A 69943-nucleotide genomic window follows, 5' to 3' on the forward strand; every position below is an offset into this window, starting at 1 on the left:
TCTTGATCTCAGCTTGTGCCCGAGGCGCAGGAGGCCGACCATGGAGCCCCCAGTGCTCAGGGGGCAGAGAAAGGTTTATTCGAATTGGCCAGAACAAGCAGGCAGGAGAGCAGCATCTCTCAGGTCCACCTTGACAAAAGAAGAAAGTGGGAGCCTCACAGGACCCAGGCGCTTGCGGGGTGGAGTTCTGGAGAGCAAAGGGGAAGTCGGGGTTCCTTCCACTTCAGATGAGACCTTGAACAGCTAGATTCTTGGCGCCCGTGGCAGTTGGGGCTCGTCATCTGGTCATAACCTCTTCAAAGGCATTCTTCCGGCAGACGAGCCCATGAACCCGTGTGACCCCTGAGACACCCCTCCGGTTAGACTAGGAAGCAGCAAATTAGCAAGCTATCGTGATGGGCAGGCTGTGGAGCAAGCATTTGGGCTCAACAAATACATGTAATGGGGACTGAGGTTATTCATCTGGGATTTTTGTGGGCACTGCCCTCTCTGCACCTGTGGTCGTGTTGGGAACAAGGTGGACAGGTAGCCGTGTTCTTATGGATTATTTACAGTGACCCTCAGGTACCCGGCTTCCGTCAGAGTGAGGGGCAGAGGGGACGCGCCGGTGGGGGAGGGAGGCCTCTTTCAATTCCCAGGAGAAAATGAATCCTGGGATTCCTGAGGGAAGGGCAGGGCGCGGCTGAGGCACCATTCCTAAGAGACCCACGGGCCACCAGGCCTGCCTCCCGAGGGCCCCGTGTCCCTCCCCCGCCCCGCTCTCCCTCTGGACTGAACAAGGGGCAGCGGGCACTGCAAGGTCTCTCTGTGGGCTGGGGACCTGAGCAGGGGGCAAAGGATCTGCCAGGGACGTGCACAGAACAGAGACGGGAGGTCACTCCCCACGACGCGCAGGCATGCCGGCCGAGATCAGAAGCACCCGGATGAGAGGACGTGGCCACACCTGCCCATCACTGACTTCCGTGGGTGTCAGAGGGCTGATTCCTCTGGGCGCTGTTCCTCTTATCTGTCGATGTTCAGTGCCTCTCCACTGGCTTCCGCCCAGCACGGGGGTTTGGGGGGCCCGGACTTGTTACGCTGCACCTGCCTTCCAAGACGCCAGCCCCCTTCAGGCCTGGCCAGGGAGGTACCAGCAGGGCCTTTCTCCGAATTCCCTTGGCCTGTGGAAACACGGGAAGCCGTGAGAACTGTGAGGTTTTCTGCACTCTCACCAGGTCCCTGTTACAAGCTTCGAATCGCTTGTGCAAAGGGGATGCTGGCTGCCGACACACAGACCAGCACCTGCAGCATCGAGGGGCCTGCGTCCCCCAGACCTGACACCTGGCCAGTCCCGGCCAGGGCAAGGAGCTGGCTTCCGGCCGTCCTCTGGTGTCAGAGCCCCAGCAAGGCCCTGGCGGCCACCTGCACGCACACGGGCAGCGGCTCCGGCTGCAGACTGCAGAGCATGGTCCAGCGGCTGCTGAAATTTCTCTGAGGTGGAGCTGCATCTCTATTGCCCAGATTGTTTTTCCTTGATTAAAAACTGATTTTCTGCTGTGCTCTCAGAATTGCTTTTCATCGCCTTTGGAGGAACAGGAAGTAGAGGAATAAAAGACCTACTGTAAATAATCTTCCTCGGGGAAGAGGCTGGAAGAAAAGAAAACCTAATTCGTCTGATTTCCTTTTTCGTAAAATAAGTGCATACTTAATGAAAACGGCTTATGCCGTGCGTATTTCATCTTTATGTTCCGGGGAAAATGTGGAGAAATCGCACAGGTTTAAGACGTTCTTGGAATCAACAGAGCAGGGGAAATGAGCCCGGCACCTCTCCCGCCTGGAAGCCCTACTACGCGCCAGCACTGCACTGATTGATCCGTCCCCACGACAACCCACGACGCGGGGAACACATCCTGCGTCCTCACTGTAGGAGTCAGAATTTGCTATTCCCCATAATTGAAATACTCGTGATTAAAACAAATCCACTTCTGCAATCATAGATCTCCCGTTTACCGTGAATCCCTTTTTCTGAAGGAAACTAACAACTTAATGACATGTCTCCAGGCTCCAATCAAATGGGTCTCCTGAAATACGAGGTTGTAAAAATAAAAACCAGAGCAGAGAAGAGGGAAGAGCTCCCCCGAAGAGGTGAGAGACCCCGAGCCCATTGCTGTGGGTGAGAATGGGGGTGCCGGGCACTGGCTCTGGGTCAGGGAGCCGTGGTGGTCCATCACCCCAACCGGGAAAGGGTGACCAGCAGAGGAGGCTGTGGCCCCAGTCCCCGCCCATCCCCAGGGCTTCAGGTTCTGCCTCAGGGTTTCTCCTAAGAGGGCCCTCAGGGGAGCCCCCAGGGGCAGGGTCCCCACAGCGCCCACCCCAGTGCCCACGGGGTCACTGCCCCCCGGGGCTAAGAGCTCAGCCCAGAGGTGAGGATCCCCCGTGTGCCGCGTCCAGCTCTCAGGCCGTCGCCCTGCAGCCCAGCCTGAGGAGACAGTGGGGCTGGTGCCCCCATCAGGGACCAGGCAGCGCTGGGGGGCCAGGCAGCCAAAGTAAATTCAGGGGTGGGGAACCTCCCACTGTCTGTAGTTCGTGCTGAGCCCCCCAGAGCTGCATGCCAGAGCCTGGCCTTGCGGGGGGACATGCTGCCTGTGCCCCGATGTGGCCAGAGGCCGCAAAAGGCTTCCAGCTTCCCCGTCATCCTTCCCTCACCTGTCACCAGGAGGACGGACATTCGTGGGGTCCTGTGCCTATGACCATGATTAATGGCTCTATGCTTGTTGATTCCCGTAAATTCAGCACTTAGTGCTTCAGTTCAAGCTTGGGGAGATGTTTGCCAGTCCGGAGAACGGTTCTCAGGGATGAGGGCAGGGACGGGGGTACATATGGCTGCAGGCCCCGCTGCGGGCACCTCACCCTGTCCCTGAGGTCACACTGCCAGGAGGGGGCTGCTGCCCCACACTTGGCTCACCCCAAGGAGCCAAGCTCCTGGCTCACCCCAGGAGTCAGAGGAGACCACAGAAGAGAACAGGGTGGGTCCCGCCTTCTCCCCGGGAGGGACCAGAGACTGTGCACAGGAAGCTGATCGCGGACCGAGTCCCCCAGCCCCAAAGGGCAGCCAGCGGGCAAGGCAGGGTCTAGGTCTTCCCACAAAAGCACGTGACCCCGAACCATCGCTCTTCCTAGGGAGGGTGAGCCCGCCTCCAGCAGGAGGACCCCCCACGACCAGAGAGCCACTCACTTCGTTCACATGGCCAAGACACCAAGAATGGGGACAGCGGCCTCAGGGAGTGGACCTGACCTTGCTGCAGATGTCGTGAGGAGCCGAGGGGAGGACGGTTCCCCACACTGGACAACGTGCGCACCTGCCTGCCTGCAACCTTCCGCCAAAGCGGGTCCCCAGAGCAGCTCCTCAGCCACAGTGCCACGGGTCTGGGCAGGCTCCTCGGCCACGGTGGCCCCACAGCCAAGCTGCGTGGGTGGCAGGTCGCTGCAAGTTATTCTCGGTAAGTGGCACTCGATGCCACAGGCCAGTGCCCGCTCAGCTGGAGTCCACAGGCATGCCCCGACTGACCACATGCTCTCAAAGTGATGTGCAGAGGCCTGGCACAGGCTCTTGGGGGTGAGCATTTTTCCAGAATTGCTCCACAGTTTCCCTAGGTTCCGGAAAGGGTCCCTGATCACCCCCAAAAAGTTAAAACCCTCATTGTCGGAGAATGATAAAACGTCAGAGTGGAGTGCCTCCAAAAGCCTGACCACAGGGACGTGCGGAAGGCAAAGCCTGGACGAGAAGGCGGAGTCTCAGGTTCCTGGAAAGGACAGAAGCTGGAGCGCTGGCCAGAGAAGCCGAGAGAAACGGGCAGACCAGAGGGGATGGGGCCATCAGCAAGGGGGCACAGGGACACAGGGACATTGGAGCAGGAGTCTCTCCTGCCAACAGAGGCACAGTCTGTGCTCACGTGATAGGAGACCTGTGGTGTTTGATGATTGCCCCTTCTCCCCACACTGTCACCTCGCTCACCAGCACACGCTGCCTTGGCTTTCCGTGTGCTGGGCCCCAGCCTGTGCACTTCACATGGGTTAGATTGTGCAACTGCAGAACGGCCCCTTGGGTGGGCCTGATTGTTATCTGCATTTGACAGAAGGGGAAACTGAGGTTCTCCATGCAAACATCTCATGTAGAGTCTGGCCTAGAGGAGGTGCTTGTAGGTACATATGGAGTGGATTAAATGGGCTTCAAAATGGGCGTCTTGACCCCAAACAAAGCCATGCTCTGAACCATCCACTGCTGAGATGCTTCCAGATGTCCATAGCACATTGGTGCCCCGTCAGTGGACAAGCCACAGGCACCACCAGCTCTAAGACAGGAGAATAAACGTCAAACCCAGGGCGGCAGCAGCAGTGGCCGTGCCTGGTCCTGGCGGGGCGCCTGTAAGGCATGTGCTGATTTCCAGGTGAAGCTAAGACGGAGAAGGCCCTTCCTAGGAATACATGCTCACTGAGAGGGCTAGTCTCCTGGGGGGCATGGTCAGTCCTAATTGTGCTGCACACAGTCTTCAGGATTAAGTGGAGGCAGCACTTAGGGTGTGAGCTGCGATGTGGGATCCCCCAGGACACAGGAAGCAGTTGGGTTAGCACAAGGAAGGCTGGCTCCCCCAGATGCTGACTTACTTTCCCTCATTCTAAAGGAAAACGTTTAATTAGAGGATTAATGGAAGATAACATTTCCTTCACCGATTTCCTTCCTTTCTCGATATTCACCAGGACAATTGATTCCAACAGGACAGATGGAAGCTCCTCTAGGAAGGAAAGGCATGGTGCTTTTGCACTCAGTTTCTAAGCCTTATTTTCTTTAGGTCTATTTTCCTATCTTTTTTCTAACTTCTTAAGAAGGAAACATCACTGACTTTAAACTTTTTTTCCTCAATTATTCATCTAATGCTATAAATTTCCCTCCAAGCACTGCTTTAGCTGCATCCAACAGATTCTGATATGTTCCGTTTTCATACATATTGAGATGCGGTGTTTCTCTCTACCTACTGTTTTAGTTGTGTCTCGTAAATTTGGATGTTTTGTCAAATACATATTTGTCTCACAATTATACTTCTCTGTTTTATCTTATTAGTGGCTGCTCTAATAATTACGCTGTGCACTCCTACCATGTCACAGTCTACCTTGAATTGATGTTGTACCACTTCACATACACTCTTTCCTCCCTTCCAGACCTGTGTGTTATTGCCATCATATATTTAATTTCTGTATATGTTATAAAACTCATACTATATTTTAAAATTACTTTTCTTTATTCAATATATTTTTAAGGGAATTGGGGAGATAATATTTATATTTATCCAATATTTACAATTTCCACTGCTCTTCATTATTTTTCAGATCACTTAGCCTTTCAAGTATGAGGGCCTGATGGCAATAATTTATTTAGCTTTTCTTTATCTAAAAATCCCTTTATTTAACCTTTCTATTGTGTGATATGTTCAGTGGTTATAGAATTCCAGTAGAAAACTTTTTTGTTTTCATCCTTACTTGCATTCTTCTGATGGAAAGTCAGCCATCCTTCTTACGCTGTCCCCTGAATCTAGCGCTTTCTTTTTCTCTGGCTGCTCTCAGATTTTCTCTTCATTCTGAGGTTTTAGTAGTTGGTGTTCCCATTTGTCGTCCTCTTTGTTTTGTATTTTTCCTGCTCGAGGTCATTGAGCCTTTTGAAACTGTGGTGTGGGATCTTTTATCAAATTTAGGAAACGTTCTGACCAGTGTGTCTTCACATGTCTCTTCTGCTCCTTGGCTGCCCATTTCCCTCTGGGACTCCGATCTACATCTGTAGTGAGTCATTTGAATTGCCTCACAGATTTGGGTTGTCCTGCTTCCCTCCTGACCCTTACCCTCTGTATGCTTCAGTTTGGATCATCTCGTTGACCTAGCTTTGAGGTTACATACCCTTTGTCTGCTGTGTCCAGTTTCCTTTTAAACCTATCCAATATTTCTTTCACGTAAGAGATTGTACTTCCCATCTCTGGATTTCTCCTTCCATCTTTTTATTTTCCATTTTCTGCTAATATTCTCCATCTGTCCTATTTTCCTGTAAGTTTTTAACATATTGATAAAAGCTGTTTCAATGCTTTGTCTGCTAATTCAACATCTGAGTCATTTGCGGGTGTGATTCTATTCATTATATTTTTTTTTTTACCTTTGGAGAATGTCTAGTAATTTCTGTTTGCAAACTGGGCACTGTGAATGACATATTATAGAGACTGGATTTTGTTATCTTCCTCTAAAGGATGCTGAGTTTTGTCCTGGCAGATGTTAAGTTGCTGGTGATTTTTATAAGATGGTCTCAAACACACAGGTCTTATTAACAAGCTCACTCAGAAGTTTAATTTTTGAATTAGTACACTAACCATCAACAATTTGGATTCCAAGTATTTTAATTTCAGAATAAGTAGATTTAGAAATAAGTCAGAGAGAGAAAGTCAAATATAGCTCACAAATAGAAGATTAAAAACAACTACAAACAAACACATGGCAACAGAGATTGGATTGGTGGTTATCAGAGGGGAGGTGGGGAGGGAAGAGGGTGAAAGGGGTGGTTAGGCACATGTGTGTGGTGATGGATGGTAATTAATCTTTGGGTGGTAAACATGATGTAATCTACACAGAAATTGAAATATATAACAATGTACACCTGAAATTTATAAAATGTTATAAACCAATATTATTGCAATAAAAAAAGAATAAATAGATTTAAATAAATTTGAGGGAGGAGTTGATAAAGTAGAAATAAAGGTGACACAATAGAGTAATCTGTAGATAGATAGAAACTGAGATCGGACTTGAGCCTGTGGTTTCCCCTGGGCACACATGTGTACACACTGTCCCCATGTCATCCTGTATCTGTGTTCGGTGCTGTGGTACCCAGGCAAGGATTCATCCATGGTGTAATTGTCAGGATGAGCTGGAGTAGCTGCTGCAATAATCATCTTCCAATCAAATTTGGTATTTAACAACCAATTTGGGATTTGCCATTCAAGTCAAGTCTAGCGTGGGTCAGGGTCAGCAGTGACAGCTCAGGAGGGCAGCTGTCCTCCATGCTGTGACTCAGATTCAGCTGCTTCAAACTCTAGGCCCCCTGACCTCCAAGGCTGAGGGGAGGAGACTGGAGAGCCATCGAGGGCTGTGTATCGCCTCTGCCCAGAAGTGACACAAAGCCATGGGGAGCCAGCCTCCTGGCCGTGCCCAACTCAAGGCGGGCGGACATGTAGATCTAGCAGAAGGGGCCTGGATATCAGCAAGCACTGGTCGACTCAGTCACGTACAGGGAACTCGTTTCCGCCTAACCACACAAAGGGCTTCAGGGCAACTCGGTTCCTGGTTCCTGGCTTTAGGTTGCCCTAACCCTAAATTGAAATTACCGGCTGAGTGTCTCTGGTGCTCCTGCTCTGGATGGTGCGTGGCCCCAGGGTGGGAGCTGTCTCGCTCATCTTTGGATCCCCAGCAGCACCACCGTGCCCGGCCGGGCATCCTCTGGGTCATAGTTAAATGGGGTCACCCACAGGATCAGCACTTCTTCCCCTCCGGAGTTAAGATGCTCGGACTTTGTGACTTGTCTTCCTAAATCTGCGTCTCCAAGAAAATCATAGAAATCTTGGCTGCTTGATGCTAGAAGCATCAAACTGATCATTTTGATTCTCCTCCACCAACCCCCAGGTACAAGCCAGCATGAGCCTGGATGAAGCAACTGCCGCTTAAACCTTCTCCCTTCTTCTACTCCAGCTCATCTCCCATCTTAGTACAGCGAAGTAGTGAGAATTATACTTTTTACAAAATGCTAATGTCTCCACTATTTTTAAATCCTTTGGTGCCTCATCAAAGCACGTAGAGTAAAATCAACTCCTCACCATGTCGCGAGTCTCCGCTCCTCCTCTCTCCACCCTCCCCGATGCCCCCACCCCCACCCCTGCTCTCTCCACTCCCGCCTCCCAGGCATCCTTCCGTGAACTTGTCGGCCAGCCTGGGAAGCTCGTTCCTGTCCAGCCCCTTTCTAGCGCAATCTTGTCCTCCAGGCTTTGGCTCAAATATAACGTCCTCCAAGAGGTTCTCTGACCACCTATCTCAGGCAGCCTCCCCCTTGCTCTCGGCTCCGTCCCCTGCGTGTCTCCCTAGTAACCTGAGGATCCCAACCTGGACTGGCGCTTCGCCTCCTTTCAGAATGTGAGCCCCGCATGGGCAGGGCCTGTCCTGGCTTGGCAGCATACTGGTTTATACATAAAACAGTCACAGGAAAGAAAAATGGTGCTAACCTCATGCACCTAATTTTTCATAATATTCTTATACATACATAGGCATATGCATGTACATCTGTATAAACATATATGCATATATTTGCATATACATGTATGTACACACAGGGCTCATATATGGGCACCAAAACAATAGAGATCCTAGTAAAAACCTGATTTTGCAGTCACTGTGGCTTTTTAATCTTCTTTAAACAGCCGTAATAGAGATAAAATTTCTTAATTTATCCTCTGTGATGCTGGTCTTGACCTCAGACCACACCCTGGTCTACTCAGACCATGAAACACGTGACTTGGTGTGTGTAAGAGCCCTGTGTTTCAGAAACACCATCCCCCAGGGTCCCTGAGTGACAGGTGAGACCAGCTCCTCTCTTGCCACAGCTCCCTGATGATCAATGGGGAGAACTCTGTGCTCCTCTAAACTAAGACAGATTTCCCCGCATACTTAGGTGCAATTTTATGCAAATCAGGGTCTCTGCACCCACACTGGATGTGTATAAATCCCCTGGAGGGAAACGATGTGTCCCCGCAAAGCACAGCACGGTGCCATGGTGCCCCCTCTCTCTGGTGTTTCTCAATGCAGGACCAGCGATGCTTGGGGAGGGGCCTCAGCACCTGTTCATGCATTGCAAGTCGTGTATCACCCCCAGCTCTCACCTACTAACTGCCAGTAGGGCTGCCCCAGAAGGTGCAAATCCAAAACTGCCCCTTATCCCCAAACGTCCCCAGAGGCCAGTCCCACCACCATTGAAAATCACTGGCTTTTTTGAACATTCTGTCCCATTGAAAACAGAGCAGGTTAGCTACACGGACAAAGAGAAGGAGGTACAGATGCGAATGTTGGCCGTGTCATCCAAGTCCCATCCAGAGGAGAAGACGGCTTTCTGGAAATGGCCACAGATGCCCTTCCTGTGGGTGGGAGTCTTGGCCTGGGCATGCCAACGCTTGACACGCACCGTTGACGCTGGTCTGTCTCCTTCCAGGAGGAGTCTCGTTCCCCATGCAGCTGCAGCCTGCCGGGCAGTGCCGGCACGTGTCTAGTTTGGGGCGCAACAAATTTTTTCAGGTAGAAAATATTTTAGGCTTTGTGGGCCCCACGTTCTCTGTTGCAACTTCTCCCCTCTTCTCTCTTAGTGTGGAAGTACCCAGAGATGGCATGTGATGAATGAGCGTGGCTCTGCTCCAATAAAACTTTATTTACAAAATCACTTGGCAAGCCGAGTCTTGCCCCGGCCCGCAGCGTGCTGCTTTCGCATGGCAGCCTCTGCAACCTCACTGCAGGTGCATCCGCCCCTCAGAAATGGGCCCACCTCAGGGTGCTGGTGCATTGGATCTGGGCCCCGCCTTGTGGTGAGTTCTGCGTGGCAATGCCAGCCCTTCCCTGAGGACAGTCTCTCTGCTGACCATGGAGCAGGGCTCCCCACTGGCTGCTTCCATAGCAGCAAACGAAAGGGAGCCAAGGTGTGCCGGGTCACAGACACACGTGGAGCACAAAACACTGCTCCTTCTTGGCAGCAGAAACTCAAGGAACAGCAGTTTATTTACTGAATTCATTAATTCATTCGTTCATAAAGGAATTATTAAGGCCCTACTGGTTCCAGGCACTGTTTGAGGCACAGAGCCACGGCATTGAACACAGCAGATGGAATCTCCACCCCACGGGGGCTGCGTGGTGCAAGCGCGAGCCAGGAGTCTCTAGACGATGATGTGCATGGAGGGACCCCCTCCCCAGAGAGCCCATCTCTCCTGCATGGTGTTCTGAGCGTGTCTAGTCCACATCACAGGAACAGAGCAGAAGTGGGAGCAGCAGGAAGTGGCTGAGGCACAGGCTGGAATATCAGACCAAGCTGGGTTCGAGTCGTGGCCTCCTTTCTCACTATTTGAGTGACTCTCATAAGTTATTTAACTTTCCTACATCTATTGTCTCTTCTGCAAGATGGGTAAACAGCCTTCCAGAGCTGTTTCTGGGACTGGGTGAGGTAAGATGTTAACGGAACTTGAGGCTCCCTCCCCGAAAGAAGCAGAGCCTGAGACAAGCGTTTGAATGCAAGTGACTTTTTGGGAACATGATCCCAGAGAAGAGGAGTGGGCCTGGGAGAGTCAGGGCCAAGGACAGAAGCCCATCTGAGACCGTCGCTGAGCGGGTGTGCAGTACGGGGTCTCTGAGGGGCACGTGCAGAGAGCTCAGCATTCTCTCAGGGCTGGAGGGACAGAGCGTTCACCCAGCGACTCCCGCCCCATCGGTCAGCAGGTCTGAGTTTGCAACGTGCAGATGACAAACTGACTCCTGCAAGTGTCCCTCGATTTGGCACCTGGCTCCAGAGAGGGCCCCGGGCCGTGCAGGCGGGACGGCCCAGGGCGGGGCTGCTGGGTTACACCATGTGCCACTTGTCCCAGTGCCGTCTGGCCTCAAAGGTGGGCCAAGAACACCACAGGCCAGGTACAGAGGTGTCCAGATCAGAGGCAGGAAGCACCGGCACAAACATGGTCAGCACCAAATCAGGGATCACCATCCTCAGCGTCATAGTTGGGGACACCGCTTTGGAATAGTGTTCCCAGTAAGCTTGGGGCCCAAATTCATGGACGGATTTCCACCCTCAGGCTCATTTATCATTTTGGAGAAAAGGCACTTGGATCGGAAGGACCCCTTGGATTTGGCCCAATCTACCTCCCCTGCTTAAAACTTGTCAGAAGATCGCACTTGAGACAAACGTCCTCCCCACAAACGCTGGTCCCCGACTCCGGACGTCCACTCCAGACCCGCGGCTTCCCGCCAGGTCACTCGGATGGAGCCAGCTGGCACTTGCATCTTCTCCGCTAGCGGAGGAACGCGTGTGTCTCTTCTGCGTCTGGCTCGCTCCCAAATGCTGCCAGCTGTCCTTGATTTGTTGCTCGTCCCTGTTCTAAGGTCTGATGCCGCTGCCGGTTCCAGAGCTAACACTGGGAGTCGGCCTCTCTCTCTGTCTCTCTCCCTCTCGCCTCTTCTACAAAACCCTTCCCTCCCCGCTGGATCTACCCTGCTCTCTCTACCAGCCTAGGTAGCTAGCCATCAGAAGGCGAGCAACTAAACCCAGAAACAAAACTGAGTCTAAGCACTCAGTTTAACTATTTGACTGTAATTGCAATTATTTTACCCCATTCGTGATGACCTTGGTTTAGCAGTGATGGTCAAACGCCACCCTGTGGAACCTCAGAAGCTCTTCTCCGTGTGGGGTGGAAAGGCTATTTGGTTAAGGGGATACAGAGACCCACCATAGCGGAACACTGAGGAAGAAAGTTTGAGAACACGGTCACAGGAGAGAGTAGTCACCCCCCACTTGTCCGCGTGGGACAGGTTCCAAGAGCCACAGCGGATGCCTGAACCCACGGACAGCATCAAACCTGTATAGACTGTGTTTTCTCCTACATACACGTATTTGAGGTATGACAGCAAAACTAGCATGAATTCCTGTTTTCTGTCTCACAGCTTCATGGATTGAAGATTTGTTCTTACTGTAGATCTCAGCAACCTCAGCAGACGATTCTTTTTCTTTCATCATTGAGTCAAGAACTTTCACCTTTTCACTTAAAGGAAGCACTTTATGGCTTCTCTTTGGCACATCTGAATCGCCAGCATCACTCCTCTTGCACTGTGGGGCCACGACAGTCGATCTGGTAACTGCGAGGGCTGCCAGTGACTACCGGACAGCGGCATGCACAGTGCGGATCGGCTGGACAAAGGGGTGACCCAAGGCCCGGGAGGGGTGGAACGGGACGGTGTGAGACTTCATCAGGCTACTCAGAACAGCATGCAACTTAAAATTCATGACTTGTTTGTTTCTGGAATTTTCCATTTAATATTTTTGGACCGCAGTTGACCCCGGGTAACTGAAACCGTGGAAAGTGGAGCCGCAGATGAGGGGGGACGACTCTTAGGATTCTTTGGGCTGCAGGCAACAGAAAGCCTTAACTCCAGCTGGCTTCACTCAAAGACGTGCGCCTCCCACAGTGGGACATCCAGAGGCGGCACCTGCTCCACTTATGTGCCCACCCTTGGCTCCACCCTTCTCCGTGGTGGTTTCCTCTTCAAGTTCCCGGGTACCTGCTTGTCCCAGAGGTCGCTTCCAGATATGACCGTGGCCAGTGGAAAAAGAGGCCCTCTCTTTCTGTCTCTTTCTATCACAAAGAAATCTTATCCGGAACCCTGAGCTGACTCCCCTTACTTCTCACCAGCATTGCATCACACGCTTCTGCGTTTGGCCAGCAGCTTCTGAAGTCACTCCCAGTGGTCCTGCCTCCTGGTTCCATGTGCTCCCCTTGAGTGTGGGCTGGCTTAGTGACTCACTTATAACAGAAAACAGAAAAGTGATGGTTTCCACTTCTGAGATTAGGCTGTGCAAAGCTATGACCTCCCTCTTGCTCACAGTCTCACTTTTCACGTGTTCGCCTGGTTGAGAGGGCCATTCGGCGAGCCACCTGGCAAGGAAATGAGGATGGCCTTTGCAACGGGAACTGAGGCCCTCAGGCCAAAATTCCTCAAGGAGCTGAACCCTGGCCACAACCGTGTAAATGACCTTGGAAGTGACCTCTCTCCAGTCGAGCACCCAGATGAGATCACAGCCCTGGCTGACAGCTGGTGGCTTGTGAGGGACCCTGAGTCAGAGGCCCCATTTAAACTGTGCCTGGATCCACAACTCACCGAAGCTCTGAGATAATAAGGGGTGATGTTTTGAGCTGCTAAGTCTCAGGGTAATTCCTGAGAGCAATAGAGAACCGGTAAGATGCTTGATCAGTCACTGGGATGGGCACTCAAGGGCTGTGACTGGCTTGGGCTAGTCAGGCTTGATCAAGGACCTGCCACCCTTTGCAGGGGCGTGTGCAGGAAAGGTGGGCATCTGAACAGACTGGGGCTTGCCAATGTGGGAAAGGTTGAGGTGGCTGAGAGTTGCTCTTAGAGGCATACTGGCTGAGGGCAGGAGTGACGTTGAATTCATTCATTCATTCCCTCATTCAGATGCATTATTGACAACCTACTTCTCTTCTGGGCCTGGCCCAGGTCTTCAGTGAGTATTAACGGTGCCTGGTGGAAATCTGCGAGTCTGAGCCCTGGGACTTGGGTGGTGGTGGTGTTTGCTTCTCGGCAAGCAGGACTGTTTTCATCTCATGCCTGGCGTTGGGCTGAACCGTGATTTGACGCATTGTTGGTGGTGATGTGCTGTGATCACGGTCTTTCTGACAACACGCTGTGATTCTTGTTACTGGCTGGATCGTCCTGAAGTCTCAGAAATGGGGCAATGGATTAAACCATGGAAAAGCGGTCGAGTGAGTTCGCTTCTTTTTCTATGTCAACTTGCTGGCAGACATACTGAAGAATATTTTTCCAGTGAGGTGCTTATGAAAAACATTTCTGAGTACCATAAAATCAATTGCGTTTATAAGAGAAAGCTATTGTTCCAGGAAACTTTGCTACAAATTCAGAATAAAGAGATTCAAGGAATAAGCAAAGGAAGGACAAGGCAGGCCAACAAAGGGCTCTTTCAGCCCCATATTTCCAGTGGGTTCACCCAGCCAGGGCCACGGAGAGACCTGCGGCTTGGTTAAACATGTGTACATAGGGAAGTTCAAACAACCCCAACCCACCAGTTTTCCTCTTTAATCAAATGGTTATTTCAGTGAAATGCTAAATTAGAGGTAAACAGTAACAACAATTAGGGTATCATGGAATATGAGTGGGGCCTTCAATTTTTGGAAATGTCGAGATTCAAGGGAAGCCTCGCTCTTCATCTTCCTCTCTCTCCAGCTCCTGTGCCGACAGCCACTGCCTACTGTGATGGTCCAGACATGTACGGGTTCAGTTGTTGAAAACGTGCTCATTGTCACAGCCTCCTCAGGACGCTTATCTGGGAAGCACGGCCCCACTGAGGACAGAGGTAGGATGACCGTGGAGTCTCAAGAGGAAGGGCTTAGCTGAGGGGTCCAGCTCCGACTAGCCCTAACCCCCCGGAGCAAAGTCCCCAGGGCTCAGCAGCCCCTCCTGACAGGTGTCCAGTTAGGGGATTGTGTGTTCCAACAGGAAAAGGGGTTCACATCCGTGTTTCTAAAAACGCCCCCTCATGCCACTCCATGTGGGACGAGAACCACAGGCCATCTACCCCTACTACTTCCATTCCCACCACAGCCGACACCTGACAACAACACTGACGTGAACCTCAGGGCTTCTTCTGTGCACTTTGAGGTGTTGCCAGGCGTTGTGTTGTGTCGTTTTAACAAAACCGTCACCCTCCTGAAGAGGTCATGAGAGCTACGGTCAGAGAGCAGTGACAAAATTCATTTTGAGAAAGACAAACAGGTTTTCTACCAGAAAATGTTCTCTCATAGTATAAATTAGTATTTCTTTTTACGGATCAAAAAATTATTTCAAGAATAAATGTAATGTGGAAAATACGAAATATGGATTAAAAAAATGTGTACCCGTTATCATGGTGACCGTCAGATCATCGAACGCGGCTGCAGCCCCCTGTGAGGGCCTCACAGCCTGCGAGTGGACCCCACGCCCCCAGTGAGAACTGACGGGGCAGCACAGGGGGCTGGCTGTGCCCCCTGAGCGAGTGTTCACCCTCCTATCTTCCGATTGTTAAATGCGGGGTGACATAGTGCCCAGGCCGCAGCCTATAAATACCACTTGCCTCTAAAATTAGCTGAGACGTGTAGGAGAAATGGCTCACCCCGGAGCTGGGACAGGAAGTGTGCAAGATGAGCCCAGAACATCTCGTTGTACCTCAAGTAGGGGGCCACCCAAGACTGCCCGGGCCACATCAAAGGGGCTCAGAGAGGGCTGGGGGAGGCTCCGAGAGGCCAAAAACGGGAGAGCTTAAGCCCCAATAAGTGCAGTGTATTGAAACACGTGAACGATATTCCCACCCAGGAGGCGATATGGACTCTCAAAAAAAATCCCTTATTTCTCACCTTTGGAGGATTCTGAGACATCAGTGCATCGTTTCCCCATCTCTCCTGCAGTGTAACCAAGTGGTTGACCAGGCAAAGCTGATCCTTATAAAAGTGTTCCAGCTAACAGATGAAGACAGATTGACCGACCTCAAACAGCACCATTTTCCAGATCCTTGCGATAGTCATCAATGGTCACCAACATCAGAGCGAGAAAGACCACCGCTTTGTATGTGCCTTCTTATGGGAGTTCACGCCCTCTGTGAAGGAGAACTGCCCACACTGAACCCAGATACGGCCAGATTTCTAGATCTAACTGCTAATTTACATGAAGTGCAGGGGACAAAGGAGCATATTCACTGATTCCCTGAGGATGGGATCGGCCAAAACACGAATGCAAGAGACTCTACAAGACAAAACACCAGTTTCTTCTTCAGCAATGACAAGAAGATGGCAGACAAGAAGATAAAAGGTGGATGGGAGACCTAAAGATGCGGAGAGAGATACGAGAGCTGTCAACTGAGCACAATGCACACCCTTCATCAGATCCTGAGGTTTAAAACAAAATGGGCAAAAACAAGGAAAAGGGAACGTTGACTGCATATTTGAGGATATCAAAGAATTATTGATATTTTAGGTCTGACATTTGTCCTAGGAAGTTTTTATGTGTCCCCATCTTTTAGAGATCTATACTGAGGTGTTTACAGGTATGATGCCCTGAATTCACTTCAAAGCCAATAGGCTGGGAAAATGGGTGGGACTGGCCATGAGTTAAGTAAGTGTGGGAACTTCTTGATGGGCACCCACTTGTTCTCTCTCTTCTATCTTTGTAAATGGTTGGAATTTTCCAGGAGAAATCACTTTACAATGTGGAGTTTGGACCACAGGATCCACCGCCTTTGTGCTCTACACTTCTGTCTTCCAGGCTGAGGATCAAAGTGCTGGGCCAAGACAAGATCCCTGTACCATTGGCTCACATGGTGCCCCCGCCTGGGCTGTGGTGACGTCCGGCCACGTCTACTCTGAGAACCTCGGTCCTCTCTCCTGGGCGGCTGGTGGAGAGCCCGCAGCATCTCAGTGCCCAGGTCCTTGGAGCCCTGTGGAAGCAGGAGCAGGTCTGGCTTGGCTGCATCTTCACACCTCTGGGAACCAGGCTCAGCACACTCAGAGCCGGGATGTGGACCCAGACAGTCATCACAGCTTCCCAAGCCTGCCCACCATGCTTCCTGGCCTCTGACCCCACTAAGGCTCCAGGGGCCACTGACGAGAAGCCTCCCATGGCGTCAGCCTGTTGTCGACAAGAAACTACCTCACCATGAGGAAAGGTGCCCAACGAAACTGGACTCGCAGGTGAGCATCAAGATTCTTGGAGTCCACCACCACCTGGGAGAGTGGAATTCGCTCTGCAGGCAGCCTCCCAGGAACTGCCAAGTACACCCCAATCCTGGCATGTCGTCAGCACCAAGGTGACCCAAGCAGACTGTGATTTGGGAGATCTGACCCAAGCTGTGGTCGAGGGCTGGAAGCAGGCTGCGAAATGGTGGCATCAGACCTGCAAAGCAAATCACCGTCGAGCAGCCACAACTGGAAAATGAGGTCCCACAGGCAGCGAGGCCAGGAGGAGCGTATTGATTTCCTGTTGAGCACACACTTCAAGGATCCGCAGCCAATAAAGAGATCCGGCTCCACTATCTGACAATAACCCCCGACTCGGCCCCACCACCCCGGACTCAGGGTATTGAACCAAGTTACCAGCATTCACAGGAAGGCACTTACAACCATTATCAAATGGAGCACAAACCCTCTGTTTCTGGGCTTCTTGTGAAAACATCCCCTCCTGTACAATTCCCCCACCGTTTTCACGGAGGTTTGCCTGTGGATAAAGGTGGACACGTTCCTCTCGTCTGTGTGCTTCTCTGTCTCATACTCACTGCAAAGAGAGATTTAGGCAAAATGCAAGATTTCAAACTACCAGTTCAATGCTTTTTAAAGTTTTTATCCCGTAGACAGTTTCTCAGAGCACCAGATCAACACTTCAGACCACTCGGTCTCACTCCTGGGCCTCAGAAAATTGTCAAGCATTAAAGAGAAAACCAGTGACCTGTCCCCAATGTTGCGGGGACTCTCACCCAGATTGTGAGGATCTGAGGACCCAAAATGAGATCACTCCTCTGCCAACTGGTGGTCAACGCTGATGGTCAGAGCCTCCTAGCGTTTGAAGGGCTTCTGTTCTGACCAAAATGATGACCACTCTAGCCACTCCTCCCCTTCAAAGAAAACCACAGGGCACCGAGGGCCAGTGTCATCGTTGGGGGGGTGGGGCTGGAGTAGGGAGGGGTCTAGGACTCCAAGATCACGCAGAAAGTCCACCGCAGCTGGGCAGGGACAGCAGACACCAGCACAGAGGTTTTCTCCCAGACGATGTGGCCCAAGGGTGTGAGCAGTCCAGCCAGGCTTTGGGCCAGGGCCTTGACCAGGGCTGAAAAAACTCAGAGAACCTGCAACTTGTTGCAGGATGTTAGGTAGACCGGAAAGCAAAATCTCTAAGGACTTCGTTTCTGATATTCTCCTAGAAATAGAGCGTCCCACAGACGGGACAGCACACAGCTTATTTACCATGTAGCAAGAAAGCAGTGTCTGGAAGGGGACAGTCTGGCTGTGCCTGCTGGCTAAGTCGGGGAGTCCCAGGCCACCAGACACTGCGCCAGCCCTGGACTTGTGTGGAAAGAAAGGCTGACCTGAAGCTGAGGTTTGCTCTGATTGTGGAGTGGAGCAATTCGCCCCAGGCCTCAGGCTCACACAGGCCCCAGGAATAACGTCCAGGGATGATACGTGTGCATCCGTGGAAGCCCATTGCACACACGATGGAAGCAGAACAAATCCTCAGACACAGGACTTTTAAACGTGGCGGCTACACCTTTTTGGAAGTTGGAATTGAAAGGGTACCCAAGCTCTGAGACGATGTTTGGTGTCCAGGTAATCAGGCCTTCTGACATCTCACGAGGGAGCCGCGGCCTCCACAGGCCTGAGGAGACATCTCTCCGAGGGAAGACAGCCAGTTCCCAAGACGCTGGGCTGCTGGGCTGAGATTCTGAAGAAGCAGGTGTGTGTCCTCCCAGGAGTCCCCACCCACCAGCAGGCAATGCCCCCAACCCAAAGCCCAGCCACCACGCGTGGCTCTGGGGGTGCCCTGTGCCCAGGAAATTTCCACACCCATCCTCGCACCCTCTCTGCCAGTGTTTACAGGGTGGGTTACGGAACAGCCACCAGGAAAGTCCGTGGGGCGCAAAGCCCATCAGGGTTAAGGGAAATATGGAAAGTGGATGGAGACCAGGAAATCCCATTTCCAGAAGGTCTGACACTATAACCATTTCATCCCATTTTACCAGATGTTAAAGAAAACACAAAAGAAACCTGCTTTAAAAATCTAATAATTTACCATATTAGGTCACCTTGCCACATTTTTATTCTTTCCCCAGAGTCCCCACCACTACTTTGCTATATGTATTCACCGTATAGAAAATCAACATGCAGAGTAGGTACCAGTGCAAACTGCCCGCGTGAACCGTAGCTCCCAGCGACCTGGGGCCTTAGCCACACGCTGCTGCAAACTAGCCCCTCCCCCTTGAGCCCCACTCTACACTTGGCACCACCAGGTACCCATCATGCAGGCGGAACCCAGGAATCCTCTTGGTGCACCCATTTCCAGGTCCACACACCTAACCAGCTGTGAAGGCCACTCAAGGCTCCCTCCTTATCGCCTCCCTGACCAGTCCCGACCGCGCTGCCCCAGGGCCAGCTCCTGTCACTTGTTGGGTAGAGGCTAAGCGGCTGTCACACAGAGAACAAACATGCAGCAGCTTAAATAAGGCACAAGTTCTTCCTCTCTCCTGTCAGAGACGAAAGACCGGTGTGGTCCAAAGCAGGGCACTTCTGCCGAGCTCAAGATGGGGCTTCTGTTTCCAGGTCTACGGTGACTAATTTTTACCACTTCCCAACCAATGAGAGTTGGAAGTTAGGCAGTGGAGGGTACGCGGTTTCCTTTCAACTTAGTCATATGGAAGCCGCATGCACCCCTCCCACATGCCAGTGGCAGAACTTTGTTCAGGGCCCCCACTCAGCTGCAAGGGAGGCTGGAGGCGTGGCTGCTCCCAGGCGGCCGCTGCTTGGCTACAACCCCAAGGTCACTGGCAATGGGCAGATCTGCCCCCTGGATGGCTGGAAGTTCTTCTGAGGGCACCTTGTGCCTCCAACTTCCTCACGCCCTGCAGCCAGCCACCTGTACCACCACACCGGTCAGACCTTCTCCGCACCTGTCGTTCAATCAGTACAGAATGGGATCCTCTCATAACGTCACTGACTAGTGACAGGATTAACATGCTCATGAGGGTTAGGCTGCCTTTTTTTTTTTTTTGTGAGGAAGATTAGTCCTGAGCTAACATCTGCTGCCAATCCTCCTCTTTTTGCTGAGGAAGACTGGCCCTGAGCTAACATCCATGCCCATCTTCCTCTACTTTATACGTGGGATGCCTTCCACAGCATGGCGTGCCAAGTGGTGCCATGTCCGCACCCGGGATCCAAACCTGCAAACCCTGAGCCCCTGAAGCGGAACATGCAAAGTTAACCGCTGCGCCACCGGGCTGGCCCCTAGGCTGTCATTTTATTACAATAAGCTTTCATCACTAAAGAGTTATAGTCAAAAAACACAAAAATGAGTTTCAAGTCTATGTAGTAACAATGGCTTTAGTGAGTGATAATAGGGAAAGTGGCCGCCACCATAGAGAAAAAAATACTGACCCCTGTCTCACACAGCAACAAGCTTCAGAGGGCTCACAGGCCTCAATGTGAAGACGGAAATTATAAAAAGAGAAGAAGAATGGGGAGCACAACTATAAGACAGAAATAAGTGATTAAATAAAGGAAAAATGACAGACCTGCCTGTGTCAAAAAATGTATTTCTGTGAGACAAAAGACACAAGATGATATTAAATATTATTTAATATTAAAATTAATATTGAATTATCAAATATTAGATAAAATATACAAGCATTATTTAATATTATTACCTAATTTAAATTATAATATTGAATATTCTTATCTACCCTAAGCTACAAGAAATAAGGTTTCGGTTTTTTAGGGCCACACTAGAATTTCTCTGGTTCTTTGTGCATTTGGACGGCTAGTTTAAAATGCTAAATTTCATGATTATTTTTCTCTAAGCTCTTCAGAGCTGTCAAAACAGCCCTCTGTCCCCTAAAGGCTTTGTGATCCTTGTCACCAGTGGTCAGTGCAGCAGCCAGTCAGTGTCCCAGAGTTCTGCCTCCGACAGACGCCCTGGCCCAAGCGTCCGGCTGCAGGCTGTGCGGATGGTCAGGCAGCCCTGCGGAGAGGGCCACGGGGCAAGGACTCGAGGCGGGAGGGTCCAGCTCCTGGTGGAAGGACATGAGGGCTGGAAATGTTCATGATAGAGGAGATTTACTTCTAAGTTAAGGAACTTTCTTGGAGACAATATCCCTTTTCTCATGACCACGGCAGTAATGAAAGGAGGTGTAATTTTTACTCTCAGTCTTCAACGGCATTCTCCATTTAGTCCTGACATTCTACTTTCCCTTTAAGATGTTTCTGTCCAGTTATTTTGTCTGCATTGAAAATTATATTATAAAATATTACCTAATAACATACAATTTTAATTTATAATTATATAACATAACTTACGGTATAGTCACATAATACCATACGATTATAATGTTATTAATCTGACTTGCAGAAGAACAGCTACCAGTCAGAGAGGATAGGGCGTGTTGCTCTAACAAACGATCTCAGCATCTCATGGGCCTAAAGCAATGGCTGATGTCCGCTCTCGGAGTACGTGCACCCGGGGCGCCAGGGGCTCTACCTCTTGCCGTCTCATCCGCAGACACAGCCCATCGGAGCCTCCATCATCTGAGGTGCTGTTGGCACGGCAGGTGGAAGGGAATGGGGTGATTCGCTCCCTGACTCTGAAAGGCTTCTGTGGCAGTGATGCAAGTCACTTCTGCTCACGCTCCCCTGGCCAAAGACAGTCACAGGGTCATCCCTAACTCCAAGGGGGCAGGGAAGTGCGATCTCACCCTGTGACAGCAAGAAGAGGCCCCAACGCCGGCCAGCTGCACTGACTCCCACCACGGCACGTCACCAACTCACCACAGTTCCCTGGCCGGAGACTGCCAAAATGGGGCTGGGAGCAAGAGAAATCTAGAGAAATCATGAGCAGGGAGAGTCCAGTCACGCCCACCGTGACCGTACAACCTTCTGCTAAAACCTCAGAAAAGTCACAGGTCAGAGAACTCAGTCACCGTGGGTCTGCTGTTCCTCAGCCAAGTCAGCACGCAGCCAAGAGGGAGAAGGGATGATTGGAACCGATCCCCTCTTATAGTAGAGTGAAGCCTGCGACATTCACAGAAGGTCCCCAGAGGTCTTGAGGAAGTTATTCCAGCAAAAATGCTACCAGCTTGGACTGGAAGGGACAGAAAGAGAACAAATGGAACAAAATGAAAGGAGGTTGTCGGGCGAAGCTAAGTCTGCGGGGAAATCTTTGTGCAGCCACCGCTAACTAACACAGGTACCCATTCAAGCACTTGGTTAGTTCCTCATCAATCCATCCATCCACCAGTCCGTCTGTCCATCCATCAGTCCATCCATCCATTCATCCATCCATCCATCCATCTACCCATCCATCCATCCATCCATCCATCCATCCGTCCATCCATCCATCTACCCATCCGTCCATCCATCCATCCGTCCGTCCATCCATTTGTCCATCCATCCATCCATCCATCCATCAATCCATCCATCCATCCATCCATCCATTCATCCATCCATCCGCTCATTCATCTATTCATTCTGTCGATTGTGTTTGTCTGCCTGCCTCTGGGGACACGTAAGTTCCCTTAGGGCTGGCATCTTTCTTTCCTTTGTCCACTGATGTACCAAATCTGCACAGAGTGCCTGGGATGGGGAAGGCACTGGGGAAATAGGCGTTGAATGAGCAGCCTCAAGCCACGTGCCTCCTGTAGGTTCTTCTTTCAGGAAGAAGGCTCTGTTTTGTTTTTCTTGTCTTGCTCTCCTCATTCATTCAACATTTGCTAAGTACCTAATGCGTACAGACGCTGGTCAGCAAACTGCTCCAGGAAAATTTTTAAAACTCCCACCCCTCCTGGAATGCTCACTCAAGGGCAGGAGGGGAGAGACCAACAACAGAGACACAAAGCCACTAGACAGCTTGACCCTTGTCGGATGGCAATAAAATAAAAGAGGGAAGGGGGACAGGGCTCCCTCCCACAGAGCTGCACGGGGCTGAGGCTGACCTGGGAGTCCTGGGAAGGGGGACAAAGGGCACAAGGAGGTCCTTCCTGATGGACCCGTTCGGGTAAGGGGCACTCAGTCTTGGAGCAGAGAGATGGACCCACCTGACAGTGGGGATGACGTGGGGGGTGGGGGGATCTGGAGGGGTGGGGAGCAGGTCAACCTAAAGCAATAAACTGAGGCCAGGAAGTGATATTTCAAGGGACCCTTCTGTTATGAGTTTTGTCCCCCCAAAATTCATATCTTGAAGCTCTAACCCCCAGTACCTCAGAATGTGACCTTATTTGGAAATAGGCTCATTGTGGAGGTAATTAGTTAAGATGAAGTCATACTGGAATCAGTGGCCCTAATCCAATACACCTGGTGTCCTTATAAAAAGGGGTGACTTAGACACAGGGCTACACACACAGGGAGACCACCGTGTGAACATGAAGACAGAGATCGGGGCCATGTGTCTACAGGGAGCCCAGTGATGGCCAGCAACCACCAGAAGCTGGAGAGAGACTCTCCGTCAGCCTCAGAGGGACCAGCCCTGTGACACCTGGTCGGGGACTTCTCTTCTCACTCAGAGAGAATGAACTGCCGTGGTTCAGCCACCCAGTTTGCTTACTATGCTCTGTGGCCCCAGGACACCCACACGCCTCCTCTCAGAAAAGGGAAAACGCCGGAGCCGAGTCCTAATGAAAGAGCAGGTGCCATTCTGAGCATCGTGACCAAAGTTCCTTTCCAGGAGGTTTGTGTCTCGGCAATGAGAGCGTTGCTTTCTGTCATTTTCAAACAGAAAATGAAAGGTTGCTAAATGGATAAGTAATTTTAACTGAGTCATTGATCTGAATACTTTTAAAGTGAAACCATAAGTGTTTCTGTCCCACTTTGAAGTCAGCCTCCACGCTCCCTTTCCTCCCTCGGGGGCATTTTATAGCCATTAAGAATGTGTTCCTTTTATCTGGGCCTTCAATTAATTGAATTTCAAAAATACTCTGAAATGGCTTTTTTTATATAAAAATCAGCTAACTCCGGGAGCACATTCCTGCATGATTTACTGTCACAATAATTAAAAGCGGGCGCGTTACACCGGTCACTGGGGGAGCGAGCCGCCCCCTTCTATCCTGGAGCCTCACGTGGGATTTGTGATGCTCCCCAGATGCCCGTGAGGAGCGAGGGACACGCTCACTTTTAGGACTGCACTGGATGACCGCTGGAGTCACCCCTTGAAGGGGACACTCAGCTATTCACAGGACAACTAAACGCACGTGCAAGGCAACACCTCAACTGCAGACAATGGAGCATGATGTGGCCAATGTTGGGAAATGTGCCGACCGCCCATCCTCCTTCAGGGGAATCGCTGAGTGGAGTTCCACACAGATCTCCCGATACCCTGACAGGGAGGAGTGGAGAACAGGTCAAAATGCCAAAACTCGGAGAGCAGCTGAGCTTGAGAGCGAGCACCAAACGGTGGGTCCATCCCATACGCGCTCCACTCCCACCACCTCTTTCTCTCTTATTTACTTATTGACCTGTGCAAATGCCGTGCAGTAGCTTGCCACCTTCTATTTGTGAAAGTATTTTTGCAAGCATCTGCTAAAGAACAGAGTGTGTAAATGAGAACAGCCAGGAAGCAGCCACCAAGAAGCAGCCACTATGGGGAATATATTCTCTCTTTGTGCAAATTCCACAGGGGGTGCCCAGTGAGGTCCTTCTTTTGAGGGCCCCTCGCTCACTGACGCTGACTATTTTCCCAGGCCCCTTGCATGAATGCTAGCTCATGCACTGAAGACACAAATTTACATTTCTTTTCTCCCTAGTAAAGATTTTCTCTTCTAATACGATGTCAAAGAATTCAAAATGATATTCAGACTCCAGACGATGATACGTCCTGTTACCTTTCTCTACAATTTAAAAAATCACGTCACCCCATTTGGCTGTCTTCTAGCCAGGGCGTTCGTGATTGGAGACTGCTCTGTAAACATTTCAGGTTTAAACATACAGACCACAGACATTGTTTAAATTAATAGCTTTTCACTTTTAATAATAGAAACATCCCTAAAATCTGCTGATGCATTCCGGCATGATAGACGAGACATCATATTCCTGAAGCGAAGAGAAAGAACAAACTTTTCAACTGGTGCTCCCTCAACCTCCTTCCGACCCCAGGAGGATGGAAAGGAAGCTGAGACAGCAGAGCCGTGAGGCTCCCTGCCCTTCAGTCCACACGCTCACTCCACGCAGCGACCACAGGCGCCTACCCCGGACACCGCTCTGCTCTGAGAAGGAAACTGCTCGGACTTTCTGCATTAAGTAATTCCACGTTTGCATCACACTGTGAAGGGGGGAGGAAGGGAGAGAGTTACCCTGTGGCCCCAGATCCAGCCGGGAACAGGATCCCAGTGCTTCAGGGAACTTTTCAAAGATGAAAGATGTTGCTCCCCACTCCCCACTCCTAGGATGTGGGCCCCCAAACACTGCTGCTAAGTCGGCCCAAGGAGCTGGTACCAAAGGCCAGACCCTTCCAAGGACAACAGCGTCTTTGGGACTCCAGTGTCCAGGAATCCTTCTGAGGCCGTCCTCACTCAGGACCAGTTGCTGCAGCCTCCTCCTCGGCCTGGAGAAGAGCCTCTAGCCCCTCCTGGGTCCCTGAGGAGGGGGGGAGAATGAGGCTGAGGACCCCTCGGCCATGGCAGGCACCGGGGCAGCATCAGAGCCAGCCCAGTCAGCTCCATCACAGTGTTTTCCACCACCAGATGCCTCTGCGTGTTGCAGCAACGTTCAGGCGAGGGGGAGGATGCGGCTGCACGGCCAAGTCCTGGGGGCACGGAGACTTTTGTTTCAGATTGCATGAAGTCTCTGCCAACAGGGAAAACAAAAGAGGGATTGAGAGATGCTTCATGGGGAGCAAGGACTGACCAGAGCTGGGGGCATGGTGGTTGGTGGGGGCAGCCGTTGGCCTTGTTGCCCTGCAGCGCACGTGCCAGGGCCTATCCGCAGGTCAGCCCCCGGGAGGACTTCTGTCCTTCAGGGGTGGCCAAAGCTGCAGACTCGCTTTCCAGACTGATCATTCACGGACGCCAAGCGGGGACTTTCCCCGCCAGGCCCCCGGGCCGAGACCTGGGGTATTTCCATCATGTCCTCAGAGTTCCAGCCCAGGAGGGTATGGCAACCTGACAAGAGGGCTGGGACCACTCCCTGCCCTGGAGGTCAATGGCCGAGGGGTGGAGGATGTCTGCTGGTGCTTCCGGTCACTTGGTCAGGGGTCCGAGGCAAGGTCGGGCCTGGCGGCGTTCAAGCAATGGGACACCAAGGAGGGTCTCTGGGGGAGGCGGGTGAAGGGAAGGGCCAGGGAGCCCACTGCACGTTGCCCCTCCTGGGCTGGTTCTGTTGCTTCTGGGGGTGCTGGTGGGGGCCAGCTAGGGAAACCCCAGGGGTTGTGGGGCTTCGCCTCCTGCTTCCCCACGTTTGTTTGTTGTGTTGTTAAAGAGGCCTTGGTGAATTCGAAAGGAGTTTATCTCCAGATCGAGATTGTAAACACAAGCCTGCCTGGCTCATCTTCAGCTATGAAAAGAATCTAAGTCCCAGGTAAGCTCTGCAGGGCAGGATGGACATGCTTGTCCCTGTTGGCCCCAGGGTCCTGCAGAAAGCATCCCTCAGGGCATGAGGGAGGAGACGGAAAGAAGAGAGCTGAACCGCAAGACAAGGATGGAAGCCAGCCCCTCTCCCCGAGGAGGGTGCCATGGCCCTTTCCTCCCCATCCCTACCTAGTCGCACCCCTTCCCAGGACCCCTTCCGTCAGCCCACGGAGTCAGCCTGTGGGCTACACTGACACATGGCATGTCTGGGCGGATGCCCACAGGTCTGTAGCCCAGATGAGGCTTCATGTTTCCAGAGCAGGCCCAGAGACCAACACTGTGTCCTTCCCAGAGAAGACACCAGAAGCTCTGGATTCAGCACGAGGGGAGGCAAGCCTGGGGCTGCTGGCTCTCTTCTTTTTCCGGATGGAAGCTCTGCTCCATGGAGGAAATGGAGGGACAGATGAGGCCTGGAGACAGACTGTCCCGGTGTGCTGTTGCTGAAGCAAGCGATATGCACTGCCCCTCCAGTGTCTGCAGACAGCTTTGAGGAAAAAAAGGGAAAAACAGCAAACAACTTTTTCAGACATTATCCAAGTCAACACACCTTAAATGCCATTGCGCCGCCACGAATCATGAGAAGAAACAAACCCGTGGTTCTCTGAAGGGAAAATGATGGGGTGGGGGTTACACACGGCCAGGGATGCCAGACCCCCCCGAGGAAGGCTCCTGGAGCCTGGGACCTACGACCACACACACATCACCTTCCCTCCAGGCCTCAGGATGCAGAAACCACCGGCTGTCACGCGGAGGTGTATTTCCAGGCCAGAGACCCAGCCCACCAGGGATCCAGAGGGTCCACAGAAGCTCCAGAAGCTCCCGTGTCAGGCTGCCCAGTCCGGGGCAGGTCACAGGTTCCCCGGCAACTGAGCAGTTTGTCACCCTGCTACACCTGCCTACACCTGCCTAAGCCCTCCAGCCCACACCAAGGCTCTCGGGGCTGCCCAGGGCCTGCAACCGGCAGAGCTGGGGGCAGGGGCGGGAACCAGCGTGGACAGCAGCAGGGGAGAGGCTGGGCTCCCTTAGTGTGAAGGGGCAATGGGGGTTGGAGGGGAGAAGAAAGGAAAGGCCTGGGGGCCAGGATGTCCAGTCTATTCTGAGGAGTAGCCCGCCGGTCTGCCAGCCGCAGCGCCCTCAACCGATCTCCAGGGCTCCAGGGTGGGATACCACGGCCGAGGGGGTGCTCGGGGGACTCGGGGAACTGGGGCCAAGAAAAGCAAGGCTGTCTCCAGGCGCAGCTCCTCCGGCCCAAGTGGCCCCGAGTGGTACAGCCAGACCGCAGGGAGGGCTCCCTGAGGGTCCCTGAGGAGTCCAAGGCCGCCTGGAGAGGCCCAGCAGGCCAAACATTTGGTCAAATCAAGGCGGCGCGCCTTCCTGCTGTCCTGTTATGGCTGGGCTGTCGGCTCCCGGCCGGCGTTCCCGCCCAACCCGCCCCGGGCGTCCCTGCCCCCATCCCGGGGCGCCCCTCGTCCCAGCCCCTCCGCCCCACGCAGCCGACGCGCGAGCCGCGCGGAGGGCAAAGTTGGCAAGTGCACGGCGCCCGCGGGGGAAAGCGTTAATGGGCGGCCGGGTGGGAGCAGCGCGCTCGCTCGCCCACGTCACGCCGGTGCGGGCTCTGCTGACGACCGCGGCGCCTGGGGACGCCGGCGCGCTCCGCTCGCCAGGTGCTCCGCCTGGAAATGTCTCCATTAGTTGTCGCCTGCTCCCCGCCGGAGCGCGCGCGCCGAGCGACCGCGCAGAGCCCTCGCGGGCGGCCGGTAGTGGCCCGGCGCCACAGCAGGTAGGCGAGGTCCCCGCGCCCGCCCCCGCCCCGGGGCTCCGAGACCCCTCCCCCATTCCGGGGAGGCGGAGGCTCCGCGCGGCCGCCGAGGGGCGCGGGCGGCGGCGACTGCGGCGACTCCCCGGTGCGTCCCGGGCTGCGCGCTGCTCCCCGCGGCCCCGGCGCCCGAGCGGCGCGGGCGGGCGCGTCCCCAGCGCAGGTAGGGAGTGGGCTCGGCCGCACAAACTTTGCGAGGATCGCTCCTGCGCTGGAGGGCACAAAGTTTGCTGCCTGCCGGTGGGGTCTCGGGAGGCCGCCGCGTTTGCTGCAAGTTGGGGAAAACGGGATGCGGGGGTAGCGCGGGGGCTAGCGCCGGGCAACAAGGCCTCAGTCCAGAGTCCTCGACCGCGCGCCTTCCGGGTTCGGGCGGCGCCCTGCGAGCGAGCGTTGGGGTCGCGGCGGGAGATCCGGAGGGAGCCAGCCAGAATGGAGGGCGTTTCGGGGAGAAGGATTCAAGGCGTGCGCCTGCAGCTCGCTCCACTGGCTTCGCAGGGGACCCCGGAGGACGGGCTGCGAAGGAGTGACCTGCCACCCTCGGGGTTCGCTAGCGCAGCGCCTCCGACTTGTAGAACGCCTCTTAGCCCTCCACCCCGACCGGGTGTCCACGAGCAGTGGACAGGCACAGACACCCCAGGGGCTCTGCCCTATGCCTCCGAAAGGAAGGCCCCTGCCTGGTGCTGCGCGCTCCCGCCTCCGCCCTCTGCCTGGGGTCAACTTCGCTGGGCTGGAGAGATCCCTCTGGCGGCTCTCGGTGCGCCAGACGGCGGTGGCCCCCGGGGACGACTCTGGGAACTGGCCGGGAGTGCCCGGGCTCTGCTGGTAGCGAGGGCGAAGCCACTCACAGAGCAGGGAAAGGTCGAGGCGCGGCCTCTCGCTCCAGAGGCCCCCCCACGGTTCCGATGGTCCCTGGGCAAAAGGCGCCCTCTTGGCCTCTAATGTCTGGCACTAAGCTTCCTCAGGCCCCTTCGCCCTTGGCTCCTTTTAAACTCAGCAGGCCAGTGGGGGCACCTCGCCGAAGCCAAGGAGCTGCCCTGTCCATGGGGAACCGCGTGGTTTCCGGCGAGTCCTGCTCACGGGTGTACTAGAACAGGGGGTCCCTCGAGGGCCGTGGGCTCAGCACGCCACGTCTGTGCAGGCGCACTTAGCTGATGATACCTGAGAGGCTGGCGCTCCTGTCCGCTCTCTAAGGGAAACCCGGGTGCCTCTGCTCGAGTTGGCCTTTTAGGAAAGGGCATTTGGATAGTTATTCTGGTATTATCTGTGGGATAAAATGGCCCAGAAAGTACCCCGGTTCGGGCAGCGGGCCTCGGCCAAGGCTCAGGTTGTCAGCGGAATGTCTTGTGGTTGTGCGCCAGGCGGGGTCCGAGTGAGCAGCCAAAAAGCGCGAGGCTCCTCGGCTGGCCCCAGCTTCCCCAAACAGGGTGGCCAAGCGAGGCCCGCGCAGTCACCCTGGGCCTGGGGCGGGCAGGAAGCGGAGGACCAGTGAGCAGCGGCCAGGGAAAGCGGAGTCGGTGAGCTGGATTTCAGGATCCGGGCGAGAGGGTCGCCCGCGAGAACAGGGCCGGGCCAGTGGGGACTAGGAGCGTCTGTTTACGCACGCAGGCTGGAAAGAAACACAGGAGAACGTTGCAATGATGCTCCAAGCCCCTGAAACCCCTCCCCCAGAGGCCTCTACTGACCGGCTGTGCCCGCCCCGGCTCTGAAAGCACGTCTGCTCAGAAGATGAATGGTCGCGTGTTCAGACGCTGCTCTCTGCGAGCTGTGCCCGAGTCTCCGGGGAAGGAAACGCGGCGCGCAGGCCTGGGTGTGCCGCGCGCTGCGAGCCGGAGCCCTGAGCACTGGCCTATGGGACCTGGTCGGTGGCTTCCTCCGCCGCCTCCTGAACGCTGACAATGGCCAAGGCCGGGGCCACGGGAATGGGCTGAGGAAAGGATGCTGAAGGCCATCCTTCCAACACGATTCCTGCTCCCTAGGCCCTCAGCCACCCCGGCTTGTGCCCCTCCCTTGCCCAGGCCTCATTACCGGGAGCGAGTTGTTTGTAAACAGTAAATAATGGAAAGTAGGTGGTGTTCAGAAAAGCCTCGGCAGAAGCCGGAAAGCTGGAAGGAGCTGGGAGGAGGGAGAAAGGGGGAGGGGAGGAGCAGAGGAGGAAGAGGGAGAGAGACAGATTCATTTCTGCCCGAGAAGCCCCGGTGGCTAGTTTCTTATTATTTACAGGAAGGTGATATTAGCAATTCAGGTGAGGAAGAAATAAACATGGCCTCCACGAAATCAATACAGAATTCAAAAACAATTATTAATGTCATTTGACTCGTGTTCTTTATATATCTCTCCGGGCTACAGACGCTAAACTGTCTGAATAATTTGCATGGAGTGGCTATTCATTATTTCCCATGATTTTCCTTTGCAAGCAGCTCGGACGTGGCCGGCTTCGGTCCAGCGCCATCAGAGAACTCGTATTTTCATCTGTAAATTAAAGCAATTACGCAGTAGATATTATATGATGCGTACTGTGGTCTCCAGATACTCATCAATCACCTTCAACCGAGCTGTCAGAGGGGCAGATTTGGTTTCTGGGAGGCAGGTTTGCAGCTGGGGAGAGGGCGAGAACCGTCATCATTAATTAGAGGGTGACCCTGCGGCGATTCACAGGTCTGAACCTAGGAATCTTTCCCAGCAAGTCTGCACAGCGCCGCCGTGCACGGCTCCCCTCCCGGCCGACCGCGGGAGGCCAAACGGGGCGACTGCGGCAGAGGAGAGTCCGGCCCCCGGAGGGCGGCGGCGCAAGAGGCGGGGAGCGAGCTCGGGGTGGCCGGGGCGCCCCCTTGCCGCCTGCGCTCTGGCCTCCGCTTTGGACCGGGCGAGGTTCCAGGGCCAGGACTGGCTGGGGAAGTCCTGGGCTGGGCACTCGCTCTCCTCCCCAGACCGAGGCGCGCGTCCCGGGCCAGGAGCTGTGCAAAACAGGCAGGGAAGGACGCGTGGGCCTGGCGCCCCCTCCCCCGTTCCTAGCCCCAAAGATCGCCGGGAGGAGCGAGCTTAGCGGGAGGGGCCCCGGAGCTGAGTCGGGAAACCTGCTCTTCCGAGTGCGCGGGATGTCTGGCAGTCCCCGATTTAGCCGCGAGGGGCAGGGGGAGGGAGGGGGGCCATGTGCCCCGCAGGAACTTATAGGACAATGGGAGGGAGGTGTGGGGGTGGAGGGCGTCCCCCTGGGACAAGCGGCCGAGTGGCAAAGCCCCGTAGCACTTGCGCCACGGAACCTTGGGATGGCGGGCTCTGGGGAAGGCCCCACGACTCACACACCTGAGGGCATTTTCACCTCCAGATGCAGACACTCTTGGAGCCGCATCTGGCGCTGGAACTGCGTCCCGGTGTGGGGTTCGAACTGGTGGGAGGCGTGTCTGACTCCCGGTTAAACAATAGTCGGGCCTCGCTGCCTCCCGCCGCCGCGCGCCCGGCCTGCGGAGCCGCCCTCCTTCCACCTGGAGCGGAGCGCGGAGCGCGGAGGCCGGGCCGCCTGCGCCCGCGCGGCTAATTTTAACTGTTGATTACATCTTCAGTGAAGACTCAGTCGTGTGTCCCTTCATATGTCTCATTTGTAATTGAGACTAATGATTACAGTGGGGTGGGAAGGAGCAGCTGCTCATTAATTAATTTCTAATTAAAAGTGCCTCCCGTCCTCGGTGACTAAGGAGGAACACGGTTCGTCGGGGCGATATTGACTGCTCGGGTGAAATTCATTTGTTGGAGCCTGTTGGCCCCTCCGCCCCGCGCGGCCGGCCTGTCTCCGCCCTGCCCGGCCCGGGCCGCGGCCGAGTGACCCGCACGTCTGCGGACAGGCCGGACTGCGCGGTGGGGGTGACGTCAGAGCCTCCGGCGCTTAAAGCCGCGCAGAACTGACTTGACGGGTTCGCGCAACTCGTTTTTTTTTTTCCTTTTTTGCAAAATATGTATTTGTGTCGCCGCTGCGAGGCCGGTCGGTTCCAGAGCCCCCTCGAGGCTCCGGATTGTGAAGCTCAAAGGACCGCTGCGGCCGCCGCGGCCCGCTGTCCTACCCGGTTAGAAAAGTTTGCGGAGCGTGTGGATGAATTAACCGGGTCTTCTGCTTCGCTCTCCCAGCGCCTAGGAGCCGGCGGCCCCGGAGCAGTGGCCGCGCCACGCCGGCCCCCGCGCGCAGGACCCTCCCCGGCCCCGCCCGCCGGCCCCGGGCCGCGCCCGCCATGTCCTACCCGCAGTTTGGATACCCGTACTCCTCTGCGCCCCAGGTAAGGGGGACCCGCGAGCGCCGCAGAGAACGCGGCCGGACACGCCGGCGGGCGGGCTGTCCAGTGCCCAGGCGTCGCTTCCCAGCGAGCAGGGCCTGTGCCAGGCGTCCCTGGCGCCCAGCCCGGGGGGTGGGGGCAGGGGCGCTGAGGAAACCCCGATGGGCAAGGCCCCCATTTCTCGCTTTGTTTAGCCCCCACACTGGGCTCTGAGGCTGAGCCCTAGGGGGCCTGGGGATCGGAGAGAGCCGGGGCACAAGAGGGCGTGCGCAGCCTTGGAACCCCCCGCCCCAACCCCGGGGAGGGTGTGAACACTCCCGCACCGGAACAGGCTGGGCCCCACGTGGCTGGAGGAGGCCAGGAGCGCGCAGGCTCCCCACGGGAAGGAACGCGCGGTCCCGAGGACATGTGGCACGCCCTCCTGGGCGGCGCGAGGAGCGGATGGAGGCCCAGGGCCCCAGCCTGGCGCTCGGGTGCCCCGCCCTTCCTCCTGGCCCTTCTCTCCCTCAGTTCCTGATGACCACTAACTCCCTGAGCACGTGTTGCGAATCGGGTGGCCGGACTCTGGCCGACTCCGGGCCGGCCGCCTCCGCCCAGGCGCCCGTCTACTGCCCGGTCTACGAGAGCCGGCTGCTGGCCACCGCGCGCCACGAGCTCAACTCGGCCGCGGCGCTTGGCGTCTATGGGGGCCCCTACGGCGGCTCTCAGGGCTACGGCAACTACGTGACCTACGGATCCGAGGCGTCCGCCTTCTACTCGCTGGTAAGGGGCGGGGGGAGTCTGTCAAAGCTTCCCCGCCCGCCGCCCGCCGCATCATGCGCCTACCCCTCGGTTTGCCAAACTCCTTTTCCCTCACTTCGAAGGCAGGGGTGCTTGTCCCCTGGAGCCTGGATTGTGGGGATGGGAGAAGCTTCCTTCAAGGTTGCGGGCGCCTCTAAGCCTGGTCCCTCTTAACGCCACCAGGCCCGCCCCCGCGGGCCGGCTGCTGTCTATAATATATTTATTGTTCGTCCGCATCTCCCTTAAGTTCTGGCCAGACGTCTGGTTCTGTCGGAGGGTCGGAGCGTGTGCTTCCCTTCTCCCTTCCTACTGCCCCCCCCCCCAGCTCTCCTGCCCACCTCGCTCCTCTGGCCCCCTCTTCCTCTCCTCCCAGCCCCCCACTTCCCCCTCCCCTCGCTCTCTCCCTCCCTCGCTCCCCCCTCTCCTTCCCCCTTCCTGTCTCAGCTCCTCCCCTTTTCTCCTCTCCCTCCTCCCCCGTCCTCTTTTCCCTCGCCTTGCTCACCCTCCTCTTCTGCTGTCCCCCAGTCCCCGACCCTCTTCTCTCCCCCTTCCTCCCTCTCATCTTCCTCTCCCCTGTTCCCTACTCACCCTGCACCGCCCCCGCCCAGCACTCCCTTCGTCCTCACTCCACGTCCTGGGGCTCCTTTGCTCCCTGAGCCCTAAGGAGAGTCTGGGGACGGGTGCGGGGTGTGAGGCTGCCCGAAGCCAGAGGGCCTGGGGAAGGGACGCGAGGTGGGTCGCATTCGGAAGCTGCGACCTCAGGCTCCTGGGCACCTACAGAACAGCTTCGACTCCAAGGACGGGACGGGATCTGCGCATGCGGGCCTCACGCCCGCCGCCGCCGCCTACTACCCGTACGAGCCGGCTCTGGGCCAGTACCCTTATGACAGGTGAGGGCCCGGACCCCTCCTCCCTGCCCGCCCCCACACGGACCCCTACCGCCAGCCCCTCGCTCCCTCGGCAAGGTTGGGCGGCAAGGGGAGGGGCATTCCTGAGGCCGGGCTGAGCTGACCTTAGTCCCAGCCCTGCCTCTCAGCTAGCAGGTGGCCACCGGGGTTAACCCGGGCCCCCACGCTCTCCGGACTCCCAAAGCCCTCGCTGCGCTGAGCTGTGGTGTTAAGGGGAGTCGCGTCTCGCTGCCCAGGCTTCAGATGCCTCCCCCCCACCGGAAGACGCGCAGCCCGTGTTGTGTGTGGGGGCCCACCCAGCCCACCGTCCCTACGGTGAGAACCAGAGAAGGGAGTCCTTGCTCACTCACAGACAGCATGCCCCATTTCCCGCGGGGCGCCAGTCATACATTTAACCGCAGAAAGTCCACGGAGGCCCCCTGCGCTTTTTCTCCCCATGGGCGCTAAGGACCATTTCTGCCCACGGGCGTTCCATAATCGAGTTCGCGTCTCTGTGATATATTGCCCTGGTTTCCAGATCAAAAGGATAGGAGAGAGGCCCGATAAAGGAACTCCAAGGAAATCTCTATCTGTGTAGAGTGACAGAGACCAGGCTCTGGCTACTGAAGGAGCCCGGGCTCTGCGTAAGTTTAATCAAATATGCGCACATCTTTGGCCTCGGACCACAGAAGGCGGTGCCCGCGGGCAGCCATGCCAGGTCGAGGCCTGAGTCCGACTCAGCTCTTAGCACCACAAATCCACCCCCCACGACGGGAACGGAAGCCCCCCCTGGGCCTCGCCCCCGCTGTCCGTGGTGCGGGGGCCGGCGCCCATTGCCCAGCCTGTCTCCAGGTACGGGACCATGGACAGCGGCACGCGGAGGAAGAACGCCACGCGCGAGACCACCAGCACGCTCAAGGCCTGGCTGCAGGAGCACCGCAAGAACCCCTACCCCACCAAGGGCGAGAAGATCATGCTGGCCATCATCACCAAGATGACCCTCACGCAGGTCTCCACCTGGTTCGCCAACGCGCGCCGGCGCCTCAAGAAGGAGAACAAGATGACCTGGCCGCCTAGGAACAAGTGCGTGGACGAGAAGCGGCCCTACGCTGAGGGCGAGGAGGAGGAGGGGGCCGACGAGGAAGCCCGGGAGGAGCCCCGCAAGAGCGCCAAGAACGAAGGTGGGTGGCAGCTGGCGATGCTGGGGCTGGGGCGCTAGGCCGGGGCGTCCCGGTGCCTTCTCTGCCGCTTCTAGGACCTCTAGAGGCCTTGAACCGGGATCATAAAAGCAGATCCCCAGGGGCCCAGGCGGCAAATGAATGAACTGGCCCCCTGGAGGCCATGCGCTGCGTGGCCTGTGGTGGTGAGCCCGAAGCATGCTTACAGAAATCCAGAATCACGTTTCAAACGTTAGACACCCGACCCCACCCCCGCTGAGTTGAGGCTGAAATCACCCAGGCTCCTGCATTGCTAGTTTGGGGACTCGGAGCCTCCAGAGGAGATGGAACATGGGAAGAAAGGCCTGGGTGCTCTTCCTAGCTCCAGAGTTGGTCCCATAACCGTGGGTTAGGGTTAGGAAGGAGGTAAGGTTCTGATTAACGCGCTGTCCTCTCTCTCCACTGCCCACTGTTTCTTTCCTGGGCAGAGCCCATCGGCAAAGAGGAGAAGGATCTAGAGCTCAGCGATTTGGAGGACTTCGACGCCCTGGAGGCGGAGCCCCGGGACTGCGAGCTGAAACCGCCCTTCCAGCCCCTGGATGGCAGCCTGGACCGAGTCCCCGCCGCACCCGACGGCCCCAGCGCCCCGGGAAAGGAGGCCCCAGGCAGCCTCCGGATGCCCCTGGCTGCCGGTAGTGGGGCCTCCCTGGACCAGGACCTGGAGAGGGCCCGGAGCTGCCTCCGGAGCGCAGCAGCCGGCCCAGAGCAGCAGCCGGGCGTGGGCGACGGCCCGCAGGCGTGCGAGGCCAAGCTGGGCTTTGCGCCCGCTGGGGCCACGGTGGGGCTCGAGGCCAAGCCCCGAATCTGGTCCCTGGCGCACACGGCGACAGCCGCCGCCACTGCCCTGAGCCAGACTGAGTTTCCGTCGTGCATGCTCAAGCGCCAAGGCCCTATCGCTCCTGCTGCCGCCTCGTCAGCGCCTGCTTCATCCTCGCCTGCGGCCCAGGTCCCCGCTGGTGCCCTGGACAGGCACCAGGACTCCCCAGTAACCAGTCTCAGAAACTGGGTGGACGGGGTCTTTCATGACCCCATCCTCAGGCACAGCACTTTGAACCAGGCCTGGGCCACCGCCAAGGGCGCCCTCCTGGACCCAGGGCCGCTGGGACGAACACTGGGGGCGAGCGCCAACATGCTGACCACGCCCCTGGCGCGGGCCTTCCCTCCCACGGCACCCCAAGATGCCCCTGCCTCCAGTGCTGCCAAGGAGCTGCTGGCCCTGCCCAAGGCCGGCGGGAAGCCCTTCTGCGCCTAACTGGCCACTGGCCAGGGCGCCTGAGCCGAAGAGGGAGCTGGTGCTCAGGCTGCAGGCTCCTAGGTCGCAGACTCTTTCTACCAGGTTTCCAAAGCAAGGCAAGAGCACAGGAGAGCTCAGGCCACCAACCACCCTGGAGGGAGCATCTGAACTCGCTCTGGGGGAGCCAGGGAGCAGCAGCTTGACTGACGTGTCAGGTGCCCCACCCACCTGGACATGAGCCACTCCCCCAAACACGGACCTGGGGGATGAAACTGCTCTCGGAGCAGAAGGGAGCCACCCTGAGCATAAAGTTTACCGTCCACAAGTTTACATGGAGCAGACATTTCAGCCCTGAGGCTCTGTCTTGCAGTCTCCTTTTGGGTTTGGGCATGCCTCTGTGTTATGGAAACCCCTCAGCCTGCTGACCTTCTGACTTCATCCTCCGCACATAATCCTCACCAACAGCACTTCACCAAGTTTACACTATTGCACACTCCTAACTCGATCAGATTATGTTTTTTTAATGTATGTTCACACCAATAACTGCCTGCTTCAGAGGCTAATATAACAAAACCAATAAAACCGAGTGGTGGTGTTTGCATTGCAAAGTGAACACGTTTCCAATGTAGGGGTTTGAGAATGGGCAGAAGAAAAGGTGCAGATCCCCATGGGAAGGGTGGGGAGGAGTCCTTGACCCAGGTCCTCAAGGAAGCTGTTGGTGGAGCGCCAGAGGTTAAGCAAAGGCATTTTTAAAAGAACAGTCACAGTAAACTGCCAGCATTCTGTTGAAGTCCATAATAGAAGTGGATACCCAAAATTTTTAAACTCTCCCCGTTACCAGATTCCAGAATTTTGAGAAAACGGGCACTTCTTTGGTTAGATTAGAATAACTTTTCAACTTTATAAATTCCCTGGGACTGTGTTTTTGTGGGGGAGGGGGAGTGGGGACCTCACTGTCCTGAGGCCTCTTGGCCTGTCCTCAGCGGGAGGGAGGCGGCCTTGAAGGCGCTGCTCCACTGCTAACCCCTCGTTCCCTCCCTCCAGGGCCCAGGCGTTGCGCAGTCAGCCTCCTCCTCTGGGAGAGAAGGCGAGCGAGGCTCCGGGCGCTTTGCAGGCCGCAGACCAGAGGCGAGGCTGGGAGGAAGGGCCTGGGGCGGGGGTGGGAGGCCTCGAGCTGGAGCCGGACAGGGTTTAGGGTCAGAACCCGCAGAGCAGTTGGTGAGCGGGGAGACGCGGGCTTCGCCTCACTTCGCCTAGGCTCCCGCGCAGCACTGACCCCTGCCTGGCTTTGCTTAGAAACCCGGTCCCCCACACCCACCCCCGCGGAGCCCAGTTCGCTGGCGGCCAGCTGCTCTGATCTGAAAGGAAATCGCTAGGTCCCTCCCTATAGTCAAGTTTGCACCTCCCACCCCCACCCTCCCCGCAGATCCAGCACAACGGGCCCGAGGGCAGCGAGCAAGGCGCGCTCCCAGGACTCGGGGCTCGCCCCTTCCTGAAGCCCTCCGAGTAAGGCCCTGCTGGTGGCCCGACGAAGATCGGATTGGCAAGCCAGCGGGCCTGCAAAAGTGGGTCAGCCCCAGTGGTGCCCCGAAGAGGCTATGGGGGTTCTTACCCTGGGACTCGGACACATTGAAAGCCCGGGAGACGCCAGCTGAAGACGCGAGTCTGCCGGCTGGCAGCCTTCGAGGGACACGCGAGGCCGGGGCTTTCTTCTGCGAGGGGCTGGGGGCGACTGGACTGGTGCCCTGTGGGGTCCGGGACCCCTGGGATAGGCCACGGGAAGGCTGAGAGCGCTGGAAAGCTGGCCTCATCGGCCCTGGAGACCGCGCACTGGGGCGAGTTTACGCACGGGAGACAGAGACAGAGCGCGCGGCCCCAAGCCCGTCGCCTGGGCTGCGCGGGGCACCCCTGAGCGAGGGGACCCTGATGGCAGGACTGCGGCCGGGCCCCCGACTCTGAGTGGTGGGACCTCGAACCCCAGACCTTGAGCGGAGGGAGCAGCCCGGCCCCGAGCCGGGGCCGCCAGCGGCCGCGCGGTAATTGGATTGTATCCGCGCGCGCTGTCACCGCATTGACTTTCGAGCTCTTCGATGATATTATCGAGATGCGGAAGCTTGCGCTGATGTGCCTGTCAAAAGGCTGCGGCGGGAGCCCCCGGCCTGGCGAGCGAGCATCAGCCAAGATAATTTGAAGTGAAATTTTCATTTTGACAGTAAACCCCTCAATTTCTAAAGGCTCCGCGCTCCGAGAGCTCGCTGGCAGGGGGAGGCTTTGCAGAAAGCCCACGTCTTAGACTGAAAAGGGCAAAAGAACTCGAATTAGTTGTAATAGATAAAAGGGCAAAAATAAAGAGTCAAGGGTACTTGACAGTAATAGCGAAAGTGGAGTCTCGAGGGAGACGCGGCGGCCGAGGCTGGGGCGCCAGGAATTTTAATGCGGCCGAGGGCGGCCGCTGGAGTGCGCCCACCCCAGCCCGAGACAAAGCCAGGCATTTCCAGCAAAAGCAAGGCTTCGCTGAAGCCAGCGGCGTGGCGCGGCGGGAAAGGGCAGTGGAGGCAGAAACCCAGGCTCGGACCTCGGCCCGTGGCCCTGGCTGCAGGCTTGGAGAGGCTGGGCTCGCGGTTGCAGGGGTGGGCGAGCGCTGCGGGGCCAGGCTGGTCTGACTTTGGACCCCTGACCCCAGACCCCAGATCCCCTCGCGGGGCTGCCCCGAGCCTAGAGGGCTCAGCCTGCCGTCCAGGCCTGCTGCCCTCTGGACCTCAGGCTCCAGCGCCACGGGTGGCGGCGGATCCCTGTCTGTCCCAGTGCCAATGGCGTGGGAGCGCCCAGATCTTGGTGGAACTGGCTGGCAGAAAGTGCCTTATTTGATCAAACTGCGAAACTGTGTGAAATAGAGACATCAAGTGAGGAGAAGAGAATCAGCCACATTCCAGGGCAACAGATCCCGAAAGGATGCTCCGGAGGCTGGGGCTGTCGCTTCGACCCACATGCCTTACCTTTGGGGGCACACTCTGGAGGATTTCCCGTAGGCACCTTGCCCCTCTCTGGCCCATGTTCTCCCACTGGCTGGTGGGGGCGAGCGCAAAGGGATGAGAATTGCCAGGGATTGCATTTTAGGAGCGGGCGCTGGGGCGGGGGGCGGGGGGGGGGGGAAGCCCGTGGTCCTGGAGGCGGGGGCCCCTCTTCCCTCGCTGGGCGGCTGTCAGAGGGGCTGGGGACCGCGCGCTCAGCCGCTCAGGCGTGGCCGACTCAGACACAGAGGAGGGGATGCTAAATTAACGGCGCGCTTTACATAGAGCCCAAATAAAACTGTAATCAGCGGCGCGTTACTTTTCATTAAGCGAGTCTGACAGCAGCATATCCAGACCCAACAGGGGACCAGGCGCGGAAATATACGGCTGGCGGCCCAGTCGAGGCTAATTCCTTAAGCTCCATTAACAACTCTTAGCCGCAGGAAATGGGCTCCCGAAAACGTCTCCAAATCTAAAAGCTTTATCGACCCTCAACCAGCCGCTGATGGCTCCATTTCTTTCCTTTTTCTTCCTTCCTTTCTTTTTTTAAAATTTCTTTTCTTTTTAACTTAAGGAAGGACGTCCAGCAAGTAATAGAGTTTGACACGACACCTTCTTAACTAGGAGAGAGGCAGGGAAGCCAGCCCTTAAATGATATTTAAAAGGCAACCAATTAAGATTTAAAGTGGTCGTCTCCCGAGATGGTGCCTGCGATTTATACCTCCTCCCTTCCTGGGCACGCCTGCTGGCCGAGCTGCCACCACTGACAGCCAGCCCTTCCCTCTCTCTCTCCTTCCTCCTTCCCTCCTACTCACCACTCTCTTTCTGAGTGTGTCCCTCATCTCTCTCCATTCCCTGTCTCTCTGTCTCTCTGTCTCTCTCCACAAAGAGAATAACACAGGAGAGAGAAGCAGCGACATTTCCTGCCCGTCCCTTCCCAGTGGGCGTGGGCATGGGCAGACTCTCTCCTGAGGCAGGTAATAGGGGATTGAGGGGGACTGAGGCTGGTCCCTCGTGCAGACACATCTAGCTGGCCACGTGGTGTCCTCAGTGGCCCAGGGTGGCCTCTTTATTGGGGTGCGGGTGCCCAGGCTGCAGATGCCCAGAGGTCAGCCTCGCTCACAGTGGGCAGGTGTCCAGCAAGAGGACAGTCAGGTCTGGTGTGGGCAGGGTGGGGGGCCAGCAGTTAATACCAGAGGAGAAGCTGCAAGCTGTCCTCAAACCACAGCCTTCCACAGGTACAACTGAGGCAGAGGGATTTCCCCCTCGCCCAGCCCTGCTCTCTTCTCTACAAATACTCCAGGAAGATGCCATCTCTGTGGTGCAGCTTCAGGAAAGCCCTTCGTCTGGGATCAGCCCTTGTCCCTGTCACTCGGTCACATCCCTCACAGTGGTGCTGGCCAGGGCATTTGTTCCCATTGGTGCCACTAAGTTCAAGAAGCTAGAAAGCCCCTTACTCAGAGTCACACCACGGGAAGGCAGCAAAGCCCAGGGAAGGAAGCACTACGACCTTTCCATCTGACTCCAGTCTCAGGCCCTGTTAGAAGAGAACAGAATAATGGGGCCCTGGAGGGACAAAATGCAGGAGGAGGGGAGGAGAGGAGGGAAGGGGGAGGAAGGGGGGGAGGGAGAGGAAGGATGGGAGAGGAAAGGAGGGGGAGGGGGAGGGGAAGAGAGGGGCCAGCCAGGAGTGGGTAGAGGAGGAAGAAGGGGGAGGGAACCTAGTGGAGGAGGGGAGGGGACTGCCTTCCAACGTGTCTGGCATCAGCCTTCTGATGAAAAAATACTTGTGAAAGAAATGCCTTTTCCCAAGAGGACTCTGGCTCTTGGGGTGAAGGTGGAGGTTCCGGTGAAGTCCCTGGACCAGACAGGCTCCCTGCACACTTGCCTGAGGGAGCCCTGAGCCCATGGCATCTTCACTCTGTTGGGGAAGGATGGATGGACTTCTCCGAGAGGTTTCTCCGACTCTGGACTCTAAGAAGCGGGAGTCCCATCTCAGCAGCCCGGAGGCAGGGAAGGGTCCAGGACCAGCGGGGCACCTGCTGCTCCGTCTAAGGATGTCCCGAGGGTCGGATTCAGGAGGCAGGTGCTGTTCCCCGTAAAAGCCTTGAAGACCTGAGTGGAACCCAAAAAGTAGGCAGACGATGGAACACCCAAAACGAGAACTAGACAGAGGAGGGGCTTCCCAAGCTCTGCCTGACCCCTCGCCCAGGCGAGGGGCCAAGACGCTCTGCCCAGCACCTGGTAACGCTGCCTTCATTCTCGGGCTCCCAGGAGAGGAGCTGGATTTCTGCACAGTCACCAGGTTTCCGCTACTGTCCTCATGTAGATATAGACCAGACTGAGCAGAATTGCCCACACAATTTAGGGACTCTGTAATCTCATGGAGAAAAGAATACTGACAATAGTAATCAACAGTGAGGCGGGGCCGTCCAAAGAGGAGAAGCACTCTGGCAGAAGGGTATCATGCTGGCAAAAGGGTATCAACCTTTTCTCCTCACGGTGCTACATTATGTTAAATGCATAATCATTGTCTTCGTCATCTCATCACACCGGCCACAGCCAAGCTGATGGAGTCGTGTGCACTCTCTCTGCTCCAGGGCTTGCAGGTGCCCGTGTGAGACACGGGAGGTGCTGAGTGGCTGCCTGCCTGGGACCCAGCAGACGGGCAGCACAGCGGGTATATGAAGCAAACACACCCCAGGCTAGGGGAGAGCAGGAAAGAGTCGCGCAAGATTCTGGAAGCTTCCCAGCAAGTTCAGCCCCCCTTCTCAGTCCTTGGTGAGCAGGGTGGCCCCCAGCTGGCCCAGGCTTGGGTCTTAGCGAGCAGGTAAGGTTTTGGCAGATGGAGCAAGAAGAGGAAGAGTGTCCACAGTGGAGAGAGGGGCCAGACCAGAGGCCAGGGCACAGGGAGGGACAGTGCTCATCTTAACCTGGGACACAGGTAGGGAAACAACAGGGACAGTGACACCAACGGAGTCTGCTGCAGGTTGCTCTGGGCCTGGTGGAGCCAGGGCACTCTGGGGCAGAGGGCGGTGTCTCCCTGTCGGCAAGACCCTTGGAGGCAGAGGGAGGAGGGAGGGGTACTCAGGGCCTCCAGAGGGCTCAGAGCTTGCCTGGAAGGGAACCCGGGCGTACAGCACCTCCGGAGGGTTTGTTTGTGGGGAGGATGAAGGAAAGAGCAGCCAGGCGCTGTTCCTGTCCCCCTCTGGGGGTGGGCAGTTGCAGAAGAGTCCAGAGGACCGTCCCTACCTCTGAGAAGAGGGGTGACTGAGCTGGGGCAGCAACAAGCCTAATGGGCCGATGGCCAGCGAGGCAGCCACAGCCTGCCCCGAGGAGCTGTGGGCCAGGGGCTCAGCGGGCCCTCCAGCCCAGGCAGGAGCCCCCCTGAATGAAGCACCAGACCTGGTGTGCACAGCCCGTCTGTGCCCTGGATGGCCATGCACCCATGCACTGAACACACGGTCCTGGGGTGGGAGTGACACCTTCACAGCGCCACCTGGCCCCGGGACCCCCATCCCGACGCTCCAGCCTGAGAGTTGTAGGTGCACCCCTTGGATCTCGACCCGGAGTCAGAGAATGGGGCCTGCAGCCAAGAGGCCAGGTGCTGGCCTTCCCTGCTTGGCCCCACCCAGCCCTGGGGTGTTCACAGGCGCCTAGCCAGCCGGCGGGGTGGGAGGGGGGGGGCGGGGGGGGGGCTGTCCCACCTCACAGGTGACTCTCGTCTACAGACTGCAAATGGAACCTTATTTAATGAATTTAATGATGGCGACTCTCTTTTCATGGAACGTTGGCCCAAGTGCGAGATAATCAGCCTGAACACAGACTGCAGCCTTGCAATAGCACTCGCCTGGGGCGAGGACGTCATTTGTGTCAGGCATGTAGGTGGGCATGCCACACCCCTGATGGTGGCTCCTGGCGCCTCCAGGCAGAGGGCCATCCAGGCGTTGGGGATGGACCCTGCTGTGGAGGAGTGGTCGGCACCAACGCAAGCACCGATGACGTCAGCACCTCCGGGCCCTGAGAGTCCACTGCACGTGGCCTTGAGATCACCTCTCCTTCCATTGGTCTGTGGGCCTCCAGTGGACACTCCCGTCTGTCCAGGAAGAGAAGCTGAGGCCTCTGGCCTTTCTGAGACTTCCCCACCTTTGTGAACATGTGGCCTGGAAGGGGGTGGTAGGACTCCAAGGTGCGAGAGAACTTCCCAATTTAGGGCCACACCTGGCCCTTGCCACCTGGCACCCGTGTAGTGAAAATCAGTCGTGTGCACAATTAGAGATGTGAGGCCACCCCAGGCCACTGCAGTGTGGGGCAGCCCCCGGGGCCTGTTCTGGGGACAGATCTCAGAGCCCTGGAGAGGGCAGCATGTGCCAGGTCAGCCAGGGAGAAAAGAACCTTGGAGGGGGTGGCGCTGGGCATTCACAGTGGTTTCGGGGAAAGGACAGGAGCTGCCGTGTGCCCACTCTGGGCCCCATGCAGGGCAGGCACCCACAGGACTCAGGGAAGAACCCTGCCCTGGGAGAAGTGGTGGCCTGGCCCACGGCTCCTCCTCCCCTTCCTGCCCTCGGGACACCTCTCTGGGGCTGCCTTGCTGGTGATGGGGGCGATGGAGGCAGCCGAGGCCCTGGGGGAGTGTGGCCATGCCAAGGCACACAGAGGGCACCAAGTGAGACTCGGGCCTCCAGGACTTGGAAACCCACATACAGCTCTAACTTCATCCCATTCAGGCGCTGCAGCAGGAGGTGCATGATGGGGACCAAGAGGGGACAAGACGTCAAGTGCTCACAGTCCTGCTTCCACCTCCTTTGTTGTGTCAATATTATTCCAGCCTAGAACACCCAGCTGCAGGAGGACGCAGAGGCCGAGCCCACCAGGAAGGACCCAGGGTGGACTGCAGAGATAACCAGTGTCCAGGCACGGTTTGGTTTTGAAGGCCTCCTCCTTAGCAGGGTCCTGTTGCCACCGGAAGGGGACCCACAGCTGTCAGGGATGAATCTGCCGGCCGGCCGTCTCCAGCAGTCCTGCCCCCCCAGCACAGACGCTTCCCGCTTCCCCCTGGAGCCCGGTTTGTTGCTCTTGGTTTCATTCCTAAACTGCTTCTTCTACTTTCCACCTGTTTCTGTTGTTCAGCCAAGGTCAGGCTGCAGGGGCGACAGGCGGGGTCCTGTGTGGAGGCGGGAAAGGGGCTGTCTGACCCGTTACCACTGATCCCAGGAGCCCCCACCTCTTTCCCCAACCACGCAAACCGTGTTGTTTTGTTTTCATCCACATGCTTCTAGAAATCAGGGACCGTTCATTTCATTCTTCTGGTTTCAAGTACAAAATAAGTTATTATCCTCGACATTTAACATTTCCTTTAATGGGACATCCCTGTTTTGAGTATCTTTGATACAGACATACCTATGTAAGGGCATATAAAAACCTATGAAATAGACGGACTGAAGTAGAAGCAAATCCTCTTGTTCCCAAATGCATGCCCCCTTGCCGTGACATTCATCTCAACATGATGTCCTTGTGTTTAGAATAGATTTTGGTTTACCAAAACCTGAATTGCAGAGAAATTCCCAGACCGTTGTGATGTGTCTGCGTTTTCCCCTGCATCATTGTCCATCACTTGAAAGCATAGCATGTCCGTTCCCGTCGTGCCCACGAGACCCCAGCCTGCCTCTGGCCTTCGACCCAAGGGTGGGTCTGGGCAGCGAGGGGCCTGCAGGATTGGGAGATGAAACTCCCTGGTGAAGGCACGAGATACAACCGAAAAAGCAGATACTTAAACATAAAAGCAACAAGTCGTTTAAATGCAGAGGGGGCAAAGAGTAAGGGAGGAATAGTGATTACAGGTGTTTCCTAGATGGTTCTGTTAAATCAGGTTTAGACTTCTTCATCACGGTTTTGCTGTTGGACGTCGTATTTTCGCTTTTATTCTATACATTTACATGACTTCTCACTCCCTCTAGGAAAAAGAAAGTGACCATATGGCCAAGGCATGGAGAGATGTTCCTGTTGATCCCCTTGGACCCCTGCCACCGCCGCCGCCCAGCCACAGCACGGACCCTGGTGAGCCGGCAGCACCGACGCCTGGGTTTGCGAGCTGGCCTTTGCTCTCCAGCCCTCTCCGTTTCCACTGCCTCCCCCTCAATGAGTGTGCTCTGAAAAGGGGCATAATAGTGCCTCACTGTAAAGTGACACCACTCTTTACAGCCCCAGAGGCGACCCTCCGGGGGCCGTCAGACGTGGCCCCGTGCTCAGCCCCCACAGGTCCCGGCTGCTCAGAGCCGCTAAGCCCCACCCCGTGTGCATGGCTGAGTGACAACCGCCTTCTCCAGGACACGGGCAGGGCTCCGCTGTGGGGCCCAGTCGGGGTTGTTACAGCCTTTCGGACCACACGTCCTGGTCAGAACAGCACTTAATCCAAACCGCAGAGAGAGCAGTGGTTCCATTTGGAGAGTCTGTCTGCCATGCACATGTCTCAAGGAAAACAGGAGCAAAGGAAAGGGGCCCCAGACCGAGGAGAGGAGTCGTGCCACCCGCCCTGGTCCAGCACTGGACTGTGTGTTGCTGTTTGTGCCTTCGCCACCACTTCCCACCATCCCATGAAGGGCCCGGGCTAGTGTGTCATTGGGGGGGCTCCCAAGAGGTTGGGAAAGCAGAGACGAGGGAACCTCCATTTCAGATGATAGCAGGACAGAGACGGAGGCTGCCCGGCACCCCGACAATTCAAGACCGCGGAGGGTTTGCAATGGTCCTGTGCTCGGTAGCTTCCCTAACTGCTCCAGGACCTCAGGCTGACACCTCGGCTGTGTCCCTGATCACAGCCTTACAGAAATCCTCCCTACCCAAGCTTCTCCTACTTTTTTTTTTTTTTTTTGAGGAAGATTAGCCCTGAGCTACCATCTGCTGCCAATCCTCCTACTTTTGCTGAGGAAGACTGGCCCTGAGCTGACATCTGTGCCCATCTTCTTCTATTTTGTATGTGGGACACCTGCCTCAGAGTGGCTTGATAAGTAGTGCATAGGTCCATGCCTGAGATCTGAACTGGTGAACCCCAGGCCGCCGAAGCAGAGCGGGTGAACTTAACTGCTACGCTACTGGGCCGGCCCCAAGTTTCTCCACTTTTGAGTAAGTGTGAATTCCTCTGTGGTGCCTGGTGTCCACATAATAATCCTCACAGTAGCTCATCCAAGGGGACAGAACCCCCGGGAGAGAAATCTAGAATGCGTTTCCCGGTCTGATCAGATCCAAAGGCGTTAATCGCCGTCACCATGGTAAAGGGAGACTGGCGGTTTTTCGCACACAGTATCAACACAATTACTCCTTGTCGCCTGTGGTCATCTGGAGCCTGGTGCCTATTTCTGAGAGGCTCTGGTGACCAAGCGGCGGCTGTGTGCGCCAGGGAAGAAGACGGTGGAGCGCAGAGGCCGGGCGCTGACGCCCCAGGCCCTGAGTTCCCTCCCTGGAGCTTGCAAGCCTGAGAGTTTCCGTGCTGGCCTGAAAGATGCCGGAATCGGAATCTCCAGTAGCCGGAGGGCCCCAGTTCCTGGAATCCAGATTCACGGGCTCGGCCGGCCAGAGGGCAACGCAAGTGAGTCACAGCCCCACAGGGCCTCTGACGTGGAGGCAGGGGTGGGAGAGGCCGGAGGCCGAATCCGGTAACTGGAGAACGTTGACCCCTTCGGTCGCTCTGGGCGTTTCTCACAGCCCTCCACCGTCCAACCTCACCTTCCCCGAAAGAACCTGTATCCTCATCACCTCTCATCGCCATGACACTGCAAACCAGCCTTAAACCCCAGGGTCCCCAGGGCCCAGTACAAACTGCGACCCAGGAGGAAGGACCGTGCTCACAAAAGAGCTGCAAGATTTTATAGTTTTTATGGACAGAAACATGGGGAGTTTGTAGGGGAGCGATACGAAGGGCGACAGGCCAGCCTGGAAGACTTGCCACGTTGGTTCAAGGCAAACTCATAGGTGTGGCCGCCCCGTTGCTCCGTGCTGGCTCCATGGTGCTGGTTCGAGCAGCTGAGGGCAGCTCACAGTGTTTTAAGTGGTTGATTGAAACATGGGCTTGATGTTGCCTCCAGAGAGGAGTCAGGCTGCGGGAGGTCTCAGCGGCCTGGGCTTCCCTAAATCTACACTGCAACTATTTCCTGGGCTCCAGATGCACACGCTGCAGACTCTGGAGGGAGGGTCTGAGGGCAGGAAAGGCCCAGAGAGGGATTTAGAGCTCTCTCTTCCCACCAAAAGACCGCCCCAGAGTCGTGGTGCCGTGGGAAGGATTGCAGAGTCAGCCATGACCCAAACCTCGAGAGATGAGGGGACGTGATCGCAACCAAACCATCAAGCCCCCTACCCCGTGACCTGTGCAGGGGACAGCCGGCACCTGTGGGATGACAGTGAGTTACCCCAACTGGAGAGGGCGGTGCCTCCAAATGCAGCCGATGTTCCAGATGTAGTTTCTTTAACCCCCTGTTACCAATCTGCGCCAATGCTCTGCGAGCACATTTTTCTCTCTACCCATCAGTGAAGACGACCATCCCAGGTGCTTCACTGGGAAGGAACAATCCGCATTGTGTCACCTGAGGGCCACAGAGGTCCCCAGCCTTCCTCCTGATCTGGTCGGCCTGTGCCTGCCCCCCGGGCGCACTGCGCTCCTGGCTCACCGATTCGGTATGCTGAGTGACTGGTCTTTATCACACAGGGCAGAGTGGCCGCTGCTATACGTGGGGGTGGGGAGGATTCCCGGAATCCAGGGGGCCTCTGGTTTTCCGACTCCCTTGTCCTGTGGCTGAAGAAAAGTTACAGCAACCCAAACAGGAAGGGACCCTGCACGGAGACGGGGTCTTTAAGAAGTAATCAACTTAAAATGAGGCACTGGGGGCCCTGGTGCTGTCTGCTGGGCGTCCCAATAAGAAGAGGAGGCTGGGACACACAGAGGGACACAGGGAGAGGGCGGTGTCCACGCCCATGGAGAGAGGCCTCAAGAGGAGCCAGCCCAGCCAGGACCTTGGTCTCGGACTCCCAGCCTCCAGGACGGGCAGCACATAAATGTCTGTCATTTAAGCTTCCCGGTCCGCAGTCCTTTGTTACCGCAGCCGTGGGACACTGCCACAGAAGACATACGGTGGGACCCCGTGGCCCCACCATGGAGAGATACAGGGCCCCAGCTGTCAGCGGTGTGGAAGCCGACAGCCTGGTTCAAACACACAGACCAGGTGAAGTGTGGAGCTCACAAACGTTCATGTTGAGACCTGGTGAGGCATTTTGAGGAAAGATATTCCATTTTACACAGGATTTGTCCCAGAATCCACTAAAATGGCCCGCTCCCCTCCATCTTTCCCAGGATCTCATTTGGCAACCTGTGTTTGCACACGTGTCTCCACTGTTGCACCTGCATGAAGCAACAAGCACTGGACAGAATGGGGCGGAAATGGCCCTTCGCAGGACACGGCAGCTGTCACTACTGGGGATCAGTTCAGGCCGTGACCGTGGGGAATTAGACTGTACTTTACGTGTTTCGTCAAGGGCCCTTGCTCTGTGACGTCGTGCCGGGATCACTGAAGCCGTCCGGGGACAGGGACAGCTACCATTGAGGCTAAGATGCTCCCTCCTGGGATCACGCCTAGGACGTGGCCACCAGGGTCCCAGCCACGTGCTCCCATTTGGTGTCTTAACCACGGTGGTCTTTCCGGAAGCCCCACTCTCCAACCCACTGACCCACAAACGCATGAGGCTCTCCGTCTGAGTAGCCAGCAGAGCAGGAGGACTTGGCTGCAGTGTGCGCTGCTCTGCCCTCGGCTTGTCAGCCCAGCGGATGCAAAGAAACTCTGTGTATCTGGGCAAAAGGGGCACTGTGTGCAGCCTCGCAAGTTCTCGCAGGAGGATGGCACCAGCACCCTTAGCACGGGGGAGCAAATCCGCGCCATCCTCGCAGAAAGTCACACCCCCCCCCCCCCCCAGGGAAAAGGCCCTTGGCTGCTGGTTCCTGACAGAGACATTCTGACCGCCCAACCACAGGACATCAGGTGATGGTGCCACATAGGCTGCCCATGGCAAACCCAGCAGCCATGAGCCCCAGTGAATGGGCTGCGACCTGCCATCAAGTGCAGTGTCATGTGGGAGACAGAGCTGGGCCAGGCTGGGGAGGTGTGATCAGGCCGGAGAGGTATGGTCAGGCCTGGGAGGGATGGTCAGGCCTGGGAATATGGTCAGGCTAGGAGGTATGGGCAGGCCTGGGAGGTATGGTCAGTCCTGAGAGGTATGGTCAGACCTGGGAGGTATGGTCAGCCTCGGTGATGTGTGGTCCGGCTGGGATGTGTGGTCAGGCCTGGGAAGGTCGGTCAGGCTGGGAAGTTTGGGTAAGAGGCATGACAGGTGCCTGGGATGCCATCGGCACCTCCGCTGCGGCATCTCTCCGCACACCCAGGAGACACTCCAAACCACCACCAAGCAGCCTGTGTGACTGTCCCATTCCCTGACCACTGGTGCCCAGGCCGAGGGCTGCTCCACACACAGGCATGAGACAATTCTCTGACACTGGGGGTCTGCCGAGGGGGCAGGATTCCCCCAGGTGGGAGGGGCCCTCTTTCTTCGTCAAGGGAACTGTGAAGGCAGCCTCCACTCTCCTCAGGCTGGCGGCTCTGGAGTGGGCAGGACGGGACGGTTGACCCACTGCTTCCTGATCTTCCTGTCACACCATTTGGACCTGAACTGCACTGTTTTGCGGTAAGCGGTGTCCCCAAAGTCCACTCCTTCCTGATTCCTCTTTTCGCCGACGCTCCTGTAGACGGAACAGCACTAAGAGAACAGCGCAGAGAAAAACGGGGAGAGCCGCGGGAGGACGCGGGCGCCTTCAGAGCCACCCGGCAACAGCGCAGCCCCTGCTGTCACTCCCTCTCCAGGTGTCGGATTCTGGCAAGCGGACCTGCTCCTCTTCCACACGGGGGGAGCAGTTGTGGCTTGGGGTCCTTTCGGAAACAATAAGGAGGAGGGGCCCGACCGGCAGAGAGTCTCCATTCTAAACTAGTCCAGGCCAAGAACAAGCCAAACAATTCCTGCACGCTTGTCATCTGGAGATCTGCAAGATGGAGAACACATCACAGTCTTCCGTTTGCAGCCGCAGCCGTCTGAGTGGGGAAAGCCCGGCGTTTGTGGTCCCTTTTCTCATCTTCGTCAGGGGGTCCTGGGGAGTGGCATTGCCTGACAGCAAACACACGGAGCCAGGATCCTCTCCCTGGGGCCAGCGCACTCACCACCTCCGGCTTTTCAATTATTAAGACCAAACCCAGAGGAGCCAGCAAACTGCGTCTCACCCAGAGACGTTGGGACGATGTGGAGAAGGACACCAGTGGTTGCAGGTTGTCCAGTGATGACGGTGGGGACAAGACATGGGTGCCTGTGACCCGTGGACATAAGACGAGGTCGCTTGGAAGGCCCTCAGTCAGGGTCAGCAGCCCCCAGCCGCTCTCCCAGGGCACATAGCATCCCACCCAGAGCACAGCAGAGGTCAGAGGGCAGAGGGCAGGGGTGGCATTTGCCAAGATCAACGAAGTCTCAGAGCAGGAGACAAAGGGTTCTACATAAAAGAAGTGAGGTTCTTAGCAACAACGGTGAGATAACGAGTGTACCCCGCAAGGTTTGCACCTGGGGTCAGAGCAGAGAAGAAACCCTTTCTCTGAGGCAGGTCCCCAGGACGCACGCAGGCCCCCACCCTGTGGGAGCCCCTTCCTGGCCATCTGGGATACCCCTGCCCTGGGCTGTGCTCCCCTGGACCTCAGGCCAAGCACAGAGCTGGCCTGTGCGATGCCCCTGGTATGGGGGGTGGGGGCCCTCATCAGAAGGCAACCCCCCTTCCTCGCTTCACCCACAGTGACAGCTCATCAACTCCACGACGACAGATGCCTCAGGTCATCCTGCAAAAGTCAAATTGTCCTTTGACCTTGCCCACATGACCTCCCCATTACTCCTTTGTGTCAGAAAGAAATAGCGCATAAATCGCCCACCCTCCCCCTCCGCTGTTGCGCCGTGTTCCTCCTGGTTCCTCGTTGTGGGGGAAGGACCCACACGGCTTGGGTTGTGACTAATGTCCAACAATAAATGCGCGTGAGCCCCGTGTCCTCGAGCAGCTGTAATTCCCTCCCTCCTTTCAGATCGTTCTGTGATTGTTGCTATAGACACTCCTACAGGAAATTTGGGAAACACAGGGGAGTTGAAGAAAAAATAGAAATCATGTGTGAAGCCCTCACTCGGAGCATAGTCTTGATGAATTTTTTCCAGCTTTACGAACGTCTGTGCAATTACTTCTCAAATAACGTCCACATGCCCTTTCAAGAAAATTGACTCCAAGGGAGGAGTGGCAATGGGAGGTTTTCTGGGGGCATGGCACCCCGACCCCTTTTGGAGTCCTGGGTTAGGATGGTGGTGGGTCTTCCCAGAACCTGGCTACAGATCGTGGAGCATTTCACAGAGGTGGTGGCCCCGGGACCTGAATGGCCAAGCACCATGAGGGTCTCACTTGCAGGCCATCACCATGTCTTCAGGGCCCAGGCCATGCACAGCCCCTTCAGAGCAGCGGACTGCCCAGCATTGTGGTGGCAGGAGGCCGGGGCGGGGGTTCCTGGGCAGGCCGGGGCCTTAGAGGCCAGACTACCTGAGCCAGCAACAGCAGAGTGGGCTCTGTCTGGCCAACCACGTGTTCCGTTTAGCCCGCGTGGGAAAAGCTTTATGTCAGTTACCCAACCAGCTGAGGCTGAACCAGGAGTAGGCTTCAGAGGGTCTCTCCACACATCCCCAAAGAGATTACTGACCATAGGGCCCAGGCACTCAGCCACCCCCAGTACCATCTCCCCAGGTCTCGCAGTGTACACACGCACCCCAGCCTTCCAGGCAGGGCCCTGGCCTAGGTACCAGTGACCCGCACTGTCCACTGTCCATGTCCTGGCGGGTCACCCTGCTCGCTGCCGTCTTGTGAATTCTCGTCTGGGTTCCTTTGCTGGCCAGTGGGCTCCTGGAGGGCAGGGCTGCCCGTCTTGCTCACACTCCCTCTCCGTCCCGCTCGGAACTCACACGCCCAGGCACTCGGCCAGCGTCTGTGGAATGAGCAGGGCTTCCTGAAATGAGATGGGTTCCCATCCTTGGGCCTCCTCACAGGCCTATGTCTGGACCGTGAGCTGCCCGAGAGCGATATCCGGGCCTGTCTCCCCACCAGCTGCACACTGGATGCTGGTACTGTGCTGGGCATGCTGCGGAGAGAAAGGAGGGGTGGTGGGTGACAGGGGGAGAGCAGAGGAGAGTGTGGGAAGGGGGCAGGCAGAGTGTGGCTGATTCACAGGGTGGATCCTTGCCCAGGAGGCATCCCCACCCGTCCCCTGGTGCCCTGGCTGTGCAGGCAGGAGGGGTCCCTTGGTAGTCAGCTGGAGGCCACGGTCATGCCTTATGCAAAAGGACTAGCCTTCAACCCTGCTCCTACAGCTTCCTGGCGCAGGCCTTGGGCCCACCCAGTGTCCCAGGCCCCCTTTCCCATGTAAATCTCACGTCAAACATACAAAGTGGGCCTCCTGAGCCACAGGTCTCAGCGAGATGGCGTCTGCACAGCCCGGAGCCCCAAACAGTAGCAGGTACGGCTGGGGTTCCCACCTTGCAGCTGTCTCTGAGCCAGGGCGGATCTGAGGGCACCAGCCGGCTGACTGTTAGCTAAACTTCCTGCATAAACCAGCGTCTGTGCGAGGCGAGGCGGAGAGGGCTGGCCCCAGGGTCTGCTGCGCACGTCTGTGTGGTCCTGGGCAGAGAGCGTGCCTGACTTGGGACGCCCCAAAAGCCAAGCCTGACCCAGAAGCATGGGTTTCCATGGGAAATCATCTCAGGGACATGCAAGGAGGACACCCGGTATGGGGACTGGCTAGCCACTTGACCACAACCGGGTGCAAACTGGTTTTCGATTCCATGTGACCAGAGAAGCCACATGAAATGCATCTCAGGACAGCTACCCTGAGGACAAAGGGGGAGAATCAGTTCCTAGACCCCTGCCCACCCACTGGTCAGGGGTCCCCAGAGCATGGCAGTAGCACCATGGTGGTCTCCCGCAGAGGCCCATCTGCTGGGATCACAGAAAGAGTAAAACCCCACCACCCTCCCAGGGCTCAGAACAAGCCCCAGTCCGGCCCTCAGAGACTTCTGGGGCCTGGGACAGCAGTCGGGGTCCGAGGGTCTCCCTCAGGTTGTGATCCTAAGGGAATCTAGGCCCTTCCCTCCCAGTGGAGTCCCTGGCTGCAGTCCCGCCCTTCACAGGGCCCTGCACACTGCTGTCCTGTGCTCTCCTTGCCTGCGGTGGCGGCCGCAGCACAGGGAGGAATGCACCAGGCCAGCAGTGCCCGGGGCCTGCCCCGGGCTGTCAGCTTGCGTGACCACCCGTGTCAGTGACCTCATCCCTGGGCCAACCCTGTGGTCCTGGGGCTGTGCTGGACGCCCCCCAGCTGGGACCATGTCTCCTGCGGCCTTTCCCACACTGTCCCCAGCAGGAGCACATGCTGCCTCCCCTGCTCCTCGCCTGACAGGCACACACGGCGATGTCCCCTGTGACCTTCATGGCTCGTGTGTCCTACCTGGCACAGTGCCCCTTCGTGGATGGGGAGTCGCACAGCTGAAGGAGCCTCGTCCACATTAAGCCCCGTCCCCTTGGGAGGCAGGACGAGCCCCGAGCAGCCCTGACGGGCGTGAGGATCCTGGAGTCCCCTCTCAGTCTTAGTCTGGAGGAGCAGGGAGTAAGGACCCAGGTGGGGACGTGTTAATCCTTTAAAGACTCACACAGATTATGAGCAAAAGCTCTAAGCTTCTCTTGCTGCAAACGCCACGTGGAAGCCAGGCCGCTGGGGTTCAGCACTTCAGCTGGAGGATCATTGTCAGAATTCTGGTGTCACAACAGACCCTTAGAGTAGACACGAGGGCACCGCTGTTGTCTCTGGTCTTTTTTTCTCTCTGAGTAAGAAAGCTTGCTATCCAGTGAGCTGTTTCCACAACGATTCTTTTTATACAAGAAAGTAAACTTTATCTCCATCCACCCCGTTTTTTTCATCTCTCTTCAGCCTACCTTATCTGGACGCCTCTTCTCATGTCCATGCAGTATGGTCTCAGCAGCCCCGTCCTTCCAGAAGGTTCCATCTTTTTTTTTAATTTTTAGCACTCTTTTTTATTTTAATTTAATTTTATTTTTTGAAAATCCTTTTAGTGAGGTCATATTGGCTTATAACACTGTGTAAATTTCAGGTGTAAATTAATATGTGTTAGTTTCTATATAGACTACATAGTGTTCACTACTAATGTCTAGTTTTCATCCGTCACCATACATATGTGCCCCCTCATCCCTTTTGCCCACCTGCCCACCCTTTACTAGAACCTGTTATTAGTTCTAGTAAACACTAATCTGTTCTCCTTATCTATGTGCTCATCTTCCACACATGAGTGAAATCATATGGTGTTTGTCTCTCCCTGTCTGGCTTGTTTTGCTTAACATCATACCCTGAAGGTCCATCTATGTTGTTGCAAACGGCACGATGTTGTCTTTTTCATGGCTGAGTAGTATTTCATTGTATTTATATACACCACATCTTCTTTATCTATTCATCTGTTGATGGGCACTTGGGTTGCTTCCACGTCTTGGCTATTGTGAATAATGCTGTGATGAACATAGGGGTGCATATATGCATAAGTCTCTTTGACTTGTTGATTTCATGTTCTTTGGATAAATATCTAGTCGTGGGATAGCTGGATAATATGGTGTTTCTATTTTTAATTTTTTGAGAAATCTCCAACATGAACAAAATTAATAGACAGCCCACCAACTGGGAGAAAATATTTGCAAATCATGTATCTGACAAGAGATTAATTTCCAAAATATATGAAGAACTCAAACAACTCAACAACAAAAAAACAAACAACCCGTTCAAAAACTGGGCAGAGGATCTGAACGGACATTTTTCTGAAGAAGATATACCAACGGCCAACAGGCACATGAAAAGATGTTCAATATCACTAATCATCAGAGAAATGCAAATCAAAACTGCAATGAGATTTCACCTTATACTTGTCAGAATGGCTATAATTAACAAGAGAAAAAATAACAAATGTTGGAGAGGATGTGGAGAAAAGGGAACCCTCATACACTGCTGGTGGGAGTGCAAACTGGAACAGACAGTTCCATCTTAGAACCAGCCCCATCCAGCCAGCCAGTCCTGAGCATCTGAACTGCATCCTCTTAAGAATCTAGGAAGGACCTGAAGTGATGGTTTTGCTTTCTGATTTTTCCCGGTCCAGAGGAAGTTTGCAGGCCAAGCGATATTTCTATTTCAAACTTTATTGTGTAATTATAGTGTGAAACATATTATTTTTCTCTTTATTTTTCCTCTCTCAGTTAACAGTAAATTTTATTGCGTAAATAAATTACACATGCCGTAATTCATGCCTCGCAGCCTACACACCAATTAAACCTGGAGCTGACACAGTCCCAGCACAATTACATGATATCTGCAAAGTGAAATAGCCATTTGTTTGCTCCACGGTAATCATCGTGCCACTTAGCTACATGGTGACTGTGTGTCCCCGGGTGGTGCGGCCCTGGCGGGAGTGATTTACGGGCTCCGTGGAGAGGATGCTGGCGGCACGTGACCACACGATCCCGCGGGAGTCCCCGAGGCGGGGAGCTGTGTGGGGCTCAGCGGAGAGGCAGCTGCCCTTCCACACCCCAGAGAGACCCTAAGGTCTGGCGTCCCAAACAAATGGCCATCTGAGTTGCTGGCTTCACTTTCTTGGGAAAACATTCCTGAGTGCCAGCCTCTGAAGAAAGCACACATACTCGACTCAAGCAGCCCATCAGGGTGTCCCGATGAGGAAAAAGGGGACCCGTCCCTCCGTCTCCCCTTCGCCCCTTCTGAAGGCGTCTCCCGGCTGCAGAAGACGTGCCCATCCTGACAGCACAGCCAAGCCTCCTGAACTTTCATCTCCCTGGATGCCTCGTGGGCCCGCTTCACGGGCAGCATCCTCTCCCCGATGGTCACCACTGGGGGGTCCGTGCCTGTGAGCAGAGAATGACAAGAGGTGGCAGGAAAACAACAGGAAATAGGAGAGGTCGTCCTACAGGACGATGCTCCAGCCGGTGAATCCGTGACCCTCATACAGATACAAAATGCACACGAGTCACGGCTCCAACTAATGAAATAACGAGGGAACTGGGAAGGTCGTGCAGAACAGAGAAGGCACAGAACCACAGACGTCCATGCAGCACAGCAACGGGGAGACTAGCCCGAAGAACCAGTCTGCCCACAGGGCAATAATCAACTGCATTCCATCGGACGCAACCAGCGCGGTTCCTGCAGATGAGCAGTGTACCCGAGGCTCCCTGCTCTCCTCAGGTCAGCATCTGTCTCCGCAGAGTCATAGAGGGCCTGTGCCCACGGCAGAGCCTCACCCCGAGGGGTCAGATCGCCCCAGAGATTCCAGCGTTCCACTGCAAAGATGTTCAGCCGTCTCTTCTGCCCGTTCCCAAAATGGGCGTTTCCTTCCACGAGGAAAAAGAAAGACAGCTAAGATTTCCCAGGAGGAAATTATAATGGGGCCACCAGCTAATGTCTCCAGGTCCCACCGGCAGAATTAGGGGCTGACGTTGCTCTTCAGTCTAGAAAAACGTCAGCTACCTCTGGAAGGGCAGCCAGAAAGCCATCACTGCCATAAAGGTTCACTTTCTGGAGGGAAAGGCCTGGGTGACACCTCCCACTGTGCAGCTGCGTGTTTCTAAAGGAGAGCTTTCTGATCGTTATGCCTCAGTGCAATCGAAAGTGTGTCCAACAACGTTGTTTCAGAGGCAGACCTGCGGTGGGCAAGTGGTCCAGGCAGACACTGTAGGATGGTCTGGCCCTGCGTCCGGCCAGCAGGAGGCCAGGTGGGCAGCCTCCAGAGCCGTTTGAGACACTGCCCGCCCGCGGGGCACTGCAGGAGAAGGCCCCTCCTCGGTCCTCCCTCCCACAGTGCCCGTCTGTGGGCTGAAAGCCCCCACAGGCTGACCACAGGGCTTACCCTTTAAAAGGCGGCGGGAACGGCCTCCGTCCCGTCACTCCCGCTGGCTGGGTTCCAAAATCCAATTACAGCCAATAGTTCAACTTAAAATATTTGATTCAAGCTAAATGCACACCAATTGCTCTTTTTAATCAATCCACTCAAACTTACTGCAAGTTATTCACGTACAAGTGCCTATAAAAAGATACTCGATACTCATTCTCGTGAACAAGCGTGATGTCTTTTCCATATTTAAATTACATCATTAAAGAGAACGTGTGGTGGGAGAGGGGCTCCTCACCCCACAAAGACACCACACGGAGCCACCTGCACGTGACCACCTGCCCAGGGCTGCCACACTACCGTGTGACACACAGCCTGCAAGCACTTCCCCGGGGTGACCCCCGAGCCCTCACGGCAGCTCTGAGGGGGCACTGCCACCACGTTGTAGGACAGCCCGGCCCACGGTACCGTCCTCCCTCCTGTAAGAAGGCACTTCCTCGGGTCACCTGTGGGGGCACACAAGTCCACGCCTCCCAGACTCGGGGCTCAGCCACAGGACCCGCCTGTGCCAATGACCATGAGCAGGTGCGCTGTGAACCGCCCATGCCCAGAAGCTCTGACGGCCACTACAGCTTCCCACCCTATCTCTGGTTTCTGCTGTCACCACGGGGAAGGCCCGTCCCCGACGGGGGCTGTTCGTCCCTCAGGGCCCAGGACAAGAGAAAATGCCGAGCAGGACAGCGTGAGTCCACAGCCAAGGGGGACGGAGGGGCACTCGGCTCCTTGGGATCGGGGTGTTTGTGATGCAGCAAAGCTGACTGATATGGGCTGCAGCCTGGCGGGTTGAGTAACTGCCCACGTCACACTGCGTCAGGTCTCAAGCCCCCGTGTCACCCCTGGTCGATGCGCCCTCAGCCGCTGGGTTCGACCACCACTGCTCTTGAGAGCATTTGTTTCCACAGCACTCCAGCGCCCGGGCGTCGCCCATCTCCGTGTCAGAGTTGGGAAGTGCCCCCCCAGTTTTCTCCTCTGGGCCAGCAGCACTCCAGCCGCGGTTCCGTCCAGCAGGCCTACGTCCCCATCAGCTGCCCTGCAGGCCCCACCGTCCCCCGACACTGGACAAGTCACCCTTCTTCTGACACTTGCTCCTCTTGCTGCATCTGCCCAGCAGGCATGGGGCCTGCATGTCAAGGGTCAGTGCTGGGCCTCTAACAGCCCCTCCACCGGCCACGTTGCAGCTGGAGACTAGCCCCTTTGCAGGTGGGCCTGGAAGGCAGGCAGACCCCCTCCCCGAGGCCCGGCACAGACCCCTCCCTCTGAAAGCCGTCCAGATGCTAGCCCAGGCCCAGCCCCGCAGCCTCCGAGCCTCCGGATAACTTTCTCTGTGGCTCTGTGTACATGCCTCATGGCCGTGGGCGGTCACTCTAGGCTGGCTGTCCTCTCCTGCGGGCTCTAGCTTCTCAGGACAGGAGCTGAATCTTCTTGGAGCCCAGTTCTTGGGGCCTCACATGGAGGGCAAAGAGGATGGTGGGACCAGTGAGACAAGGTTGTCCAGGGCTGTACCTCACTTTCCAGCCAGGCCGTGAGTTCAGACTTGAACAAGCCATGATGGGTGGACGCACGGCCCCATGAGAGCCACGGCCACGTGGGCACCAAGGCCCTGGTGTGGGGACTGGCTTCCCAGCTTCCTCCAAGTACAAGAGGGGAGAGGCACCCCCATGGGCCAGCGCACCCGTCTGCACAGCACTCCCCGGCCATGCACTCACGGCTCCTATCTACCTGTGAAGTGAGCAAGGTGGACGATTCTGGAAGGTACCGGGTGTGAACCCCAGCAAGGCGGCCATGCCTGCTCCTGGAGCTCCTGCTCAGCTCGGCAAGGAAGGGAGAGAGTGGGGCATGAGGATCCGGGCTGCTGAGGTCTGCCCCTGGCCTGCCCCAAGCTTGTACCTGCACCGGTTCCTAGCTGTGCAGCTCACTCTCCTGGTCCACAGAGACCCCAGGGACAGGACCCAGGAAGGAGGAAGGGCTCCCTTGTCCTCATGTGTGCTGTGCGAGGGAGGGGGCAGGCGCATGGGACAAAGGAACAGGATTCCCTCAGCTGTTCAATTCTGCACTCCTCTCCCCAGATCCTCTCTGCCCAGGCTCCCCAGGCAGCCAGACTGGTTCTTATCTCTGATGGTCCTAGATTCCACATGGAGGCGCCAATACACAGGTGTGTGCGTGTATGCATGAGTTTGTGTGCATGCATGTATGTATGCATGAGTGTGTATGCATGTGTGTACATGAGTGTGGGAATGTGTGTATGCACGAGTGTGCCTGCATGTGTGTATGCATGAGTGTGTGCATGTGTATATGCATGAGCCTGTGTCCATGCAAGTGTGTATGCATGTGTTTGTGTGCATGTGTGTATGCACACGTGAACATGCATTGTGTGCATGAGCATGCACGTGCATGAGTGTTTACATGCATGTTTATGCGTGTGTGCATGCACATGTGCAAGCATGTGTGTTCGTGCATTGTGCACACGTGTGTGTGCATGTGTTCACGTATGCATGAGGGTGTGTGCTGGGGTCCACTGGCCTGGGTGAGGTTGGTCAAGTCCGAGTTTCAGAGACAGCTTATTCTTGGTTGAGATAAAGAGAAAATCTTCAAGTGTGCCAACTCCCTGTGCCCTGGACCGACAGGCATTCTAAATGGAAACAAGGAGAGCGGATTTTGTTTCCAGAGAAAACCTGTAGGTACGAGCAGCGAGAGAGGCCACACTGGGCACCAGGCAGAGGAGGAGTGTGGGGCTGCCGAGGCACCTGTCACGTGAAGAGGCACAGAGCCTGATGACAGGCCTGCGGCAGAACCCATGTCACCACGAGAAGCCTGTGAGGCAGGGAGGTAAATAAGATGTGGAGGCACCTGGATACACGTTGCTAGTGAGAGCAGCCAGTCTGAGAAGCCCCACGCCATAGGATTCCAGCCACGTGGAAAAGGCAACACCGTGCGGACAGAAAAAGGGTCAGTGATGTCTGGGCTGTAGGCTGGAGGGATGGACAGGCAGAGCCCAGGAGACGTTTAGGGCACTGAAACCCCCCCGAAGGACACTGTGATGGTGGAGACATGACATGACGCATCTGTCCAAACCCCCAGATGGAAGAGCGCAGAGCGAACCCTGAGGAAACCGAGGACTTCCCTTCATCACGACGGGTCAGCGCGGGCTCCCCGGGCGGAGGCACCACACCCCTCAACACGGTGCAACAAGACGGAGAGCGGGCAACCCCCTGCACCTTCTGCTCGAGCTGTCTGTAGACCTAAAACTGCTCTGAAAATAGCCTATCAATTTTTAATAAATAGGAAGAAATCAGGAATAAAGTACTGAAGTTACCGGATGAGACCGGCTCCTTCTCCCTATGCTGAAGCCCTCAATTTAGTTTGCATTGCTTTTAGAATTTTTGTTCTTCTTTTAACATTATGAAGAGATATGTCTGTTGCACACAAATGTCAAAGTTGAGAAGCACAGGACTGAGGCAGGGAGAGTCCTGGATGCCCCTCGTCCCAAGGGGACCCGACGGTGGTCTGGCTGCCTCCCTGCAGACCTCTCCTGTCCCCATGTGTCCCAACTGTGGCCTGCGCTCACCCGGCCTGTGGTGGACTTCCAGGCCCAGCATGGGCGGCCATGAAGAATGAAAGTCCTCAACGTGCTCCGTGCCCTGGGTGCCGGCCATCGGCCGTTGGCGGTGTGTGACACACAGAGACCCTAAGAAGGCCCCGCAGGCAGCTGAGCCTGGCACACAGGAGGGAAAGAGGCCAGCAGGCCCGGACAGGCGTGGGCGCCGGCCGCCAGGAGGCTCCCATTCCTGTCCCCGCGTGGCGGGCACAGGAGACGCAAGGAGCGACCGTGTTAGGCTTTTCCAGGTTCGAGCCGGGCGGCTGATGAATGAATGTCCCTCCTGGGCTCTGGTCTGCTTCTCCTCGGGGGTGGGGGACGGATGGCCTTCAGAAGGGCGAGGTGGCGCCTGTCACCCCCCAGGTCACTGGAGCCTCTGGAATTCGCCAGATGGCTGCTGAGGCCGGCCCCTCCCCGACTGGCGGTGCCCCACCCCCACCCCCAGCGCATGCCTGCGAGGTCAAGCGCCCGCTCCGGCCGCTGACGTGTGTCATCTGGCAGCCGCTGGCTCACATCCTGCAGCAAGGCCGGCGGCGGGGACGCTTCCAAATACCACAGTGGCAGCGGGCCAGACGTGACAGGGAGAGGCGAGGAAAGGTTACCGCACTGACACTCCCGGCCTCCCAGCTGTCACTGCTGGCACGTCAGAAGCTGAGGGTCCAGACGCTCGTCACGTCACACCCTCCTCGGAGCTCCAGAAAGTCCAGGAGAACCAAGGTGCTGAGAGCCCAGGCGCACGGAAAATGTGGTGGGGGTGTGTGTGTGCACGTGTGTGCACTTGTACATGCATGTGCATATAAGCGTGTGAATTGTGTGCACACGTGTGTCCACACATGTGTGGGCACAAGTGCCTGGTGGGAGGCAGTGCTCTGAAGCACCGAGTGGCAAGCCTATCTGTAAATATGTGCAACATCTAGAGGAGTGGACGGTCCTACCCATGTCATTCACTTCATCCATGCAGCATGTGATGGCCCAGCCATGACAGGGTGACCGCCCAGGGTCATTTGTAGAAAACAGCCAGATATGCACAAATAATAAGGTCCAAGTGCTTCATGTGTGACATCACGGCCCCTCAGCACCACACAGTGGGGGAAGCCACATCCTTCTTCACTTTGGGAGGAAACTGAGGCAAGAAGGCCAGGGAAGCTGTGGGGCCAGGACCAGGTCTCAGGCATACTTGCCTGTCCCCAGCCACTAATACAAAGAAGACATCCAGTGTCACATGTGGAGAAGACATGCCCCAAACACGCCTGGGGGTACACGGGGAGCCATGTCCTGCTTCCCCGGCTCTGTCCCTGGGCCACACGGTCAGCGGGGCTAGGAGGGGAGAGGGGAGGGGAGGGACTGCACGGAAGAGTGACAGAAGGACCACTGTTGAGCCCCCCCACCCCATCCTGCAGAGGGCTGCTCCTGGGACAGACTGCGCCCTGAGGCCTGGCCGCGGCTGGACGCGGGCCGGTTGCCCTGCCAGGTGTGCTCCCAGGGCTGGTGAGAGCACGTTCCTGCCCATAGGTCCCTCAGCAATGGACCCCAAGCCCCCGAGAGGCTGGGACAGGTGAAGGCAGAGGCTGGAGGCTGGCTGGGCACACTTATGGACTCGCTTGTTGGCAAGGAGGCCAGGCAGAATATTCCGGTACACGCTCTGTGTCCACGCATCAGATCTTCTCTGATAACAAAGGGTCAGCCTCTCAATGAAGCCCTAGAATCAGACAGCTGCTCAGCTGGTGACACACAAAGCATAAGCACATGCATGCCTGCACACTCACACCCGTGAGTACAGAGCACACGCTCCCGTAAACATGTGACACACAAAGGATACGCACACGCACACATGCACACTCACACCCATGAGTACGGAACACATGCTCCTGTAAACATGTGTGCACACCCACACATGCACATGCGTGCACTCACACACAACCACTCTTACACTGTCATGTGCACAAACTCACACATGGGCACACACACACCCTTGAGTGCATGCACTCACACACATAGTTATACGTGCACACATGCACATGCACACACACTCGCCCCATAGTTCATCTGGACAGTAAAAGGGCTGGTGACTCAAGCTTTAAAAATGTTCTATGTCCAGACACCGTGTGGGTCAGTGCCAGGGACACCCATGGAATGACCCACCACAGCTCATCCCCGGCACCCACCCCGAGAAGACACTTGTGAAAATAATGAGGTTTGTTCACATTTGCTGATAAATTAGTAAGAGTTCAGTCTGCTTTTCACAGTGGTGTCCAACCTTAGAGTCAGGGCACTGCTGGGTGTGCATGTGCGAGTGTGCATGAGTGAGTGTGTGAATGTGTGCATATGTGAGAATGTATGAGTTTGTGAGTGTGTACACGTGTGTACATGTGTGAGAGTGAGTGTGTGCAAGCACACACACTTATACTGTGGGGCCTGAACATGCCCAGCCACTGATTTCATGTAATCAAGGACGTAACCACATGCATGTGATCATGTGCAGATAATAATGTGCCTGTGATCAAGCACGTGTAATTACCTACTGGTAATCACGCACCTGCAATCACATGTGTGTCATTATGTGCATGTAATCACATGGACAACCACCAATATAATCATGTGCGTGTGATTGTGCACTGCGATGACACACATATAATTATGCTCATGTGACCACATACACGCTATTGTGTGATGTTCACACATGTGTGATCACACACATGTAGTCACCTGCAGATAATAATGCTATGCAGCCTTGTGCATGTGGTGGTGCCCCCAACCTCACACGAATGTGCCTGTTCCCTTCGAACCCTTAACCGCGGCCAGACGGCCACACTCAGCCCCTCAGGGTGGTCTAACAGACCACCGTCCCTGAGGCACCGCGGCCACTTGCCCAGGCCTGACTCCCAGAGGCCACTGCCAGGCTCCCCTGCTGTGGGTACACGTGTCCGCACAGACTGTGATGGGAGCCCGGAGTCCACGCAGAGCTCACTGCTGCTCCCCGGCATGAGGTCGTCCCCCTGAATCGTTGGCTCCTCCACCCCAGCCCCTGGGGACCTCAGACAGTCCCTCTCTGTGACCGAAACCCCAAGAAATGGTGGATCCCAAGGCGAGCGGCACTAGAAACGCTCTTCCTCACATGCACAACAGCACCGTGTTTGATTACGTGGCATGAGCAGACACAGCTTAAATCATTCAGAAAGTTTGTTCAGAAAACAACGGCAAAGAAGGCGGGGCAGAGGCTCTGGCCTTGGGCGGAGGGGGTCAGAGGCTGCCTTCCCACCTAAGCCCGCAATTCTGCAACCGGAGCTCCAGCATCGCGGCTGAGTCGTTTGCTGCCCAGCTGAGTCGTTCCTTCTTAGAGTCACTGAGAAAAATAAGACTCCTATGAACGAAACATACAGTCCCCAGACCCGAAAGTGGGGCTGGGCACCACCGCGCTTCCTGCGACCCGGGACAGCTCCCGCGTCCCGCTTACACAGGTGTCCTACAGCTGGGACCCCGAGCCACACACAGCATCCCATCTCCCATGGCCAAATTAGCCAGGAAGGGGCCTTGGGTGAGGACCCTGGTGAGGTGAAGAGCCAGGTGTGGGCCACCGAGGGCCCCGGAGGGACGTGAAAACCCTGGGAAACTCTGGAGGGGCTGAACCGTCCACCTCACTAAAGACTCAATGTGTTTCACAGTGTCCGAAGAGAAAGCAGGTCCCAAATGTTAGGTCTTGGGGACATCCTTCAGTGTCTACCCTGCTCCCATCACTGGGCTCCTCAGTAGATAAGAGCCGCCAGGCTTCACCTCCCCCAACACCATGAGGGAAAACCCCAGGGTCACAGACCGCAGCCCTGGTCTCAGCTCTTAAAGTGCCTTGGACTTTGGGGGAAGCGGTTCCTTGGGCTTAGAAATCACCTTAAAGCTGTGCTCTATCGCAAGAATGATTGCAAAAAGCCAGCTTGGAGACGAGAGATTTTACACATACGGAAAGTGGAAATTGCCAGGTCAATTAAGATATTAGGGGATAATGATTAATAAACCAGAGCAATGCGACCGTTCTGTCACAGATTCTATTACCATGGAATTAGTCTGTTCTGAGCTTAGAAAATGGTCCTTTTCGAGGACAGCTGACGTTGAGCAGGCAGCACCGAGGTGGGGAGCCTTCCCTGTGGGTGATTTGCTCCCCGTGTTTCCAGGTGTTCAAGCGTGTGCGGCGCCAGGCGGATGAAGGAGCATCAGTCATCGGTTGCAGAATCTTTCAAGGGTCTAACTGCAGATCTGAGTGTGACCAGCACACGGCACTGGACACCTGTGCAGCCACACCCACCCTGCAAAGTCCAACACATCCATCCTCCTGCGATTGTTTCACCTCCATACGTGACATTCAAAATACCGCCCCTCGGTGCTTTCAGTCCCCCTGGGAAAGACGTACTGCTCCCATCACTTGACACCCTACAGTCCCTTTCTACGGGGGAAGGAGCGTCAGAGACAGACCAAGAGGGTCGCGGCTGGGAGACCCAGAGAGAGCTCCCCAAGTCCTGACATTTCCCTTCAGCTTCTCCAAACGCCTTGTTTCCCTACTGAGAACTAATCTTAGAAACAAGGGTTCTCAAAGGAAAGGGGCAAAAACAAAACGTCATTTAAGAGCACACGACACTGAATTATCACTGGCAGCCTCCAGAGAAAAGAAACGAAGGGTTTCGACCAGAATTCCAAGACTTGGCCCGTGGCTAGTGCCCCGGGCTCGGCCGTCGTCCAGGTGCAGTTGGCTCGTCAGCTCTGGGCCTGTTTCTCTCCATGGTTCACGCCCTCCAACCCCACATCATAACAGAAAAGACAGTTTTTACTTTTAAATTTCTCACGTTCCTGTAATGAAGTACTGTATTCACACAGCGGTTTCCATCCATGCAGGGGCTGGTCCCGTCAACTGCTCTTTTGCGCGCAAATAGCAAACACTTCCTGGTTCACTGAAATTTCAGTCATTTTTGCGAGCAGAGTTTACGGAATGTAATTTACAGATTTATGATGGTTAAAAATACATCTTCCCCCCTCAGTTGCATATCAGGATATCAGGTTTATTATTTTGATAAGTTTTTACGCTAGAATGGTATTTATAATCCAGAAAACTTCTCTTCAAAAGATTCTAAATCACACCTCTTCTACTTGGAAAGTTATTTTTGCTTTGGCAAGATGCGTGTTGGGTGTGAGTAATAAAATGTACCTTATAAAATACCAGCACGTTACCTTCACAGCGATACAAAAACCGGTCATAATTCCAAGGAGTAACGGGCAGTCGTTTTCATTGTTAAGTGGTATTCAAGAATTAATGATACCACAGAGACGCAGGTTGGCAATAAAATACGGTGCATTTTGGAGTGCTTCAAAACTGCCTTCAATTCTACACAGGAAACAGTATTTCCCGCCCGCCACACAGCCCACCAAACACTTTAGTAAGTGTGACCTTTAATACGTGGACATTCTTGAGCACTGAGGTCCCCTTTGAAAGCTTGGTGCAGTACAATTACGCTGAATGTCCTCTTGACTGTTAAATCAATCACCGGGATTAGGAAGCAATGATTATCAGAAAAAACCTGGGGCCGGCCCGGTGACGCAGGGGTTAAGTGCACACGTTCCGCTTTTGCAGCCCCGGGTTTGCTGCTTCAGATCTCGGGTGCGGACAGGGCACCGCTTGGGAAAAGCCATGCTGTGGCAGGCATCCCACGTATAAAGTAGAGGAAGATGGGCGTGGATGTGAGCTCAGGGCCAGTCTGCCTCAGCAAAAAGAGGAGGTTTGTCAGTAGTTAGCCCAGGGCTAATGTTCCTCAAAAAAAAAAAAAAAAAAAAGGCTGTTTTCTGATTCTCCTCTCCCCATGAACCCGAAGCTGTCAGGTTGTTTCTGGGACGTGGTAGGGCTGTTTGGTATGAATAAATGGAGATTATTTTAAAGTCTTTCATATGCAGGAGGCTGTTTACTTACAAATGAATGCAGAACCCAGGGTAAAGGGAAATGCCTATTTTTTGAACAAAGAAGGCACCCACGTTTGTCCCTCCAATGTTCTTGGTGTTTCCTGGAAGAAGAAAGAAGCCGATTTCACGATTTCACTAAACCCAAGGAGCAGCCTATTTGTGGAGTTCCCTGCAACGTGGCTTCCTGGCTCCCGGCTCTGTCACTATTTTGAATGCCACCTCTAAATAAAACAGCTTGTTTTCTTCTCCCTCAGCCGGGCAGGCCTGTGCTCTGGCTCTGCTGGCGGGTCTGCAGGCCACTGCCGGGTCCCCCTCCCTCCCGGGCCGCTCAGCTCCTTTCAGAGGCAAATGCATGCGAGCACTCAAGCGTGCGCCCCGCAGGCCTGTCTGGGTGTCTGGGAGCCGCGGTGGCGCTGACGCGCTGACAGCAGGTCAGGCCTTGGGCTGTCTTCGCGGGGCCCTGCCTTTGACCGCTCCCTGCCCGCGACCCTCCTGTGCCCTCTGGATGACAACACTCCCCTTTCAGCCTCTCCAAGGGTCAGCCAGATAACCCGCTCCCAGAGAGGCCTTATCTTCTTCCTTCCTCCTCTCTGTCCCCTGAGAAGGGACAGAACACAGGGGCCCCCAAAGCAGAGCCCAGGGCGTGGGGGTGGGATGGAGCCCGCCTGGGAGTTCGGACGCTGTTCCTGCCCTTCCAGACCCTCAGGCCAAAGTGTCCACAGGTCCTCTGTCCCGGTCAGGGGCCCAGCCAGCCTGGCCTGCCCTCCGCCTGTCCAAATGAAGCCACTGCCATCATTAATTCACCCTCAATGCCGGCTTGAATCTTGCAGAGCGACAAGCACAAGGCGGTGATTTCCCTGGAAATGGCAAATGACCTGTTCAAGGGGCCTGCGCCTCTGCGGGGTGCTCTCTGCCAGCGGAGGGAGCATTCCTCACCCACCCGCTGTTCTGTCCCCCACCCACCGCAGGCCACATGGCTCCGGGCGCCTGGCCCTGGGTGGGACTGGGACAGTGTGTCTGGCTTTACCTGGTCCATACTGGAAATGCCGGGGTGGAACGGCCCTCCCCATGGCAGCAGGTGGAACGGCCCTCCCAGTGGGGCCTGGAGCACGTGCCCAGCCTGATGACGGGTCACCTGGTGACCACCTGACTCACAGCTCCTGTGTGTGACCTACAACCTCCGTGAGAGCTCAAGGTGCTGAGCACGACCCCTGCGGAGCTTGACGGATGTCAGGGAGAGGGGCTCCCCTCCCGCCCTCTTTACCATGAAGCCACCGCGGTGACCCCTCTGCTCTCTGGGTCCTGTATTAGCTTCCACAAACCACATGGCTTAAAGAACAGGAATTCGTTGTCCCACAGTTCAGGAGCCAGTCCAGGAGCCCCAGAACAAGGTGCCAGCAGGGCAGGTTCCTTCTAGACCTCTGGGCTGGATCCAGTCCAGGCCTCTCTCCAGCGTCAGGTGGCTCCTGGCAATCCTTGGCAGTTCTTGACTGCGGACGCTTCACTCCAGTGTCCGCGTCTGTCTTCTCATGGCCTTTTGCCTGTGTGTCTCTGTGGCCAAAGTTCCCTCTTATGAGGAAGCTGTCAGATCAGATTTAAGCCTGACCCTAATCCACTGTGACTCCATCCTGACTTCATTACGTTTGCAAAGACCCCATTTCCAAACATGGTCACAGTCACGGGTTCCAGGTTGACATGAATTTGGGAGACCGTATTCAATCCAGCACAGGCCCCAGCCAATTTGTGTGAAGACCTGAGAGACCCTAACACCCTGGGCTCAGGTCCTGGGGCCCTCCCCTCTGACCCCAATGTCAGCACCGCCTCCTGCCCCCTCCTGAGACCTCAGCAGGGCTGGGCGTGCGCACACCGCCACCTGACACCCAGAGCTGGGGGCGCTGGACTCAAAGGGTCCCCAGGCTTCCTTGGGGCCATACTCCAGATGCCGCTGTGTGGTGGGTGCCAGACCCTGGGGACCTTCTTGGGGTTTATATTCTTCGCTCCAGGAGCCTCTCAGTGTGTGTTCAACATCCTTTACAGGATGAGTTGGCACCAGAGCCCACATCTCTGCTCAGGTCAGTGCAGTCTCTTCATGGACCGTCCTGCGCGCTGGCCCCCACCAGGTAACACACTCTCTGCCCCACAGAGGAGGTGACTCTGGGTCTCCCGTGAGGCTCGTGTCCCCGGCACGCATGGCTGGCCTCCCGACGGGGCCTCCTCTGCACAGGCCTTTCTGGTCTTAACCAGCGATTTATCCCAAATTCCTGCAGGAAGACAGAGGTGTTGAGCGCCCCTCCACGTGATTCTTCGGTGGCTCCAAATGAACCAGTTTGAGCCAGTCTCGGGGGTAGAGAAAATACAGAGCAAGGATGAGGGTTCCTCAAGGAATCAAGAACACGTGTTGTTGTGACAGTAGAGGGGGTGGAGAAGATCGTGTATTAACTAAATAGGAAACTAAACAGGACAAGCCTTTGAACAGGAGACATAGTGTTTGAGAGCGAGAGCAACGTGGCGGGCTAAAGGTCGGAGACGATCAGGTGGGTGCAAACAGTCATGCTTTTCCATTTCCCGTCGATCAATACTACATGGTTTCCACGCTGAGACGCGGCACAGAGTTATGGCTGACCTTTCCCTCACCCCTGCGCCGCGTGCGCAACCCCAACACGAGAACAAATGACTGCGAGCCACGGAATTTTCCTGACCCAAACCCCCAGGTGAGCTCAGATCTTCCTCACAATCTGTTTTGTTTGAAAATAGGAAGAAGGAGCTTCTCAACTAATGAGACACCGGAGAGCAGCCTCACCTTTGAAAATGAGTCACCCATTTAGAAATGGTGGTGTCGTCATCGCCAGGGCACCCATGGGGCTGCAGCGCCCCCTCCTCGGAAATTGATGAAGTGGCCCTTGCGGACGCACGTGAGACCGACACCACTGTGACT

The 69943-nt window shown here is 55.9% G+C and overlaps 1 protein-coding gene and 1 long non-coding RNA gene across 4 annotated transcripts; one reads left to right on the top strand and one right to left on the bottom strand.

Moving 5' to 3' along the window:
- Nucleotides 1-24549: 24549 nt before the first annotated feature.
- On the bottom strand, nt 24550-27691 carry LOC139077884 (uncharacterized). Of its 2 annotated transcripts, none has more exons than XR_011530489.1 (5): nt 26878-27691; nt 25455-26657; nt 25044-25184; nt 24797-24870; nt 24550-24641 (listed from the first exon to the last, which is right to left on the bottom strand). It is a non-coding gene; the product is annotated as an uncharacterized lncRNA (long non-coding RNA). The 2 variants fall into 2 exon arrangements; XR_011530490.1 differs by having other exon boundaries at nt 26303-26657; nt 26878-27675.
- A 133-nt stretch (nt 27692-27824) lies between these two features.
- On the top strand, nt 27825-36977 carry IRX4 (iroquois homeobox 4). Of its 2 annotated transcripts, XM_070587245.1 has the most exons (6): nt 27825-27953; nt 32109-32254; nt 32762-33013; nt 33812-33921; nt 34771-35099; nt 35564-36977. In XM_070587245.1, exons 2-6 carry the CDS (start codon nt 32210-32212, stop codon nt 36385-36387), a joined length of 1560 nt encoding a protein of 519 aa, XP_070443346.1. In that variant the 5' UTR covers nt 27825-27953; nt 32109-32209; the 3' UTR covers nt 36388-36977. The 2 variants fall into 2 exon arrangements, with proteins under 2 accessions (XP_070443346.1, XP_070443347.1); XM_070587246.1 differs by lacking the exons at nt 27825-27953; nt 32109-32254 and having other exon boundaries at nt 32478-33013.
- Nucleotides 36978-69943: the final 32966 nt, after the last annotated feature.

Source organism: Equus przewalskii, chromosome 20, assembly GCF_037783145.1.
Source record: "Equus przewalskii isolate Varuska chromosome 20, EquPr2, whole genome shotgun sequence".
Classification (NCBI taxonomy): domain Eukaryota; kingdom Metazoa; phylum Chordata; class Mammalia; order Perissodactyla; family Equidae; genus Equus; species Equus przewalskii.

What these genes read in the sequence shown, in the direction of transcription:
- IRX4 (XM_070587246.1), top strand. Translation starts at nt 32,693, where the DNA reads ATGGAGGCCCAGGGCCCCAGCCTGGCGCTCGGGTGCCCCGCCCTTCCT. An exon ending in CGTCCGCCTTCTACTCGCTG is followed by an intron (nt 33,014 to 33,811) that starts GTAAGGGGCGGG and finishes GGGCACCTACAG; the next exon opens with AACAGCTTCGACTCCAAGGA. An exon ending in CAAGAGCGCCAAGAACGAAG is followed by an intron (nt 35,100 to 35,563) that starts GTGGGTGGCAGC and finishes TTTCCTGGGCAG; the next exon opens with AGCCCATCGGCAAAGAGGAG.